Source organism: Ranitomeya variabilis, chromosome 1 (genome assembly GCF_051348905.1).
Source record: "Ranitomeya variabilis isolate aRanVar5 chromosome 1, aRanVar5.hap1, whole genome shotgun sequence".
Classification (NCBI taxonomy): domain Eukaryota; kingdom Metazoa; phylum Chordata; class Amphibia; order Anura; family Dendrobatidae; genus Ranitomeya; species Ranitomeya variabilis.
Genome location: NC_135232.1, coordinates 716,476,783 through 716,548,871, shown reverse-complemented (window position 1 = coordinate 716,548,871; position 72,089 = coordinate 716,476,783). Strand labels below are relative to the sequence as shown.

Sequence of the window (72,089 nt, the reverse complement as noted above, 5' to 3'; positions counted from 1 at the left end):
ATGGGGACGTACCTTTGGTTTCTATTTCGTCGTCCATTCCCTCTGAAGTCCCTGAGTTCCTCTCTGATTATCAAGACGTCTTTGACGAACCCAAGCTTGGGTCGTTACCTCCGCACCGTGAGTGCGATTGTGCCATAGATTTGATACCGGGTTGTAAATATCCAAAGGGTCGTTTGTTTAATTTGTCTGTGCCGGAACATGCTGCTATGCGGGAATATATAAAGGAGTCTTTGGAAAAGGGACATATTCGTCCATCTTCTTCTCCCTTGGGAGCTGGGTTTTTCTTTGTCTCAAAAAAAGACGGCTCTTTGAGACCATGTATTGATTATCGGCTTCTGAATAAGATCACTGTTAAGTATCAATACCCATTGCCATTGCTTACTGATTTGTTTGCTCGTATAGAGGGTGCTAAGTGGTTCTCTAAAATTGATCTTCGTGGGGCGTATAATTTGGTGCGGATCAGGCAGGGGGATGAGTGGAAGACCGCATTTAATACGCCCGAGGGCCACTTTGAGTATTTGGTTATGCCTTTTGGTCTTTCTAATGCCCCTTCAGTTTTCCAGTCTTTTATGCATGATATTTTCCGCGATTTTCTGGATAGATTTATGATAATATATCTGGATGATATTCTGATTTTTTCTGATGACTGGGACTCTCATGTCCAGCAGGTCAGGAGAGTTTTTCAGGTTCTGCGGTCTAATTCTTTATGTGTGAAGGGGTCTAAGTGCGTTTTTGGGGTCCAGAAAATTTCCTTTTTGGGGTATATTTTTTCTCCCTCTTCCATTGAGATGGATCCCGTCAAGGTGCAAGCTATTTGTGACTGGACTCAGCCCTCCTCTCTTAAGGGTCTTCAGAGATTTTTGGGCTTTGCCAACTTTTACCGCCGATTTATTGCTGGTTTTTCGGATGTCGTTAAACCACTGACTGATTTGACCAGACAAGGCGCTGATGTTGCTAATTGGTCCCCTCATGCTGTAGAGGCCTTTCAGGAGCTTAAGCGCCGTTTTGCCTCTGCCCCTGTGTTGCGTCAGCCTGATGTGAATCTGCCTTTTCAGGTTGAGGTTGACGCTTCGGAGATCGGAGCTGGGGCAGTGTTGTCGCAGAAAGGTTCCGACTGCTCCGTCATTAGGCCTTGTGCCTTCTTTTCTCGCAAATTTTCGCCCGCAGAGCGGAATTATGATGTTGGGAATCGGGAGCTTTTGGCCATGAAGTGGGCGTTTGAGGAGTGGCGCCATTGGCTCGAGGGGGCTAGGCATCAGGTGGTGGTATTGACTGACCACAAAAATTTGATTTATCTTGAGACTGCCAGACGCCTGAATCCTAGACAGGCGCGCTGGTCTTTATTTTTTTCTCGCTTTAATTTTGTGGTGTCATACCTACCGGGTTCTAAGAATGTTAAGGCAGATGCCCTTTCTAGGAGTTTTGACCCGGACTCTCCTGGTAATTCTGAACCCACAGGTATCCTTAGGGAGGGAGTAATTTTGTCGGCCGTTTCTCCTGATCTGCGGCGGTCCTTGCAAGAGTTTCAGGCGGATAGACCGGATCGTTGTCCGCCTGATAGACTGTTTGTTCCGGATGATTGGACCAGCAGAGTCATCTCTGAGGTACATTCTTCTGCATTGGCAGGTCATCCCGGAATTTTTGGTACCAGGGATTTGGTGGCAAGATCCTTCTGGTGGCCTTCTCTGTCACGAGATGTGCGAGTCTTTGTGCAGTCATGTGACGTTTGTGCTCGGGCCAAGTCTTGTAGTTCTCGGGCTAGCGGACTGCTGTTGCCCTTGCCTATTCCTAAGAGGCCTTGGACACACATCTCGATGGATTTTATTTCAGATCTGCCTGTTTCCCAGAAGATGTCTGTCATCTGGGTGGTCTGTGACCGTTTCTCTAAAATGGTCCATTTGGTTCCTCTGCCCAAGTTGCCTTCTTCTTCTGAGTTGGTTCCTCTGTTTTTTCAGAATGTTGTCCGATTGCACGGTATTCCTGAGAATATTGTTTCTGACAGAGGTACCCAATTTGTGTCTAGATTTTGGCGGGCATTCTGTGCTAGGATGGGCATAGATTTGTCTTTTTCATCTGCTTTTCACCCTCAGACTAATGGCCAGACCGAGCGGACTAATCAGACCCTTGAGACATATCTGAGGTGTTTTGTCTCTGCTGACCAGGATGATTGGGTTGCTTTTTTGCCATTGGCGGAGTTCGCCCTCAATAATCGGGCCAGTTCTTCCACCTTGGTGTCCCCGTTTTTCTGTAATTCGGGGTTTCACCCTCGATTTTCCTCCGGTCAGGTGGAATCCTCGGATTGTCCTGGAGTGGATGCGGTGGTGGAGAGATTGCATCACATCTGGGGGCAGGTTATGGACAATTTGAAGTTGTCACAGGAGAAGACTCAGCGTTTTGCCAACCGTCATCGTCGTGTTGGTTCTCGGCTTTGTGTTGGAGATTTAGTGTGGCTGTCTTCTCGTTTTGTCCCTATGAGGGTCTCTTCTCCTAAGTTTAAACCTCGGTTCATCGGCCCTTATAGAATATTGGAGATTCTTAATCCTGTTTCTTTCCGTTTGGACCTCCCTGCGTCCTTTTCCATTCATAACGTTTTTCATCGGTCGTTATTGCGCAGGTATGAGGTACCTGTTGTACCTTCTGTTGAGCCTCCTGCTCCGGTGTTGGTTGAGGGTGAGTTGGAGTACGTTGTGGAGAAAATTTTGGACTCTCGTGTTTCCAGACGGAAACTCCAGTATCTGGTCAACTGGAAGGGTTACGGCCAGGAGGATAATTCTTGGGTCAATGCATCTGATGTTCATGCTTCTGATCTTGTTCGTGCCTTCCATAGGGCTCATCCTGGTCGCCCTGGTGGATCTGGTGAGGGTTCGGTGCCCCCTCCTTGAGGGGGGGGTACTGTTGTGAATTTGGATTCTGGGCTCCCCCGGTGGCCGCTTGTGGAATTGGACTTGTCATCCTCTTTCCTGTTTCACCTGATTCCATCAGTAGTGGGTGTCGCTATTTAAGCTCATTTCTCTGGTGGTTTCTTGCCGGTCAACAATGTTATCTGATGCCTCTCAGTGCTTGTTCCTGCTTCTAGACAACTACTGATAAGTTGGACTTTTGTCCATGTTTTGTTTTGCCTATTTGTTCCAGTTCGCAGCTGAAGTTTTGTTACTGTGTCTGGAAAGCTCTCGTCGATCAGGGATTGCTACTCTGGCGTTATGAGTTAATGCCAGAGTTTAAGGTAATCTCTGGATGGTGTTTTGTTAGTATTTTTCTGCTGACCATGAAAGTATACTATCTGTCTTCTGCTATCTAGTAAGCTGACCTCAAATTTGCTAAGACTATTTTCCTGCTGCGTTTGTTGTTTCATCTGAACTCACCGTCATTATATGTGGGGGGCTACTGTCTTCTTTGGAATATTTCTCTAGAGGTGAGCCAGGTCTTATATTTCCCTCTGCTAGCTATTTAGGTCTTAGGCCAGAGCTGGGCATCTAGCGATTAATAGGAAATGCTACCTGGCTATTTCTAGTTGCGCGGCAGGCTTAGTTCATGGTCAGTATAGTTCCATCTTCCGAGAGCTTGTCCCTCTATAGGCTTGCTATGATCTCTGCCTGCAGAGATCATGACAGCTAGCCCCATTGTGCTAATCCCAAAGCCGGATGGTTCATTACAGTTTGACCTTTGTCCGATGCCCTGCTTGGACAAGCTGATTGATCGCCTGGGTAAGGCCCAGGAGAAAACCACCTTCGTAACACCGGAGGGGTCTTTACCACTATGTAGTCTTGCCCTATGGTCTACATGGGGTACCAGCCACATTCCAGAGGCTGATGGATATAGTGCTAGAACCACATTGGACATATGCGTCAGCGTACTTAGATAATATCTTCATCTTTAGTACTGATCGCACATCAGAGGACAGAGAAATAGGGGGATTCGGGGACCCTGTTATACTTACCGGTGTCCCTGGGTCCTCCTGCTTCTTCTGCTGGCCGCTGGCTTCTTGCTCCGGTAAGAAAATGGCGGGCGCATGCGCAGTGCGCCCGCCATGATCTGCCGGCCGGCAAAAGAAAATTCTTCCTCTTTTTTTATTTTGGTCACTGTGAGATCCTATCACAGTGATCAAAATAAAAAAAAAATAGTAAATAACCCCCCCCTTTATCACCCCCTTAGTAAGAAAAAAATAATAAAATAAAAAAAATGTATGAATTTCTATTTTCCAAATAGGGTTAGGGGTAGGGTTAGGGTTAGGGGTAGGGCTAGGGTTAGGGTTAGGGGTAGGGTTAGGGGTAGGGTTAGGATATGTGCACACATAGAATGGTTCTCTGCGGATTTTTCCGCAGCGGATTTGATAAATCCGCAGGACCAAAACGCTGCGTTTTTCCGCGGATTTATCGCGGATGTACCGCGGTTTTCCACTGCGGTTTTACACCTGCGGTTTTCTATTATGGAGCAGGTGTAAAACCGCTGCGGAATCAGCAGAAAGAATTGACATGCTGCGGAATGTAAACCGCTGCGTTTCCGTGTGTTTTTTTCCGCAGCATGGGCACAGCGTTTTATGTTTCCCATAGGTTTACATTGTACTGTAAACTCATGGGAAACTGCTGCGGACCCACAGCTGCGGAAACGCTGCCGATTCGCAGCAAAATCCGCAACATGTGCACATAGCCTTAGGGTTAGGGTTAGGGCTTGGGTTAGGGTTAGAGCTAGGATTAGGGTTAGAGCTAGGGTTAGGGCTAGGGTTGGGGCTAAAGTTAGGGTTAGGGTTGGGGCTAGGTTTAGGGCTAAAGTTAGGGTTTGGGCTAAAGTTAGGGTTAGGGCTAGGGTTGGGGCTAAAGTTAGGGTTAGAGTTGGGATTAGGATTTGGATTAGGGTTGGCATTAGGGTTACATTTGGGATTAGGGTTAGGTTTGGGATTAGGGTTAAGGCTAGGGTTGGGATTAAGGATAGGGGTGTATTGGGATTAGGGTTAGGTTTTGAGGTTAGGGTTGAGATTAGGATTAGGGGGGTGTTGGGTTTAGGGTTTTGATTAGGGTTATGGTTAGCTTTGGGATTAGGATTAGGGGTGTTTTGGGGATTAGGGTTGTGATTAGGATTATGGATCGGGTTGGGATTAGGGTTAGGGGTGTGTTGGGGTTAGGGTTGGAGTTAGAATTGGGGGGTTTCCACTGTTTAGGTACATCAGGGGGTCTCTAAACGCCACAGCCAATTTTGTGCTCAAAAAGTAAAATGGTGCTCCCTACCTTCTGAGCTCTGCCGTGCGCCCAAACAGTGGTTTACCCCCACATATGGGGCATCAGCGTACTCGGGATAAATTGGACAACAACTCTTGGGGTCCAATTTCTCCTGATACCCTTGTGAAAATAAAAACTTGGGGGCTAAAAAATTTTTTTTTGTGGAAAAAACATTTTTTTTATTTTCACGACTCTGCATTATAAACTTCTGTGAAGCAATTGGGCATTCAAAGTTCTCACCACACATCTAGATAAGTTCCTTGGGGGGTCTAGTTTCCAAAATGGGGTCACTTCTGGGGGGTCTCTACTGTTTAGGTATATCTGGGGCTCTGCAAATGCAACATAACGCCCGCAGACCATTCTATCAAAGTCTGCATTCCAAAATGGCACTCCTTCCCCTCCGAGCTCAGCCATGCGCCCAAACAGTGGTCCCCCCCACACATGGGGTATCAGTGTACTCAGGACAAATTGGACAACAACTTTTGGGGTCCAATTTCTCTTGTTACCCTTGTGAAAATAAAAATTGGGGGGCTAAAATAATATTTTTTGTGAAAAAAATATTTTTTTTTGTTTTCACGACTCTGCATTATAAACTTCTGTGAAGCACTTGGGCATTCAAAGTTCTCACAATACATCTAGATAAGTTCCTTGGGGGTCTAGTTTCCAAAATGAGGTCACTTGTGGGGGGTTTCTACTGTTTAGGTACATCGGGGGCTCTGCAAACACAACATAATGCCTGCAGACCATTCTATCAAAGTCTGCATTCCAAAACGGCGCTCCTTCCCTTCCAAGCTCTGCCATGTGCCCAAACAGTGGTTTATCCCCCACATATGGGGTATCAGCCTACTCAGCATAAATTGCACAATAAATTTTGGGGTCCAATTTCTCCTGTTACCCTTGTGAAAGTAAAAATTTGGGGGTGAAAAGATAATTTTTGTGGAAAAAATATGATTTTTTTTATTTTCATGGCTCTACATTATAAACTGCTGTGAAGCAGTTGAGGGTTCCTAGTGCTCACCACACATCTAGATAAGCTCTTTGGGGGGTCTAGTTTCCAAAATGGAGTCACTTGTGGTTGGTTTCTACTGTTTAGGTACATTAGGATCTCTGCAAATGCAACATGACACCTGCAGACCATCCCATCAATGTCTGCATTCCAAGCGGCGCTCCTTCCCTTCCGAGCCCTGATGGGTGCCCAAACAGTGCCCTCCCCCCACATATGGGGTATCAGCGTACTCAGGACAAACTGGTCAACAGATTTTGTGGTCCAATGTCTCCTGTTACCCTTGATAAAATAAAAAATTGCAGGCTAAAAAATAATTTTTGAGTGAAAAAAAGGATTTTTTATTTTCACGGCTCTACGTTATAAACTTCCGTGAAGCACCTGGGGGTTTAAAGTGCTCACCACACATCTAGATAAGTTCCTTAAGGGGTCTAGTTTCCAAAATGGTGTCATTTGTGGGGGTTTCCACTGTTTAGGCACATCAGGGGCTCTCCAAACGCGACATGGCATCCGATCTCAATTCCAGCCAATTCTACATTGAAAAAGTAAAACGGCACTCCTTCTCTTCCAAGCTCTGCAGTGCGCCCAAACAGTGGTTTACCCCCATATATGGGGTATCGACGTACTCAGGAGAGGTTGCACAACAACATTTGTTGTCTAATTTCTCCTGTTACCCTTGTGAAAATAAAAATTTGGGGGCAAAAAGATCATTTTTGTAGAAAAAATTCGACTTTTTTATTTTCACGGCTCTACGTTATAAACTTCCGGGAAGCACCTGGGGGTTTAAAGTGCTCACCACACATCTAGATAAGTTCCTTAAGGGGTCTAGTTTCCAAAATGGTGTCATTTGTGGGGGGTTTAAACTGTTTAGGCACATCAGTGGCTCTCCAAACGCGACATGGCATCCGATCTCAATTCCAGCTAATTCTACATTGAAAAAGTAAAACGGCGCTCCTTCTCTTCCAAGCTCTGCAGTGAGCCCAAACAGTGGTTTACCCCCACATATGGGGTATCAACGTACTCAGGAGAAATTGCACAACAACTTTTGTTGTCTAATTTCTCCTGTTACCCTTGGGAAAATAAAAATTTTGGGGCAAAAAGATAATTTTTGTAGAAAAAATGTGATTTTTTATTTTCACGGCTCTACGTTATAAACTTCCGTGAAGCACCTGGGGGATCAAAGTGCTCACCACACATCTAGTTAAGTTCCTTATGGGGTCTAGTTTCCAAAATGGTGTCACTTGTGGAGGGTTTCCACTGTTTAGGCACATCAGGGGCTCTCCAAACGCGACATGGCGTCCGATCTCAATTCCAGCCAATTCTACATTGAAAAAGTAAAACGGCACTCCTTCTCTTCCAAGCTCTGCGGTGCGCCCAAACAGTGGTTTACCCCCACATATGGGGTATCGACGTACTCAGGAGAAATTGCACAACAACTTTTGTGGTCTAATTTCTCCTGTTACCCTTGTGAAAATAAGAATTTGTGGGCGAAAATATCATTTTTGTGTAAACAAATGCGATTTTTTATTTTCTCGGCTCTACGTTATAAACTTCTGTGAAGCACTTGGGGGCTCAAAGTGCTCACCACACATCTAGTTAAGTTCCTTAAGGGGTCTAGTTTCCAAAATGGTGTCACTTGTGGAGCGTTTCCACTGTTTAGGCACATCAGGGGCTCTCCAAACGTGACATGGCATCCGATCTCAATTCCAGCCAATTCTGCATTGAAAAAGTCAAACGGCGCTCCTTCTCTTCCAAGCTCTACGGTGCGCCCAAACAGTGGTTTACCCCCACATATGGGGTATCAGCGTATTCAGGAGAAATTGCACAACAAAATGTATGGTTACATTTCTGTTTTTACACTTGTGAAAATAAAAAAATATGGTTCTGAATTAAAGTGTTTGCAAAAAAAGTTAAATGTCACATAAAATAGTTAATAAATAATATTTCACACATACTTTACATCAGCACAATTTTGGAAACAAATTTTTTTTTGTTAGGAAGTTATAAGGGTTAAAAGTTGACCAGCGATTTCTCATTTTTACAACAAAATTTACAAAACCATTTTTTTACAGACCGTCTCACATTTAAAGTCACTTTGAGGGGCCTACATGACAGAAAACACCCAAAAGTAACACCATTATAAAAACTACACCCCTCAAGGTGCTCAAAACCACATTTAAGAAGTTTATTAACCCTTTACATGCTTCACAAGAACTGAAACAATGTGGAAGGAAAAAATTAACCTTTAACTTTTTTTTTTTACAAACATTTTAATTTAGAACCAATTTTTTTTATTTTCACAAGTGTAAAAAGAGAAAATTAACCACAAAATTTGTTGTGCAATTTCTCCTGACAACGCTGATACCCCATATATGGGAGTAAACCACTGTTTGGGCGCACAGCAGAGCTAGGAAGAGAAGGAGTTCCGTTTGACTTTTTCAATGCAGAAGTGGCTGGAATTGAGATCGTACGCCATGTCATGTTTGGAGAGCCCCTGATGTGCCTAAACAGTAGAAACCCCCCACAAGTGACACCATTTTGGAAACTAGGCTCGTTAAGGAACTTATCTAGATGTGTGGTGAGCACTTTGAACCCCCAAGTGCTTCACAGAAATGTATAACGTAGAGCTGTTAAAATAAAAAAAAAATTTTTTTTCCTCAAAAATGATTTTTCAGCCCGCAATTTTTTATTTTCACAAGGGTAACAGGAGACATTGGACCACAAAATTTGTTGTCCAGTTTGTCCTGAGTACGCGGATACCCCACATGTGGGGGACCACTGTTTTGGCACACATCGGGGCTCGGAACGGAAGTAGTGATGTTTTAAAATGCAGACTTTGATGGAATGATCTGCGGGCGTCATGTTGCATTTGCAGAGCTCCTGATGTACCTAAACAGTAGAAACCCCCACAAGTGATCCCATTTTGGAAACTAGACCCCCCAAGGAGCTTATCTAGATGTGTGGTGAGCAGTATGAACCCCCAAGTGCTTCACAGAAGTTTATAACGTAGAGCCATGAAAATAAAAAATCATATTTTTTTCCACAAAAATGATATTTTCACCCCCACATTTTTACTTTCACAAGGGTAACAGGAGAAATAGGACCCCAAAATGTATTGTGCAATTTATCCTGAGTACACTGATACCCCATATGTTGGGGGGGACCACTGTTTGGGCGCATGGGAGAGCTTGGAAGGGAAGGAGCGCCGTTTTGGAATGCAGACTTTGATAGAATGGTCTGCGGGCGTCATGTTGTGTTTGCAGAGCCCCTGATGTGCCTAAACAGTAGAAACCCCCCACAAGTGACAAGAGTCGAGAAAATAAAAAATATTTTCCTTTCCACAAAAATGATTTTTTAGCTTGCAATTTTTTATTTTCACAAGAGTAACAGGAGAAATTGGACCCCAAAAGTTGTTGTCGAATTTGTCCTGAGTAGGCTGATGCCCCATATGTGGGAGAAAACTACTGTTTGGGCACACGTCGGGGCTCGGAAGTGAAGTGATGTTTTGGAATGCAGACTATGATGGAATGGTCTGTGGACATCATGTTGCATTTGCAGAGCCCCTGATGAGCCTAAACAGTAGAAACCCCCCACAAGTGACCCCATTTTGGAAACTAAATCCCCCCAAGGAGCTTATCTAGATGTGTGGTGAGCATTTTGAACACCCAAGTGCTTCACAGAAGTTTGAAGCAGAGCCGTGAAAATAAAAAATCATATTTTTTCCACAAAAATGATTTTTTAGCCCCCAATTTTTTATTTTGCCAAGGGTAACAGGAGAAACTGAACCCCAAAAGTTGTTGTCCAATTTGTCCTGAGTAAGCTGATGCCCCATGGGGGTAAACCACTGTTTGGGCGCACGGCAGAGCTCAGAAGGGAGGGAGCACCATTTGACTTTTTGAACTCAAAATTGGTTGGAATCAATGGTGGAGCCATGTCGCGTTTGGAGACCCCCTGATGTACCTAAACAGTGGAAACCCCACAATTTTAACTCCAACCCTAACCCCAACACACCCCTAACCCTAATCCCTACCCGATCCATAATCCCAATCACAACCCTAACCCCAACACACCCCTAATCCCAACCCTAACCATAACCCTAATCACAACCCTAACCCCAACACACCCCTAATTCCAACCCTAACCATAACCCTAATCACAACCCTATCCCCAACACACCCTTAACCCTAATCCCAACCCTAACCATAACCCTAATCTCAACCCTAAACCCAATCCCAATACACCCCTAACCCTAATCCCAACCCTAACCATAACCTTAATCCCAACTCTAACCCTAATCCTGTAAAGATTATAAGGGATAACTCAGGAGACTCTTTGCATGGAACAAGACAACTACAGGACACAGTTTTATAATTGGTAAAGTCTATATTATCACACGGTGATTCAAACAGGTGCAGAGAGAAACTCAAGTCCACAACACTTGGTGTAAATGGAGCGCCCCCAGACGCAGGGCCGCGGGGTACTCGGTACCGGGCCTCTCTGTCTCAGTTCTGGGGTTGTCACGGTGGCTAGACCCGGTCCGTGACCCTGCTAAGGGGCGTCCAATGAAAGGTGTAGGTGATGGTGCGTAGTGCAGTTCGCGGTGAATAACGAGGACACAGGGTTGCAGTCTCTTTACCTCTTTACTGAAGGCTTCAAGGTCCTCAATCCAGAGTACGGTTAACAGGGCTGTAAGAGACCGGCCGGTCCGATGGCACCTCCAGAGTTCCCTTTGCAGGTGGAAATCTGTGCCTACCTTCTAGCGCCTGTGTGTTGTAGTACTTCCCTGCTGAGCACCACGGGATAGTCCTCACAACCGTTGTTTCTGATGTTATTTCCCACAACTTATGTCTGTTCTGATGTTCTTCTCCGTCCCCCAGATGATATGGATAGGACGCACCCGTATGACGGGAAGGCCTGGAGTTCTTCCGGCACCCTAGCGTCGCCCCTCTCCCACAGTTGCCCTCTATGTCTTCTTAGGTGATTTTGGTAAGACAGCCAACCTAAAATCAACTGTCCTGCCTCTGTTTGAAGTATTGCTTGGAGCCTAATACTTCCTCGGCGTTCTGGCCACCGGCTACGCGCCTCAATAGGATGTTGCCTCGATCTTACAGCACGACTCCTATTGGTGTTATCTCCTTTTTGCTTTGATCTCGTTTCTCACTCTCCACAATAAACTTCGCTTCTTGTCCTTTCTTGAGATACCGCCGCGATGTAGTGCAGGCGCGGTTCCTTAACGTTCTTTTCTGTTCGCTAGGCCTCTGTCAGGATCCCACCCCTGACAGGGACCCTCCTGAATCTTCCCCTGCAACACCCTCTGCCACAGGATGTTGCCTGGTTCCAACCCAGTCAGCTTTCTCTCTAAGGCTATGTGCACACTTTGCGGTGTGCTCTGCGGGTTCTCCCGCAGCGGAATTGATAAATCTGCAGGGCAAACCCGCTGCGGTTATCCCTGCAGATTTATCGCGGCTTGTTCCGCGGTTTCCGCTGTGGGTTTCCGCCTATACTATTGATGCTGCATATGCAGCAATATGCAGCATCAATAGTATAATGTTAAAATAATAAAAATTGGTTATACTCACCCTCTCTGACGTCCCGATCTCCTCGGCGCTGCACTCGGCGGTCCGCTTCCAAAGATGATGTGCGAGAAGGACCCTTCGTGACGTCACGGTCATGTGACCGCGGCGTCATCACGGTCATGTGACCGCGACGTCACCGCAGGTCCTGTTCGCACATCAACCCAGACCGGACGCCGCGGGCAGCGCTGAGAGGTGAGTATAACATGATTTTTTATTTTAATTATTTTTTTTTACACACAAATATGGTTCCCAGGGCCTGGAGGAGAGTCTCCTCTCCTCCACCCCAGGTACCACCCGCACATTAACCCCTTCACCCCCAAGGGTGGTTTGCACGTTAATGACCGGGCCAATTTTTACAATTCTGACCACTGTCCCTTTAGGAGGTTATAACTCTGGAACGCTTCAACGGATCTTGGCGATTCTGACATTGTTTTCTTGTGACATATTGTACTTCATGATAGTGGTAAAATTTCTTCGATATAACTTGCGTTTATTTGTGAAAAAAACGGAAATTTGGCGAAAATTTTGAAAATTTTGCAATTTTCCAACTTTGAATTTTTATGCCCTTAAATCACAGACATATGTCACGCAAAATACTTAATAAGTAACATTTCCCACATGTCTACTTTACATCAGCACAATTTTGGAACCAAAATTTTTTTTTGTTAGGGAGTTATAAGGGTTAAAAGTTGACCAGAAATTTCTCATTTTTACAACACCATTTTTTTTTAGGGACCACATCTCATTTGAAGTCATTTTGAGGGGTCTGTATGATAGAAAATACCCAAGTGTGACACCATTCTAAAAACTGCACCCCTCAAGGTGCTCAAAACCACACTCAAGAAGTTTATTAACCCTTCAGGTGTTTCACAGGAATTTTTGGAATGTTTAAATAAAAATGAACATTTAATTTTTTTTCACACAAAATTTATTTCAGCTCCAATTTGTTTTATTTTACCAAGGGTAACAGGAGAAAATAGACTGCAAAAGTTGTTGTACAATTTGTCCTGAGTACGCTGATACCCCATATGTGGGTGTAAACCATTGTTTGGGCGCATGGCAGAGCTTGGAAGGGAAGGAGCGCCATTTGACTTTTCAATGCAAAATTGACTGGAATTGAGATGGGACGCCATGTTGCGTTTGGAGAGCCCCTGATGTGCCTAAACATTGAAACCCCCTACAAGTGACACCATTTTGGAAAGTAGACCCCCTAAGGAACTTATCTAGATGTGTGGTGAGCACTTTGACCCACCAAGTGCTTCACAGAAGTTTATAATGCAGAGCCGTAAAAATAAAAAATCATATTTTTTCACAAAAATGATCTTTTCGCCCCCAATTTTTTATTTTCCCAATGGTAAGAGAAGAAATTGGTCCCCAAAAAATGTTGTGCAATTTGTCCTGAGTACGCAGATACCCCATATGTTGGGGTAAACCACTGTTTGGGCGCATGGCAGAGCTTGGAAGGGAAGGAGCGCCATTTGACTTTTCAATGCAAAATTGACTGGAATTGAGATGGGACGCCATGTTGCGTTTGGAGAGCCCCTGATGTGCCTAAACATTGAAACCCCCTACAAGTGACACCATTTTGGAAAGTAGACCCCCTAAGGAACTTATCTAGATGTGTGGTGAGCACTTTGACCCACCAAGTGCTTCACAGAAGTTTATAATGCAGAGCCGTAAAAATAAAAAATCATATTTTTTCACAAAAATGATCTTTTCGCCCCCAATTTTTTATTTTCCCAAGGGTAAGAGAAGAAATTGGTCCCCAAAAAATGTTGTGCAATTTGTCCTGAGTACGCAGATACCCCATATGTTGGGGTAAACCACTGTTTGGGCGCATGGCAGAGCTCGGAAGTGAAGGAGCGCCATTTGACTTTTCAATGCAAAATTGACTGGAATTGAGATGGGACGCCATGTTGCGTTTGGAGAGCCCCTGATGTGCCTAAACATTGAAACCTCCTACAAGTGACACCATTTTGGAAAGTAGACCCCCTAAGGAACTTATCTAGATGTGTGGTGAGCACTTTGACCCACCAAGTGCTTCACAGAAGTTTATAATGCAGAGCCGTAAAAATAAAAAATCATATTTTTTCACAAAAATGATCTTTTCGCCCCCAATTTTTTATTTTCCCAAGGGTAAGAGAAGAAATTGGTCCCCAAAAAACGTTGTGCAATTTGTCCTGAGTACGCAGATACCCCATATGTTGGGGTAAACCACTGTTTGGGCGCATGGCAGAGCTTGGAAGGGAAGGAGCGCCATTTGACTTTTCAATGCAAAATTGACTGGAATTGAGATGGGACGCCATGTTGCGTTTGGAGAGCCCCTGATGTGCCTAAACATTGAAACCCCCCACAAATGACACCATTTTGGAAATTAGACCCCCTAAGGAACTTATCTAGATGTGTTTTGAGAGCTTTGCACCCCCAAGTGTTTCACTACAGATTATAACGCAGAGCCGTGAAAATAAAAATTCTTTTTTTTTTTTCACAAAAATGATTTTTTAGCCCCCAGCTTTTGTATTTTTACAAGAGTAACAGAATAAACTGGACCCCAAAAGTTGTTGTCCAATTTGTCCTGAGTACGCTGATACCCCATATATGGAGGGTAACCACTGTTTGGGCGCATGACAGAGCTCGGAAGGGAAGGAGCGCCATTTGGAATGCAGACTTAAATGGATTGGTCTGCAGGCGTCACGTTGCATTTGCAGAGCCCCTGATGTACCCAAACAGTACAAACCCCCCACAAGTGACCCCATATTGGAAACTAGACCTCCCAAGGAACTTATCTAGATGTGTTGTGAGAACTTTGAACCCCCAAGTGTTTCACTACAGTTTGTAACGCAAAGCCGTGAAAATAAAAATTCTTTTTTTTTTCACAAAAATGATTTTTTAGCCCCCAGCTTTGTATTTTTACAAGGGTAACAGAATAAATTGGACCCTAAAAGTTGTTTTCCAATTTGTCCTGAGTACGCTGATACCCCCTATGTGGGGGGTAACCACTGTTTGGGCACATGACAGAGCTCGGAAGGGAAGGAGCGCCATTTGGAATGCAGACTTAAATGGATTGGTCTGCAGGCGTCACGTTGCATTTGCAGAGCCCCTGATGTACCCAAACAGTACAAACCCCCCACAAGTGACCCCATATTGGAAACTAGACCTCCCAAGGAACTTATCTAGATGTGTTGTGAGAACTTTGAACCCCCAAGTGTTTCACTACAGTTTGTAACGCAAAGCCGTGAAAATAAAAATTCTTTTTTTTTTCACAAAAATGATTTTTTAGCCCCCAGCTTTGTATTTTTACAAGGGTAACAGAATAAATTGGACCCTAAAAGTTGTTTTCCAATTTGTCCTGAGTACGCTGATACCCCCTATGTGGGGGGTAACCACTGTTTGGGCACATGACAGAGCTCGGAAGGGAAGGAGCGCCATTTGGAATGCAGACTTAAATGGATTGGTCTGCAGGCGTCACGTTGCATTTGCAGAGCCCCTGATGTACCCAAACAGTACAAACCCCCCACAAGTGACCCCATATTGGAAACTAGACCTCCCAAGGAACTTATCTAGATGTGTTGTGAGAACTTTGAACCCCCAAGTGTTTCACTACAGTTTACAACGCAGAGCCGTGAAAATAAAACATATTTTTTTCCCACAAAAATGATTTTTAGCCCCCCAAATTTTTATTTTCCCAAGGATAACAAGAGAACTTGGACCCCAGAAGTTGTTGTTCAATTTGTCCCGAGTACGCTGATAACCCATATGTTGGGATAAACCCCTTTTTGGACGCACGGGAGAGCTCGGAAGGGAAGGAGCACTGTTTTACTTTTTCAACGCAGAATTGGCTGGAATTGAGATCGGACGCCATGTCGCGTTTGGAGAGCCCCTGATGTGCCTGAACAGTGGAAACTCCCCAATTCTACCTGAAACCCTAACCCAAACACACCCCTAACCCTAATCCCAAAGGTAACCCTAACCCTACCCCTAACCTCACCTCTAACCGTTTAATGAACATTTTCTGACAGTCATAAGTGCCACGTATTTAAGTGCCACGTATTTAAGTGCCACATATTTAAGTGCCACATATTTAAGTGCCACGTGTTTCAGTGCCACGTGTTTCAGTGCCACGTGTTTCAGTGCCACGATATTTCAGTGCCACGTATTTCAGTGCCACGTACTATAAATACTATAACTATGTGGTTATACGTGGCACTGAAATATCGTGGCACGTAAATACGTGGCACTTAAGTACGTGGCACTTAAGTACGTGGCACTTAAATACGTGGCACGTAAATACGTGGCACGTAAATACGTGGCACGTAAATACGTGGCACTTAAGTACGTGGCACTTAAGTACGTGGCACTTATATACGTGGCACTTATATACGTGGCACTTATATACGTGGCCACTGAAATATCGTGGCACTTATATACGTATATAAACGTATATTTTAGTGCCACGTATTTCAGGTTAGGGGTAGGGTTAGGGGTAGGGTTTTTTTTTTTTTGTTTGTTTTCTTGTGTTTTTCTATAAAAACGCATGCGTCTAAAAACGCATGCGTTTTACCACGTTTACATGCGTTTTTTCACACATGCGTTTTTTTAAAAAACGCATGCAGATAAAAACGCAAGTGTGAAACCAGCCTAAAAGACGCTTTTTATAGCAAAAAAGTTTTTGCGTCTCCACATTTTGAGACCTATAATTTTTCCACATTTTGGTCCACAGAGTCATGTGAGGTCTTGTTTTTTGTGGGACGAGTTGACGTTTTTATTGGTAACATTTTCGGACACGTGACCATTTTTGATCACTTTTTATTCCGATTTTTGTGAGGCAGAAGGACCAAAAACCAGCTATTCATGAATTTCTTTTGGGAGAGGCGTTTATACCGTTCCGCGTTTGGTAAAATTGATAAAGCAGTTTTATTCGTCGGGTCAGTACGATTACAGCGATATCTCATTTATATAATTTTTTTATGTTTTGGCGCTTTTATACGATAAAAACTATTTTATAGAAAAAATAATTATTTTGGTATCGCTTTATTCTCAGGACTATAACTTTTTTATTTTTTTGCTGATGATGCTGTATGGCGGCTCGTTTTTTGCGGGACAAGATGACGTTTTCAGCGGTACCATGGTTATTTATATCCGTCTTTTTGATCGCGTGTTATTCCACTTTTTGTTCGGCGGTATGGTAATAAAGCGTTGTTTTTTGCCTCGTTTTTTTTTTTTTTTTCTTACGGTGTTTACTGAAGGGGTTAACTAGTGGGGCAGTTTTATAGGTTGGGTCGTTACGGACGCGGCGATACTAAATATGTGTACTTTTATTGTTTTTTTTATTTTATTTAGATAAAGAAATGTATTTATGGGAATAATATTTTTTTTTTTTTTTCATTATTTTGGAATATTTTTTTTTTTTTTTTTTACACATTTGGAAAATTTTTTTTTTAACTTTTTTACTTTGCCCCAGGGGGGGACAATACAGATCGGTGATCTGCCAGTTTGCATAGCACTCTGACAGATCACCGATCTGAGGAAAGTGCAGGCTGCTTCACAGTGCCTGCTCTGAGCAGGCTTCTGTGAAGCCACCTCCCTCCCTGCAGGACCCGGATCCGCGGCCATCTTGGATCCGGGTCTGGGAGCTGCAGGGAGGGAGGTAAGACCCTCGCAGCAACGCGATCACATCGCGTTGCTGCGGGGGGCTCAGGGAAGCCCGCAGGGAGCCCCCTCCCTGCGCGATGCTTCCCTGCACCGCCGGCACATCGCGATCATGTTTGATCGCGGTGTGCCGGGGGTTAATGTGTCGGGGGCGGTCCGTGACCGCTCCTGGCACATAGTGCCGGATGTCAGCTGTGATAATCAGCTGACACCCGGCCGCGATCGGCGGCGCTCCCCCCGTGAGCGCCGCTGATCGCGTATGACGTACTATCCCGTCGGCGGTCATACGGGCCCACCCCACCTCGACGGGATAGTACGTCAGATGTCAGGAAGGGGTTAACTGCTTACTTCCCGCAACGTGGGCACAGCCCCATGCGGGAAGTAAGCGGTTCAATGCATTCCTATGGGTGCAGAATCGCAGCGATTCTGCACAAAGAAGTGACATGCTGCGGGTTGTAAACCGCTGCGTTTCTGCGCGGTTTTTCCCGCAGCATGTGCACTGCGGTTTGCGGTTTCCATAGGGTTTACATGTTAATGTAAACGCTATGGAAACTGCTGCGGACCCGCAGCATCAAAATCGCGGCGGTTCCGCGGTAAAAACCGCAAAGTGTGAACATGGCCTAAGGCTATGTGCACACTTTGCAGATTTCCCTGCGGATTTTTCTGCACTAAATCAGCAGCTCTTGGCAGAAAACGCAGGTGCGTTTTTGGTGCGTTTTTGGTGCGTTTTTAGTGCGGTTTTCAGTGCGTTTTTTTAAGCAGATTGTCTGCGTTTTTTACATAAATGAAGCTTTTGAAACTTGACAAACTTCAGTAACAAAAAAAAAAAAGAAATGTCATTTCCTTGTCCAACCCCTTCTTCTTTCATCCTCCATGTTGTGAAAACATCATAATGAGTGGAAGCAACCACAGCATGCCGCAGATACAGCTCCGCAGGCCACACCGTATACTTATGCTGGGGTTGCTGCTGCAAATATCGAATAATCATAGACAGCAGGTAAGCTATAACGGTTTCTTGGTTTTTTTTCACAGTGTTTTGTTCTAAAAAATATATATATTTGTTTTTATTTTAGAGGCAGCAGCAGCAGGAGAGAAGACGTCAACGGAAAAGACTCTGGGTGCACCCGCTTGTCGCCGAACGTCCACAACAGGGCCACTTTTATGTCCTTTACAATGATTTGAGGAAGTAAGTTGAAATACACGAAAACACAAATATTTTTTGTCCACAAATGTTATGATATTTTATTTAAGCATTTGTTTTCTTTTTTCATTTTCAGATACCTTGAAAAGTTCATATCATTCTGCCGTCTACCCATCCTGGCGTTTGATCGACTTCTGGCAATAGTTTCGCCCCATCTCACGCTGCATGACACTTTTATGAGGAAGGCCATCTCTGCTGAGGAAAGGCTGCTCATCACCTTGCGGTAAGTAACTAATTTTTGGGTTGAATGTCAGTAGGGCTTTTCACATGTCAGTGTGTCCGGTATGTGTGATGAAAGTTTTCACATGTCCCGGAGACACTGTCAAACTTAGACACAGTCATCTATGCACATGTCTGCGTGTTTTCGTCTGCCGTATGACTGCGGGCAAAACACGCGGACATGCCCTTTTTTTCCATTTGCATGTTCAACAAAGTGTCCCGCACACGTGCACACGGAGAACACACATAAAAATGTCCTCTGTGTGACACGCATTGCACTGGTGAAGAAGTGCTACAGGAAGCGCTGTTCCCTGGCGGTAGGTGATGAAGATGCTGTCAGCATTCTTCCCTGCTCTGCATGATTTCAGCGCCATCCGGGAAGAATGGGATTTGTCTTCATCACCTGCCGCCGCTAACTGCGCTTACTGTATTGCATTGATCCCTGCTAGCCATCCGTGTGGGAAGGATTCAGCACATGGGACGCACACACACATGGACATGGACATGGATATCTCTGGTACTGTGTTTTACGGTACCGTATATATAATGTTTAAAACACACCAGGAAACTGTAAGCATTTTTGCTTGCTAGCAGATGTGCCCACTGTATTTTATGCCTGATCTACAGCATTCTATAATTAAGGCCCTGGGTCAGTGGAGAGAGATCATACCCGTGTGTGGGGTGCTATCGTGTAATGTTATCCCATCTTGCTGTGTCCAGGTTGTGCGCCTCCCTTCTTGCGATACCACTCTTCTGCGCAGACGTACTTTATTGTCCTGATGAGGATAGAGCTAAGTGCGCAGATGAGCATGCGCTGGGCCTCTTTCCTTTCCCTGTCTTCGCTCACTGCAGGACTTACTTCTGCCCTCCACAGGCCGGATTAGTGCGTTGAAGCAAGCAGGAGGGCGGCGTCGTTGGCTAAACATTGGAGTGGCTGGACACGGACCTGCAAGTCCCATCTGATGTGACTGGTGGTTTATTTATTGATACCCTTTGTGTAGTGCCGGGTTGCTATGGGCAGCATTATAGAATGCTTTAGATAAAACATGAAAGGTGCTGGATGCATATTATAGCGCCCATAACTGCTGACATGTTTCATTGTATTTTTGTGTGACATTTCTAATATTCATTTTTGTTGCTTTGCAGATTTTTGGCCACAGAAGAGAGCTATACATCCCTGCACCTCCAATTTAGGGTTGGTAAAGCCACCATCTGTAAAATTGTGAGGTGCACATGTACCGTCATCTGGCAGAAGTTGCAGCCCATGGTGATGCCTTCCCCAACCGAGGAGACTTGGCTGCAGGTCGCAGCAGGCTTTCAGTCTGTGGCCAATTTCCCAAACTGCATAGGTGCAGTCGATGGTAAACATGTGAGAGTGCTGAAGCCACCACGATCAGGATCACGCTTCTTTAATTATAAGGCTGGGGTCACACATGGCGTAAGACAATACGCCACGTATTATACGTCCGTACTACGGCCGTAATATGGAGAAATGTTCCCAAAATATTGATCCGTAGTCAGGGTGTGTCAGCGTATTTTGCGCATGGCATCCTCCGTATGTAATCCGTATGGCATCCGTACTGCGAGATTTTCGCGCAGGCTTGCAAAACCGACATCTAATGGATTTATGTGCTCAAATGTTCATTAAAACATATATACAGTATGTCATTGAGACACATATATATATATTCTGTATTTATATTTCATTCAGCGCGATATCTGTGAACAGCCGCTAATTCAATTGCCGGCTTCACATTTCTCCTGCCTAAACCCGACAGGATATGAGACATGGTTTTCATACAGTAAACCATCTCATATCCCCTTTTTTTTGGCATATTCCACACTACTAATGTTAGTAGTGTGTATGTGCAAAATTTCAGCGCTGTAGCTGCTGAAATAAAGGGTTAAATGGCGGAAAAAATTGGCGTGGGCTCCCGCGCAATTTTCTCCGCCAGAGTGGTAAAGCCAGTGACTGAGGGCAGATATTAATAGCCAGGAGAGGGTCCATGGTTATTGGCCCCCCCGTGGCTACAAACATCTGCCCCCAGCCACCCCAGAAAAGGCACATCTGGAAGATGCGCCTATTCTGGCACTTGGCCACTCTCTTCCCACTCCCTGTAGCGGTGGGATATGGGGTAATGAAGGGTTAATGCCACCTTGCTATTGTAAGGTGACATTAAGCCAGATTAATAATGGAGAGGCGTCAATTATGACACCTATCCATTATTAATCCAATTGTAGGAAAGGGTTAAAAAACACACACACACACATGATTAAAAAGTATTTTAATGAAATAAACACAGCGGTTGTTGTAATAATTTATTGTTCTCGCAATCCATTTGCAAACCCTCGCTTGGCAAAATAATAAACGCACAATATACATACCTTCTGATGTCAGATCATGTCCCACGAAGTAATCCATATGAAGGGGTTAACTAATATTACAGGCAGAGCTGCGATAATCCACTCGCTCGTGCCTGTAATCCCCGGGTGCTGAAAGGAAAGCAGTGATCTATACTTACATTCAGTCGCGGTGAGGCGCCCTCTGGTGGATGTTCTCATGAACTGCAGCCTGGGAACTTTTTCCCACGCTCCAGGTCATATGAGGACATCCACCAGGGGGCGCATCACCGCGACTGAAGGAAATGTAGGTCAATGACCTACATTTCATTCATTCGCCGGGGGATTACAGGCACGGAGCACAGCTGCATTTAGCAGGGCTCCTGCCTGTAATATTAGTTAACCCCTTCAGATGGATTACATCGTTGGACGTGATCTGACATCAGAAGGTATGTATTTTGTGCGTTTATTATTTTGCCAAGCGAGGGTTTGCAAATGGATTGCGAGAACAATAAATTATTACAACAACCGCTGTGTTTATTTCATTAAAATCCTTTTTAATCATGTGTGTGTGTGTTTTTTAACCCTTTCCTACAATTGGATTAATAATGGATAGGTGTCATAATTGACGCCTCTCCATTATTAATCTGGCTTAATGTCACCTTACAATAGCAAGGTGGCATTAACCCTTCATTACCCCATATCCCACCGCTACAGGGAGTGGGAAGAGAGTGGCCAAGTGCCAGAATAGGCGCATCTTCCAGATGTGCCTTTTCTGGGGTGGCTGGGGGCAGATGTTTTTAGCCACGGGGGGGCCAATAACCATGGACCCTCTCCTGGCTATTAATATCTGCCCTCAGTCACTGGCTTTACCATTCTGGCGGAGAAAATTGCGCGGGAGCCCACGCCAATTTTTTCCGCCATTTAACCCTTTATTTTAGCAGCTACAGCGCTGAAATTTTGCACATACACACTACTAACATTAGTAGTGTGGAATATGCAAAAAAAAGGGGGATATGAGATGGTTTACTGTATGTAAACCATGTCTCATATCCTGTCGGGTTTGTGCAGGAGAAGGAAAAAGCCGGCAATTGAATTTCCGACTTTTCACTAACAGCGCTGCGTATTTCTCGCAAGTCACACTGCAGGTCCGTGTGGAATCCGTATTTTTCTCGCCCCCATAGACTTTCATTGGCGTATTATTTGCGCAGTACGCTGACAAACGCAGCATGCTGCGATTTTGTACGGCCGTAGAACGCCGTATAATACTGAACCGTAATATACGGCTGATAGGAGCAGCCCCATTGAGAAGCATTGTGCCGTATGTAATGCGAGTTTTACGGACGTAGTTTATGCGCTCTTACGTACGTAAAACACGCATGTGTGACCCCAGCCTTAGAAGTATTTTTCAGTGGTCCTGATGGCGGTGGCTGATGCCCATTACAAATTTGTTGCCATTGACGTTGGTGCCTATGGTAGTACTGGGGATTCTCGGGTGTTGCGAACGTAACAGATTGGGATGCAAATTCTTCAAGATGGCGGAACGCTCCCAGCCCCAGACCTTTGCCGGGTTCCACACATCCAGTGCCCTTTGTGATGGTATCGGATGAGGCATTTCCCTTAACGACAACCCTGCTGCGCCCATACCCACGAAGGGGACTGAATGCCTGGCGAAGGATTTTTAATTATCGGCTGAGTCGTGCACGCAGATATGTGGAATGCACCTTTGGGATCATGACTAGTCAGTGGAGGATCTTTCACACACCCATCCAGCTGGATACTGACACCGTTGACACTGTGATTAAGGCTTGCTGTGTACTCCACAACTATGCTCGTGAGTACAACACTGACGTAGATGTGGAGTACCAGCAGCCAGTATTTAATCCAGTGGTCAACGTGGGTCTGGGCAGGCCGTCCAACTCTGGTGTGCGTGTGAGAGAATCCTTCACTGACTACTTCATGAGTCCAGAGGGTGCCGTGCACTGGCAATACTCCTGTGCTGGTGTTGGGCAGCCTGAGCAGCAGAGAAGGATGGAAGAACAAACCGACCAATAAAAGGTTGCAAGATCTATACCAAAAGCTAGAAGAAGTCAAGATCCCTATTTATCTAATTCAAGATCGATATTCAATTTTTATTGTTATGTTTTTGGGGAACCAAAAAATTATTAATTATTATTTCTGGTTAATAAAAAAAATTGTTACTTTAATGTGGTTATTTTTCAATCAAATAAGTATTGTTTTTAGGAAATTTTAAATGATTGATTCTTCTCCATCCCATTGTCCAGTGCCCATACACCCATCACACTATGTCGATGCCATAGTCCAGCGCCCATATACCCATGACACTACCTCCATCCCATAGTCCAGCGCCCATATAGCCATGACACCGTACAACATAGAGGCCTTGTCCGCTAAGTACGTTAAGTATATAAAAATCAGAGATGACATTTGATCAACATTAATTTATTTAACAAGCAACTAAATTTTGACAAACAGTTGTAAAGATTTTTTCAATATGAAAAACTGAATTTGGCGGCAACGTGCCCAGTTAAACTATAAATTTTTTGACAAACAATTGCATCTTAATGCAAGTAGGTGTATTCCTGCGAATAACCATAGGAGCTTGTTGGGTCTGTGATGAAATTTTGACTTGCAGATGGTCCCAGGCTTGTGTTTCCTCCTCCTGAAAAATGTAGTGCCGGTTGGGTGTAGGAAGACGCTATAGATTGAGGTTCTCTGGATTTCAGTGGTGGGCGAAAGAGTCCAAAAACCCCCGTCAATACATCCTGATATGACTGAATTGGAGCAGGGTCCTCCAGAGCGGTTAGGGACGTTTGGCACAGAGACATAAAGAGAGACTGCCTATCCGGTGGCAGAGAGTGTGCCTTTCGGGCAATGGTCAAGGCAAAAAAATCACATTGATCCTCAGTTGAGGATTGTTTGAGTAAATTGAGTGTGTCACTTGCGATCTTCTCAGTTTTATCCTCATTCTTTTTTTTTTTTTTTACTGGACTCTCCTGCCACCGGATAGGCAGCTCTCTTCTCCGTTACCACAGCTTCAGCCGTACCAGATGATCCAACAGCTGCTGCAGTTGATGTGCCTGCAGCAGCTGCTGGACATGTGGCACCAGCAGAAGCTGTGGTAATAAATGGAGAAATTGTCCCTCCCGCTCCCGAGGAAGTGCCTGCTCCCGAGGAATTGCCTGCTCCATCAGTGCCTGCTCCATCTTCAGAGCTGTCATCCACAAGAGGCGGGCTTGAAAGGTTTCCCTCAGTCCTGTGTGAGAAAAGGAAAAAAATAATTAATTATGACTGCTGCGGAGGAGCAACATTTTTGTAACAGCATAAAGGCTACTTAGTCCAAAACGCTGTTCACAAAAAAGTGAACAGCGTTTTGGACTAAGCAGCCTTTATGCTGTTACAAAAATGTTGCTCCTCCGCAGCAGTCATAATTAATTATTTTTTTCCTTTTCTCACAACATGCATTATCAGCACACATGCAAAAAAGCATGTGTACTGATAATGCATGTTTTCATTTAACACATGCGTTATCACCACATGCTATCCACACAATGTGATAGTTATCTTGCACAGTCAAAGTGACAACACAAGAAAAATAGACACGGTGTGGTGCCATAGCTCTCTCAACTCCATCTTTGGAATCATAGTGCAGACAGGATTTCTGAAAATCCTCTCTTCACTATGGTATAACATCTGGATGCTGTGTATTGAACGCTGCGGCAGGAGACAGCGTTCAATACGCAGCCAACTGTGCTACACCACATGACAACATTGATGAGGCTACATATATATTAGTGGTTTATAACCTACCTCCGCAAAGTCCGGCTTGTGACCAGGAATTGCAGCTCATCATAAAATGGAAAGGTTTTGCGGCTGGGGGAGGATCCACTCCGGTCACATGAATTGATAAATTTGTTGAACCGGTCCCGAACTGTCCTCCATCTTTGCCTGACATGTTTTTCTAAGAAAAAAAAAAATTATATATATATATATATATATATATATATATATATATATATATTGTCAAATTAAATTTATGATAAACTCTGATAATAATCGGTAACATTATAATTACCAATTTCCAATTGGTTGGCAATGGACAGGGAATCCCACCCCGGATAAAGGTCCCTGCAAATCTTGGTCCAGCAATGGTCACGGAAATATTTGTCCTTGTAGGCCACATCAGCGGCATCCCATATAGCAGGTATATCGCGAACCTACAATGAATAGAATAGTGTCATTACATACTATATCCAACTGCTAAGTAATCTTAAAGGGAACCTGTCACCCACAAAATCGAAGATGACCGAAGCCCACCAGCATCAGGGGCTTATCTACAGCATTCTGGAATGCATTCTGTAATGCTGTAGATAAGCCCCGATGTATCCTCAAAGATGATCAAAAGAGGTTAGATTATACTCACACAGGGGCGGTACCGTTCCGATGGGTGTCGCGGTCCGGTCCAGCGTCTCCCATCTTGTTGTGATGACGTCCTCTTGTCTTCACGCTGCGGCTCCGGCGCAGGCGTTCTTTATCTCCCTGTTGAGGGCACAGCAAAGTACTGCAGTGCGCATGCGCCGGGAAAGGTCAGAGAGGCCCGGCACTTCCGCACTGCAGTACGTTGCTCTGCCCTCAACAGGGAGATAAAGTACGTCTGCGCCAGAGCCGCAGCGTGAATACAGGAGGACGTCATCATAACAAGATGGGAGGCGCTGGACCGGACCGCGACGCCCATCGGACCGGTAACGCCCCTGGGTGTGTATAATCTAACCTCTTTTAATCATCTTTGAGGATACATCGGGGGCTTAGCTACAGTACCAGAATGGGTAGATAAGCACATGATGCCAGTGGGCTTTGCTCTACTTCCATGTTGGAGGTTTGAGGTTACCTTTTACAGCCAAAATGTACAGAAATTTGGATCTATATTAACATCACCCCTACCCTAACCCAAAGTCAAACAAGCAAGGCAAACACGAAATTATGCCAGTTTGACACGTCAGTGGCTCGGGTACGTGTGGTGACAGTTTCCTCACGTACAGACAATGAAACACGTAGACACATAAAAATAAATGTGTCTCTGCAGATGTCAGTGTGATATCACGCACCGTGTGTCCGATTGCAAAACACGGAGACATGTCTGTGTTTGTGGGAGCGCATGGATCACACGGACCCATAAAGTCAATGGATCCGTGTGAACACGTACCGCACACAGATGCTGTCTGTGTGCCATCCGTGTGCTGTCCTTGTGCATTTTACTTGGCATAGTGTTAACATTTTAAAAATTGTTGCTGGATACGAACACGGAAACACACACAGCACACAGACACAGAAGCAGACACACGGACATACGGATCCCACACACGGGCCCCGAAAAAAAAAGACGTAGGATCCCCCTGTATTTTAAGGCAAGGCAGACAGCTGTGAGCCAATCTTTGTGGCATGGGAAGGGGTTAAAATACCCCTGGCTGTTCCCAGGCCATGAATATTAAGCCCACAGTTGTCTGCGTAGCCTTTCTGGCTCTCAAATATAAGCAGAGCCCCCCCAAAAAAGTGTTGGGGTCCCCCTATAATTTGAGGCCTGAAAGGCTACGCAGACAGCCGTGGGCTTATATTCATAGCCTAGGAAAGGGGCCATGGATATTTGCCCCCCCCCTGGCTACAAATAGAAGCCCGCAGCCGCCCCAGAAAAGGCGCATCAAAAAGATGCGCCAATTCCGGCACTTAGCCCCTCTCTTCCCACTCCCGTGTAGCGGTGGGATATGGGGTAATGAGGGGTTAATGCCACCTTGCTATTGTAAGGTGGCATTAAGCCCGGTTAATAATGGAGAGGCGTCAATAAGACGCCTATCCATTATTAATGCTATTAAAAGGATAAAAAAAATATATAGGGGGACCCCAAAAAAAAGATTACATAGGGTCACCCTTTATTTTTAGGCTAGAAAGGCTAGGCAGACAGCCGTGGGCCAATATTTGTGGCCCGGGAAGGGGTTAAAATACCCATGGCTGTTCCCAGGCTAGGAATATTAACCCACAGCTGTCTGCATAGCCTTTCTGTCTCACAAATATAGGGGGACCCCCCAAAAAAAAAGACGTAGGGTCCCCCTATATTTTTAGGCCAGAAAGGCTAGGCAGACTGCTGTGGGCCAATATTTGTAGCCTGGGAAGGGGTTAAAATACCCATGGCTGTTCCCAGGCCATGAATATTAACACACAGCTGTCTGCATAGCCTTTCTGGCTCTCAAATATAGGGGGACCCAAAAAAAAAAAGACATAGGGTCCCCCTATATTTTTAGGCCAGAAAGGCTAGGCAGACAGCTGTGGGCCAATATTTGTGGCCTGGGAAGGGGTTAAAATACCCCTGGCTGTTCCCAGGCCATGAATATTAAGCCCACAGTTGTCTGCGTAGCCTTTCTGGCTCTCAAATATAGGGAGAGCCCCCCCCAAAAAAAGTGTTGGGGTCCCCCTATAATTTGAGGCCAGAAAGGCTACGCAGACAGCCGTGGGCTTATATTCATAGCCTAGGAAAGGGGCCATGGATATTTGCCCCCCCCCCTGGCTACAAATAGAAGCCCGCAGCCGCCCCAGAAAAGGCGCATCAAAAAGATGCGCCAATTCCGGCACTTAGCCCCTCTCTTCCCACTCCCATGTAGCGGTGGGATATGGGGTAATGAGGGGTTAATGCCACCTTGCTATTGTAAGGTGGCATTAAGCCCGGTTAATAATGGAGAGGCGTCAATAAGACGCCTATCCATTATTAATGCTATTGAAGAGTTAAAAAAAACACAGAGACTAGGAAAAAATATTTTAATGAAATAAAGACACACACTTTTTGACAATTCCTTTATTGTACGCTCAATCCATCTGAAGACCCTCGACCTGCAACAGAAATAAAAAAAACAAACCAAATTCATACTACCTGGCCCTGTCCGCAGAAATCCCATAACGAGTGTCCCACGACGATCTGCCATGGAGAACAGACACATCCGGAGATGTGTCTGCTCTCCACGGCTGCAGCAACACACTGACAGGAGCTCCGGCTCCTGTCAGTGTGTTACTGCGCATGCGCGAGAGTTTGCCGACGGTCATTGACCCCGGTACTCTGGCTTTACTGCACTACTGCGTGGGAAAGTTCACACGCAGCTGTAGTGCTGTAAATAGAGAAGCCGGCGCCATTGAACTCCGGAACAGTACGCGATACACTGCTAGGAGCTTCGCTCCTGGCAGTGTATCGCCGGAGAACAAGCGATCGGCGTGGGACACTCGGTTTTGGATTCTGCGGACAGGGAGTATGGATTTGTTTTATTTTTGGGGGATTTTTTTCCCTAGGGGACCGAGGGCTTCGCGTACCAGTGTGCTGTATGGTGAGTATATACTCTATGTTATATGTTGTATGTACTGTGTGTCATGTATGTTACGTTTATTATATGTGTATTGTATGTGTTTGTGTTTTGTGTGTTACTTACAATTGTGCTAAGTCGCCGGACACAGGGACAACTCTCCCATCCTAATACCGGATGGGAGTAGTAATCCCATACGGCGGCTTAGCACAATGGTGGCACTATCGTCGCATGGGGACACACACACACACACACACACACACACACACACACACACACACACACACACACACACACACACACACACACACACACACAGCTTCACACACGTACACAGACACACACACATAGACAGATACACACACATACATACCAGATCGATCAAACGACCGACATCGATCCCCATGCGACGATATGCCTCCATGATGACAGCCACAACACTCCGCCCACGCACTTCCGCCCACGCACTTCCTCCCGCTTCCCCTCACTTCCTGCTGCAGCGGTTTCTACACCCCAAACCGCAGAAAACCCGCAGATATTTTTTCTTCTGCTGATTTTACTGCGGGTTTGACCCTCACAATGGAGGTCTATGGGTGCAGAACCGCTGCAGTTCCGCACAAAGAAGTGACATGCTGTGGAATGTAAACCGCTGCGTTTCTGCGCGTTTTTTTCTGCAGCATGTGCACAGCGGTTTGCGGTTTCCATAGGTTTACATGTTAATGCAAACGCAATGGAAACTGCAGCGGACACGCAGCGGCAAAATCGCGGCGGTTCTGCGGTAAAAACCGCAAAGTGTGAACATGGCCTAACTTTCTATCTAACCCCCAGTTTTACCAGATTGTGAGGAGTGGCCTAATACATAGCGCCCTTACCTCCCCCTGGAGGCCAGACTATGAAGTGTATTGGTGTCTGTGATACCTGGTCAGGTGAACTCCTTCAGTGCCATCAGACGTACCATCACCCCCCTTAGCGGCAGAGCGATGTTACTGCAACGACCAGGTCTCTGGGGCGCTGCATAAATATTAAACGCAGCTTAACAGTCTATAGGAAACTTCAGAGGAAAATGCAATCACGCAGAAAGTCTATGAGGCACAATTATTCTTGGGATACTTGACACGAATAAGTCCTTGGTAGTCCAAACACAGATAGATCTGCTTATAAGGCAGTTCAAATAATATCTTAGCACAACCAGGGAGGCCTGGGTAAAAGTCTCAGGTTTAAGCAGAGCAGCAACAGCTTGTGCAGCGCCCCAGAGTTCTGGTCGTTGCAGTGCTGTGGCTTCGCCGCTAGGGGGAGCCATGGTACGTTCGATGGCACCGAAGGAGTTCCTCCAATCAGGTATCACAGACACCAATATGTTTCACAGCTGGGCCTCCGGGGGGAGCTAAGGGTGCTATTCATTAGGCCACTCCCCACCATAGTGGGTAAAAACTGGGGGTCAGGCAGGAAGTTAGAGAGAACGCTGACGGGATTGAACGGAGCAACACCCCGTGGCAGGGGGTGTTGTGAAGGGAGAGACTGTAGGGTCTCTGCCAGGGGTGGGATCCTGGCAGAGGCTTGGCATTGAGAGAACGTAACGGGACCGTGCCTGCTCAGTATAGCGGCGGTGCCCAAGAAAGGACTAGAAGCGAGACAGATTGTGCTGAGTGAGAAACGAGATCAAGCAGAAGGAGAATACCAGCAGGGGTTGTGCTGAAAGAGGCAGCACCTTGCTGAGGCGCAATACCGGTGGCCGGAACGCCGAGGGAGTGGATTAGAATACAGCTTCAAGCCATACTCCAAACAGCGGCAGGACAGTCGGTCTCAGGCGGGCTGTCTACCACATATCGCCTATGAAGTCTTGGGGGGCAATTGCGGGAGAGGGGCGTCTCTAGGGTCCCGGAAGAACTCCAGGCCTACCTGACAAACGGGTGCCATTCCAACCTGAATACAGGGAAGGGGTGGATTACAGAGGAACATCAAATCGAGTTGTGAGGGAACTTAAGAAACAGACACAACCGTTGTGGGGTCACTTTCCGTGAGCACAGCAGGGAAGGACTACAACACATAGCGCTAAGAAGGAAGGCACAGATTTCCACCTGAGAGGAGAACTCTGGAGGTGCCATTGGACCGGCCGGACTTGCGCAGCCTGGTGAACCGTGTTCTGGACTGAGGACTCAGAGATCTCCAGTAAAGAGGTAAAGAGACTGCAACCTGGTGTCCTCGTTATTTACCGCGACCTGCACCTCACAACTGCACCGCTACATCGCTACCATTACTACCACCTATTACACCGGACGTCCCCCACTGACGGACAGGGCCACGGACCGGGTCTAGCCACCGTGACAACCCCGAGACTGAGAACTAGAGGCCCGGCTCCGGGTACCCCTCGGCCCTGCGGCGGTGCGGGGGCGCCGCACTTACATGTCCAGCAAATGCAGATGGAAACAAACACAAGCAGCCAGATGGAGGATTACTGGAAACCGATGTATACAGCAGAAACTCAGAGCTGAGTAGCAGGATCTCCACAGAGGTTCACAGGAGCAGGTGCAGTTGCAAAGCCAGGGAGTTGTCAGGAGCTGGATGCAAGGCAGAAATACTCTAGCACAGAATAAAGGCTTGGGTGGAGTTATATAGCAGGAAGACACAGTGCACATGAGACCAAAGACGCCATCTTGGAAAAGGGCAGTAATGCACAAAAGGTAATCAAAATGTTCAGAGTCCTGACAAATCCCAAACCTAACCCTAATCCCAAACTTAACCCTAATCTCAACCCTAATCCTAATCCAAACCTTAACCCAACTCTAACTTTAGCCCCAGCCCTAACCCTAACTTTAGCCCCAATCCTAACCCTTACTTTAGCCCCAACCCTAACCCTAACTTTAGTCCAACTCACTTTAGCCCAACTGTAACCCTAATTGGAAAATGGAAATAAATACATTTTTTTTATTTTATTATTTTTTCCTAACTAAGGGGGTGATAAAGGGGGTTTTATTTACTATTTTTTTTTCTTTTGATCACTATGATAGGATCTATCACAGTGACCAAAATAAAAAGAGAGGAAAAATCTTCCTCTTGTTGCCGGCTGCCGGCCAGCAGATCTCGGCAGGCGCACTATGCATGCGTTTGCCATTTTCTTACCGGAGGAAGACGAGAGTGGCCGTAAGGGGAAGCAGGAGGAACCAGGGACATCAGGAGACACTGGTAAGTATCTGGGGGGGATCGGGGACCCCATTTCTCTGTCCTCTGATGTGCGATCACATGAGAGGACAGAGACATTGAATGACACATCAGACTTTTTTTTTGTGGTCGCCGGTAAACGGTTAATACCGGCGATGGAAAAACAGGGGTCGGTAGCCGAGACTCCAAGATCTGCCGGGTGCTGACGGGCAGGCGGGCGCAATGCGCATACGCCCACCATTTTCTTACCGGAAGAAAATGGCGACGCCATGGGGGGAATCATGAGGGCTGAGGAGCAGCGGGAGGTACCGGGGGGATCAGGTGTACCCTATTTCTCCGTCCTCTGATGTGCGATCACATCGGAGGACAGAGAAATTAAGTGGCAAATCGTGCTTTTTTTTGCGGTCACCGGTAAATGGTTAATATCGGCGATTGCAACCTGGGATCAGTAAAAACCGACTCGAATCATGTTCTCCATCTCTGGGGGGCGCTATACACTTTCTCCACAGCGCCGTTAATTCACGGCGCTGTGGTTTAAATACCCTTAACTACCGCTGTTAAAAAGGCGTATCGGCGGTCGTTAAGGGGTTAAGTTAATATTTGCTCAGTCGACCTTGGTAACAGATCATTAACCCTTGGTCTGGATGAGGGATGCCAAGGAGAGAAATGCGGGGGTCACCCACTGGTACCTGTCTTTGCAAAATTTTAATTTTACCATGGAACATCTGGCGTTGAAGTAACAGGGAAATGCTGTACGGTGACAAACTAGTTTGAAGGGGGGGGGGGAGTATGTAAGGCTGTGACTGGTGTTATTTGCGAGGGTCGCTATGTGTCCCCCAGGATGTGCTCAGAAGCATATTAGATCCGCTGGAGTGCCTTGTGGTCACAGCAGGATGTCTGTGGGTCACGGGGCAAAATAAAAGTAAGCACGAACTTGGTCAGATTATGTTGCCAAGGAATTGTTCAGAAAAATCCAGTATGGGCTTTTATTTTTTAAACGGACTGCAGGAAGGTAGTGGGGCCGGTCCGTTTCCTCCACGCCAGATCTCGCAAGTGGCCCATGGCCACAGATTCCAGTTGATAGGAAAAAAAAAACCTGCAAGAAGGGTTTGGGCACAGTGTGGACACCGCTACGCTACACCTCTCATACTTGTCCGTCTGGGTCTCTCCAACCATTGGCAACTCCCCATTGACTTTGGACTCATTTATCAGTCAATTTTATCACTGATCCATGTGTGTCATCAGATAATACTGTAATCTTGGTGGTGGTGGACCGATTCAGTAAAATGTCACATTTTATTGTGCTACCTGTTTTACATAACACCAAGATCTTGGTGCGAAGTTTCATCAGAAAGATTGTAATGTTACATGGGATCCCTACAAATATTGTTTCTTACCGGGGGGGGGGAATGTCCGTTTACTTCCAAATTTTGGAGGACGTTTTGCAGTCGTTTGGGGATCCATCTGTCATTCTCTTCAGCATTTCACCCGCAGTCTAATGGGCAAACTGAAAAGATTAACCAGAATCTTGAGACGTATCTTAGGAGTTTTGTGTCTGAGAATCAGGAGAATTTGGTTACCCACTTACCTCTAGCTGAATTTGCGGTAAATAATCGTTGTCATGAGTCTACAGGTAAGTCTCTTTCTTCGGTGCATACAGGTTTCATTATCAGTTCAGCTCATTTAATAGGAATCATTCTTTTGGAATACCTAAAGAACAATTTTCATCATCAATTACGTCTGTGTGGCAAGGGATTCTTGATCATTTGAGGAAGTTGGGATCCAAATATAAAAGTGTGGCTGATCTGAGATATTTGCTGGGTCCAGACATGTGTGTTGGTGACTTGGTGTGGTTGTCCGCAAGGAACATTAAGTTGAAGGTTCCCAGGGGCGCTGCTATCATGAAGCAAGTTGAGGACTTTGCTTCAGGCGGCAGCTCATCGCTCAAGCCAGGGGGCGGCAGAGCGGCGGTCAGAACATGTGGTGCTGTTGCCGACTCTCCCTGTAATCCCTGCAGACCAGTAGCGTAGCTACTGGGGAGGCAGAGGGGGCCATTGCCCCGGGCCCAGTCACCTGAAGGGGCCCTCAGGGAGATCCACTGCCGAGTCTGAGGTGTCAGGGAGAGAGCAGCACAATGCCGGCTGCAGAGCCTCCCTCCATGCAGAGTGCAATGTGGTCTCACCCGAGGAATCTCTTCCTGGCTGTCAGCAGCAGCTGCAGTTCCTTTCTGGCTGTGCAGTGTGTGCACGCTTGGTTTGGCTGAGGCACGCTGGGTCCTAGTGCCCTCCCTGCATCTATCTGCACACTTCCTGGTTCTCCTCACTGTCTGAAAACTTCATCAGTAAGTGGGGATGGAATTTATTAGAGTAATTCGATTTAGGCATATCATGGTCACTGTGGGGGTGAATGTGAGAGGATTGTGGTATTGTGGGGGCTGAAGTGGGAGAGGAGGACAGGGCACTGTGGGGTAAATGTGAAACGATGGGGGTTATTGTGGGTGTGCAGGGGGACAGGGCACTGTGGGGGTGAATGAGAGGATGGTGGTATTGTGGGAGGGGGACAGGGCACTGAGGGGGTGAATGAGAGGATGGTGGTATTGTGGGAGGGGGACGGCACTGTGGGGTAAATGTGAAACGATGGGGGTTATTGTGGGTGTGCAGGGGGACAGGGCACTGTGGGGGTGAATGAGAGGATGGTGGTATTGTGGGAGGGGGACAGGGTACTGGGGGTGAATGGGAGAGTTTGAGGGTATTGTGAGGGCTGACGTGGGTGAGGGGGCACTGGGGGGCTGATTATTATACTGTTTAATGTTATGAGATATTCACTCCATCATATGTGAGGGTATGTGTCCTCGAGGTGTATTGGCAGCGCTTTGGATGCAGCAGATACCCCGCTCCACCCAAAGCGCTGCCCCCTGTTGTACGCGCGGTGATTCCGCATATATTCATTGACCACAGGTGGAATCACCGCATCCTATTCATAGACTGTTTTATTTATCTTGTGGAGACGGAGCATCTCCACAAGATAAATAGACACGCTGCTGTCTAGAAAGACGCGCCACATGTCCGGTTACGCAGGTCTGCCACCTGCGTCTATGCACGCATAGTGGAGATGGGATTTCATAAAATCCCCTCCACTATGCTGTAACATCTGGAAGCTGCGGTTTCGACGCTGCGGATGTACACAGCGTCCAATCCCCAGCAAAAACCCAAGCAATACGCCCCTTGGAAACCTACCCTAATAGTTGCTGTCTTGGGGGCTGGAGATGGGGAGGTAGGAGGCTTTTTATTATTGCAAGCTGGGTCTTTTATAAGTATTAGTTAAACAAGCATAGCAAAGAAGGTTAATATTACTATAACAAGGATAAGTATTAGCATAAGGGCGCAGACAGACACTGTATAACTCATGCGACGATTGCATTGCAATCCTCGGACTGGCCCTGACACCTTTTGAAAAAACTGACCGTCACATCCAAACATAGATCAAGTGTGAACAGGTGCTGAACCTTAGAGTCACCAACTCCTATACAGTCAAGCAAAAAAGGCAGCACACTGCAGCGCTAACACATGAAAAAATGAAACAGAAATTGAACTGCATTACTGCACTAAAAATATGAAAAATGAGAGCGTTTAGCGCATAAAAAAGGCCAATTTTATGTGTACCTGGTAGCCACTTTACGGCATCTCTCTTATACCAGGTCCTACGCTATCCTTCCTCGCTGAGAATAAACGTCTCCATGTGAATGGGCACCTATGAAAACCTCTCATGAGACTAACATTCTCCTTCTCTGTGGAGGGGTACTGGACCTGCTGCAATTAAGACACTTGTGACTAGGAGGCGGAGTGCTCAGATTCTGTAACTGGAATTGGACCTAATTATAAAAATTATAAAATCTTAGTTGCTAGAAGCAAAAGATTAGGTGTCCCAAAAAAAGGACATTGGTAGATAATGGGTTAAATAGTATAACTTTCTTTTAGCAGTGCATGGGTTAATCTGCTCAGTTGAGAGCTCCTGGAAGCTTTCCTTCATTAAGGCTCTCAGCTTTTCACTGTTATCCACTCCCATCTCCTATATAATAATAAGAAGATGCAGGAATTCCTGGCCAGTCCTTGTATCCAGCATGTAAACACAATTTCCCGTATTCATCATATCTCTAGCCTGTGGGGACGGGAGGCAACATGGAAGCCTTTCTTTGCAAAAGAAAAAAAACCCAGCCAAGCCTAGCTCTGTGGTACCAATACCTCCATCATGTCTGGTAAAAGTAGTAATGTGTTAAGTAGCGACTAGAGACAGTGGGCGCTTACCTGATCCTTCGGAGTGGAAGGTGCCATAGTCTATCCCTGTCCCCCGGATTACTCCACAAGGTGAAGATGCTGGGGTCACATACCTAGCTATGCTCTTATCTTATACTTTATCTGTTCTCTCCCTCACCCAGGGAGGTGTGAGGCTGAAGTGTATAGGATTACACTAACCAGACACACAAGGGAAGACAAACAGGTATGAAAGAAAACTACAATCATACAAATACACTCACCAAACAACAGAGTGGAACACATGGGAGGAGAAATCAAATATTTATGTACTCAAATATGAGAGGAGGATAAGCATGAAAACCAACTACAAGCAGAAATCTCCTTAACAACTCTCCAACCGCCTCACCATCAGAAGTAATCCATGGAACAGTGCGAGCTAGGTCACCCCTAGCGGTAGGGACAGGGAAGGAGCTCCTAGTCCTGGGATATCCGACCACAGAATCGTGACAGAACATGTCTCTCTGTTTCCTGGGTCGTCTGACTCTGTACACGTCTCTGAGTTTTCTGGTTGCACGTCTCTGTGGATGGAAAGTGTTGGTTGCCGCGGGGTGGATGCATCACTTGCTTCCTGTCACTTCCTGCCCACGGCCCTCACTCGGTCGGGGTTTTCCTGGGTGATTTTTGCCCTGGTCCCTTTGGGTTTTCTGCTGATTGACCTTTCAGATGTTTCCTTCATGTCATTTGAAACTCAGGTCCCCAGATACCAAAACCACAGGAAGAAGGAGACGGCAGAGCAACAGAGACGGCAGCGAGACAGAGAAAGCAGAGCTGACACTGCCTCACAAGAGACAGGAGGCCAGTGCAGCGGGACATGCAACCTGACTCTGACAGCAATGAGCTCGGATACGTCAGCTCCCCTTGCAGCAGCAAACAGGTACCCAACTCCGAATCAGTGATGTTAGCTCTTTCATGGTGTGATATCACTCTGCTCTGTATGATGTCATGTTCTTATCAGTTGATGCTGTGCTTTTGTTGGTTGATGTCATGCTGCTCTGTATGATGTCATACTCTCGTAGGGTGATTCCACGTTATTGCTGGATGATGTCACGCTTTCATCGGGGGATGTGACACTCTCTCCAGTTTAGAACAACACAAGAACAACAGCCATAAAGATCCTAAATGAATAATTTTATTGAAACATCATTACAAAAATAACAATGAACAGGTATAAAAGCATGGGGAAATGACACTCAGGCCACGGCCGGGCCAAAAAACATGACCAGGTGTCCACGCACAGACCAGGTCAGCAGCAAAGGTGCAGCATTGTAACAGATTAAATATTGCACAAGCCCATAAAAATTACAAGACCATGCTTGTCAGTGAATATTAGTATCCTGGGCAGTGCACTATTGCAAACAATAGACATATTAAGGATGTATATATTTTAGCTGCACGCTTCCACTTGCCGTCCGACGCTTGGTCACGTGGGGCCCCGCGTGTTCCTTGTTGCCGGCGGCCATGATGGGGGCGGTCTGTGCCGCTGATGTTCAGGTGCGGCTAGTTCACCTGCACATACTATTATATAAGACACATTTCGTCATGATTTTTCTCACCCCCTGAGGAAGGAGCGTTGCGGCAGCTCCGAAACGCGCGTTGGGGTTCGGCCAGGTGGTCCAGTGTGTGTACCGGTCGTGCAGCTTAGGTATGTATGTTTGGATATGGCAATTGATTTGAGCATTGCACTACCCATAATATAAATATACATATTTACGTGTAGGCATAGTTTGGTACGCTTGATAGGCAAGTACCTTGCACAATTTGTTCTGTGCGTGCACCGGGTGTGCAGCTAAAATATATACATCCTTAATATGTCTATTGTTTGCAATAGTGCACTGCCCAGGATACTAATATTCACTGACAAGCATGGTCTTGTAATTTTTATGGGCTTGTGCAATATTTAATCTGTTACAATGCTGCACCTTTGCTGCTGACCTGGTCTGTGCGTGGACACCTGGTCATGTTTTTTGGCCCGGCCGTGGCCTGAGTGTCATTTCCCCATGCTTTTATACCTGTTCATTGTTATTTTTGTAATGATGTTTCAATAAAATTATTCATTTAGGATCTTTATGGCTGTTGTTCTTGTGTTGTTCTATGTTGCATTTTTTGCAGCTGATCCTTATTAGTCCATTTTTGCATATTAGATTCTATTTCATATAGGAGATACGTCATCTTAAAATATATTTATAATATGCTTGCCTCAATACTTCTATGTTACTCTCTCCAGTTTGTACCATATTCTTGTGTGATACCATGCTCTCGTCGGGTGATGCCACACTCTCGTTATGTGATATCACTCTGCTCTGGTCTGGTGATGTCACGTTGCTATGTGTGATGACAAGCTCAGTTGAGTGATGTTACGATCTTATCAGGTGATGTCATGTTCCCATTGGGTGATGCCACACTCTTGTCAGGTGATGTCACGCTCTTTTCAGGTGATGCCACACTCTTGTTGGGTTAAGCCACACTCTCGTCGGATTATGTCACGCTGCTCTATGTGATGACACACTCTCGTCTTATGATGCTATGCTTTCATTAGGTGATGTCACGTTCTCATTGTGTCATGTTCTTGTTGTGTGATGCCACACTTTTCTCGGATAATGCCATGCTCTCATCAGGTGTACCACGCTCTAGGCGGGTGATGTCACGTTCTCATTGTTTGATATCAAGTTCCTGTTGTATGATTCACACTTTCATCGGGTCATGTCAAGCTCTCGTTGGGTGGTGCCACGCTCTCATCAGGTAATGCTACACACTCGCTGGGTGATGCCATGCTCTTGTTGGGTGGTGCCACACTCTCTTCGGGTGATGCCATAATATCATGCTCTCCTCGATTGATGCCACGCTCTCCTCCGGTGATGTCATGCTGCCCTGTGTGATGCCTTGCTCCAGTTGGGTGATGCCACTTTTTCGTCGGTTGATGCCACGCTGTTTTAAATTATGCCATACTCTCTTTCAGTGATGTCACAATTTTCTAAATTATTCCATGCTCTCGTTGGGTGATGCAACATTCTCATCAAGTGATGCCACGCTCTCGTCGGGTGATGTCACGTTCTCATAGGGTGATGTCATGTTTTCGTTGGGTGATGCCACGCTCTTTTGTGATGTTTTCTTTGATTTTTCAGGATTCTTCTGACGATATGAAAAAAGTTCAAAGACGAGAAAAGAATCGCGTTGCTGCCCAAAAGAGTCGCCAGCGTCAGACCCAGAAGGCGGACACATTACATGTGGTGAGGGGCCTGTACACCCGGGGCAGCAGTGTCGTGGGTGTGGCTGCTGTATGGATGAGGGGGTTAGTAGTTGGCCAATGGACTACCCCTACTGTAATGGTAGTTGTGGTCTAAGCTCATCCTCTTGTGTCCCCCCAGGAAAGTGAGAACCTGGAGCGGCTGAATGCGGCACTGCGCAGGGAAATCCTCTGCCTGCGCGACGAACTGAAGTATCTGACGTGTGTCCTGGGCAGTCACCAGTCCATGTGCTCCCTGCCTGCCTAGTCCCCCCACTGCATCCCACCACCTCCCCTGCTACCAGCTCTGACAAGCGAGCGCCATGCGAATAAAGGGCTGGTTTGTGATCCGTCTCCACCTATTCTGCCACACAGAATGTTAGCTCTTGTGTCACAGTGACTTCTGGCGTTATACAGGCAGAGGTTCTTGTTGCTCTCTTCACAGATGGAGCAGGTTTAGTTGTAGCAATTGTTGCCATGTTTTAGCTTTCTTCTGCTGCTCATTTCCAAATAACGCGATACCGAGCTGGGATATAAAATGGCATAAACTCTGACATTGTGTGCACTAACGTCTACTCCACCAGACTTGTAAACACAGGTGTAAGAGGTGGACACAAAATCCAAATCACCTTTAAATATGCAACATCCGCCCCATATGAGATGTTTACATCTCCCCCTGCTGGGTGCACACTGCACTTCATGAGGTGACAACAGCCGTTAAAATCTCATCAGATGCCCCTATAAGTGATACTGCTGATTAACGTCTCTCACTATTCTGCTAGTGCAGTCACAATTTACATTACATTAATGATCCTTTACTGATCCTGATTTACATCCTGTATCATACCCTAGAGCTGCACTCACTATTCTGCTGGTGGAGTCACTGTGTACGTACATTACTGATACTGTACTGATCCTGAGTTACATCCTGTAGGCTGTATTATACTCCAGAGCTACACTCACTATTCTGCTACTGCAGTCACTGTGTACATGCATTACATTACTGATCCTGAGTTACATCCTGTATTATACCCCAGAGCTGCACTCACTATTCTGCTGGTGGAGTCACTGTGTACATACATAACAGATCCTGTACTGATCCTGAGTTACATCCTATATTATACTCCAGAGCTGCACTCACTATTCTGCTAGTGCAGTCACAGTGTACATATTTTACATTACTGATCATGAGCTACATCCTGTATTATACCCTAGAGCTGCACTCACTATTCTGCTGGTGCAGTCACTGTGTTCATACATTACTGATCCTGAGTTACTGTACATCCTGTATTATACTCCAGAGCTGCACTCACTATTCTCAGTGGAGTATCCAGGGGGGAACAGCCGGGGCGCAGCCGACAGGGGGGCGCCAGTGGGCCGCCTGATGATGCGGCGGTCCAAGGAGGGGGTTGGCAGGGCCAGGGAGCGGGGGCTGTCTAATTATACTCACCTACTCCTGGCGCGGTCCCTGCAGGTCCCTGGCTGCCCGGCGCCCCGGCTTCTTCCTGTACTGAGGGGTCACATGGTACTGCTCATTACAGTAATGAATATGCGGCTCCACCTCCCATAGGGGTGGAGCCGCATATTCATTACTGTAATGAGTGGTAACGGTGACCGTTCAGTACAGGAAGAAGCAGGGACTGCACCGTGCCAGGAGCAGGTGAGTATATGGGGAGGGGAGCGCTGCGCGATATTCACCTGCTCCTCGTTCCAGTCGCCGGTCCGTCTTCTGCAGTGACGCTGAGGTCAGAGGGCGCCATGACGTAGCTAGTGCGCGCCCTCTGCCTAAACGTCAGTGCAGAGGAGGCGGAAGAAGGAGCGGCGGCTGGAACGAAGTCAGGTGAATATTGAAAGTGTCGGGGGCCTGAGCGACGGAGAGGTGAGTATGTGATTTTTTTTTTTTTTTATCGCAGTAACAGCAAATAGGGCAAATATCTGTATGGGGCATCTTATAACAGATGCATAACATTTGTGCAGCACTATATGGGGCCATAATGTTTGTGCAGCACTATATGGGGGCCATAATGTTTGTGCAGCACTATATGGGGGCCATAATGTTTGTGCAGCACTATATGGGGGTCATAATGTTTGTGCAGCAAAATATGGGGCCATAATGTTTGTGCAGCACTATATGGGGGTCATAATGTTTGTGCAGCAATATATGGGGCCATAATGTTTGTGCAGCACTATATGGGGGCCATAATGTTTGTGCAGTACTATATGGGAGCCATAATGTTTGTGCAGCACTATATGGGGCCATAACGTTACCTCCTGTATTATACTCCAGAGCTGCACTCACTATTCTGCTAGTGCAGTCACAGTGTACATATTTTACATTACTGATCATGAGCTACATCCTGTATTATACCCTAGAGCTGCACTCATTATTCTGCTGGTGCAGTCACTGTGTTCATACATTACTGATCCTGAGTTACTGTACATCCTGTATTATACTCCAGAGCTGCACTCACTATTCTGCTGGTGCAGTCACTGTGTTCATACATTACGGATCCTGAGTTACATCCTGTATTATACTCCAGAGCTGCACTCGCTATTCTGCTGGTGCAGTCACTGTGTTCATACATTACTGATCCTGAGTTACAACCTGTATGATACTCCAGAGCTGCTCTCACTATTCTGCTGGTGCAGTCACTGTGTACAGTACAGACCAAAAGTTTGGACACAGCTTCTCATTTAAAGATTTTTCCGTATTTTCATGACAATGAAAATTGTAAATTCACACTGAAGGCATCAAAACTATGAATTAACACATGTGGAATTATATACTAAACAAAAAAGTGTGAAATAACTGAAAATATGTCTTATTTTCTAGGTTCTTCAAAGTAGCCACCTTTTGCTTTGACGACTGCTTTGCACACTCTTGGCATTTTCTTGATGAGCTTCAAGAGGTAGTCACCGGAAATTGTTTTCACTTCACAGGTGTGCCCTGTCAGGTTTCATAAGTGGGATTTCTTGCCTTATAAATGGGGTTAGGACCATCAGTTGTGTTGAGCAGAAGTCTGGTGGATACACAGCTGATAGTCCTTCTGAATAGACTGTTAGAATTTGTATTATGGCAAGAAAAAAGCAGCTAAGTAAAGAAAAACGAGTGGCCATCATTACTTTAAGAAATGAACGTCAGTCAGTCCAAAAAATTGGGAAAACTTTGAAAGTGTCCCCAAGTGCAGTTGAAAAAACCATCAAGCGCTACAAAGAACCTAGCTCACATGAGGACCGCCCCAGGAAAGGAAGACCAAGAGTCACCTCTGCTTCTGAGGATAAGTTTATCCGAGTCACCAGCCTCAGAAATAGCAGGTTAACAGCAGCTCAGATTATAGACCAGGTCAATGCCACACAGAGTTCTAGCAGCAGACACATCTCTACAACAACTGTTAAGAGAAGACTTTGTGCAGCAAGCCTTCATGGTAAAATAGCTGCTGGGAAACCACTGCTAAGGACAGGCAACAAGCAGAAGAGAGTTGTTTGGGCTAAAGAACACAATGAATGGACAATAGACCAGTGGAAATCTGTGCTTTGGTCTGATGAGTCCAAATTTGAGATCTTTGGTTCCAACCACCGTGTCTTTGTGTGACGCAGAAAAGGTGAACAGATGGACTCTACATGCCTAGTTCCCACCGTGAAACATGGAGGAGAAGGTTTGATGGTGTGGGGGTGCTTTGCTGGTGACACTGTTGGGGATTTATTCAAAATTGAAGGCATACTGAACCAGCATGGCTACCACAGCATCTTGCAGCGGCATGCTATTCCATCCGGTTTGAGTTTAGTTGGACCATCATTTATTTTTCAACAGGACAATGACCCCAAACACACCTCCAGGCTGTGTAAAGGCTATTTGACCAAGAAGGAGAGTGATGGGGTGCTACGCCAGGTGACCTGATGGTTTGGGGTGAGCTGGACCGCAGAGTGAAGGCAAAAGGGCCAACAAGTGCTAAGCATCTCTGGGAACTCCTTCAAGATTGTTGGAAGACCATTTCCGGTGACTACCTGTTGAAGCTCATCAAGAGAATGCAAAGAGTGTGCAAAGCAGTCATCAAAGCAAAAGGTGGCTACTTTGAAGAACCTAGAATATAAGACATATTTTCAGCTGTTTCACACTTTTTTGTTAAGTATATAATTCCACATGTGTTAATTCATAGTTTTGATGCCTTCAGTGTGAATTTACAATTTTCATAGTCATGAAAATACAGAAAAATCTTTAAATGAGAAGGTGTGTCCAAACTTTTGGTCTGTACAGTATATACATTACAATACTGGTCCTGTACTAATCCTGAGTTACATCATGTATTATACCCAGAGCTGCACTCACTATTCTGCTAGTGCAGTCACTGTCAATCAACAAGTGGAACATAATTGTGAAGTTGAACGAAATTTATTGGTTATTTTTAATTTTTGTGAAAATTCAAAAACTGAAAAGTGGGACGTGCAATATTATTTGGCCCCTTTAACTTAATACTTTGTTGCGCCACCTTTTGCTGCGATTACAGCTGCAAGTTGCTTGGGGTATGTCTCTATCAGTTTTGTACATCGAGAGACTGAAATTCTTGCCCATTCTTCCTTGGCAAACAGCTCGAGCTCAGTGAGGTTTGATGAAGATCGTTTGTGAACAGCAGTTTTCAGCTCTTTCCACAGATTCTCGATTGGATTGAGGTCTGGACTTTGACTTGGCCATTCTAACACCTGGATACGTTTATTTGTGAACCATTCCATTGAAGATTTTGCTTTATGTTTGGGATAATTGTCTTGTTGGAAGACAATTCTCCGTCCCAGTCTCAGGTCTTTTGCAGACTCCAACAGGTTTTCTTCAAGAATGATCCTGTATTTGGCTCCATCCATCTTCCCATCAATTTTAACCATCTTCCCTGTCCCTGCTGAAGAAAAGCAGGCCCAATCCATGATGCTTCCACCACGTTTGACAGTGGGGGATGGTGTGTTCAGGGTGATGAGCTGTGTTGCCTTTACGCGAAACATATCATTTGGCATTGTTGCCAAAAAGTTCGATTATGGTTTTGTCTGACCAAAGCACCTTCTTCCACATGTTTGGTGTGTCTCCCAGGTGGCTTGTTGCAAATTTTAAACAACACTTTTTATGGATATCTTTGAGAAATAGCTTTCTTCTTGCCACTCTTCCATAAAGGCCAGATTTGTGCAGTGTACGACTGATTGTTGTCCTATGGACAGACTGTCCCACCTCAGCTGTAGATCTCTGCAGTTCATCCAGAGTGATCATGGGCCTCTTGGCTGCATCTCGGATCAGTCTTCTCCTTGTTTGAGATGAAAGTTTAGATGGACGGCCAGGTCTTTGTAGATTTGCAGTGGTATGATACTCCTTCCATTTCAATATGATCACTTGCACAGTGCTCCTTGGGATGTTTAAAGTTTTGGAAATCACTTTGTATCCAAATTCGGCTTTAAACTTATCCACAACAGTATCATGGACCTGCCTGTTGTGTTCCTCGGTCTTCATGATGCTTTCTGTGCTTCAAACAGAACCCTGAGGCTATCACAGAGCAGGTGCATTTATACGGAGACTTGATTACACATAGGTAGATTATATTTATCATCATTAGGCATTTAGGACAACATTGGATCTTTCAGAGATCCACAATGAACTTATAGAGTGAGTTTGCTGCACTGAAAGTAAAGGAACCGAATAATATTGCACGCCCCACTTCTCAGTTTTTGAATTTCCACAAAAATTTTAAAAAAGCAATCAATTTCGTTAAACTTCACAATTGTGTTCCATTTGTTGTTGATTCTTCACCAAAAATTTACATTTGGTATCTTTATGTTTGAAGCATGATATGTGGGAAAAGGTTAAAAAGTTCCAGGGAGCCGAATACTTTTGCAAGACACTGTATGTTACATTACTGATCCTGAGTTACATCCTGTATTATGCTCCAGAGCTGTACTCACTATTCTGCAGGTGCAGTCACTGTGTTCATACAGTGGGTACTGAAAGTACTCCGACCCTTTTACATTTTTCACTATTTCATTGAAGCCATTTGGTGAATTCAAAACAGTTCATTTTTTCCTCATTAATGCACACTCTGCTCCCCATCTTGACTGAAAAAAAACAGAAATGTAGAAATTTTTACAAATTTATTAAAAAAGAAAAACTGAAATATCACATGGTCATAAGTAGTCAGATTCTTTGCTCAGTATTGAGTAGAAGCACCATTTTGAGCTAGTATAGCCATGAGTCTTCTTGGGAATGATTCAACAAATTTTTCACACCTGGATTTGGGGATCCTCTGCCATTCTTCCTTGCAGATCCTCTCCAGTTCAGGTTGGACGGTGAACGTTGGTGGACAGCCATTTTCAGGTCTCTCCAGAGATGCTCAATTGGGTTTAGGTCAGGGCTCTGGTTGGACCAGTCAAGAATGGTCACAGAGTTGTTCTGAAGCCACAGATTTGCAATTTAAGCTGCATGCTTAGGGTCATTGTCTAGTTGGAAGGTGAACCTTCAGCCAAGTCTCAGGTTCAGAGCACTCTGGAAGAGGTTTTCATCCAGGATATCTCTGTACTTGGAGGCATTCATGTTTTCTTCAATGACAACCAGTCGTCCTGTCCCTGCAGCTGAAAAACACCCCCATAGCAGGATGCTGCCACCACCATGTTTCACTGTTGGGATTGTATTGGGCAGGTGATGAGCAGTGCCTGGTTTTCTCCACACATACCGCTTAGAATTATCACCAAAAAGGTCTATCTTTGTCTCATCAGACCAGAGAATCTTATTTCTCATAGTCTGGGAGTCCTTCATGTGGTGTTTAGCAAACTCTATGCAGGATTTCATATGTTTTAGGCCGGCGTCACACTTGGCGTAAGACAATACGCCACGTATTATACGTCCGTACTACGGCTGTAATACGGAGAAATGTTCCCAAAATATTGATCCGTAGTCAGGGTGTGTCAGCGTATTTTGCGCATGGCATCCTCCGTATGTAATCCGTATGGCATCCGTACTGCGATATTTTCTCGCAGGCTTGCAAAACCGACATCTAATGGATTTATGTGCTCAAATGTTCGGGAAAACATATATACAGTATATATATATATATATATATATATATATATATATATATATATCATTGAGACACATACATATATATTCTGTATTTATATTTACTTCAGCGCGATATCTGTGAAAAGCCGGTAATTCAATTGCCGGCTTTTAAATTCTCCTTCCCAAACCCGACAGGATATGAGACATGGTTTACATATAGTAAACCATCTCATATCCCCTTTTTTTTTGCATATTCCACACTACTAATGTTAGTAGTGTGTATGTGCAAAATTTGGGCGCTGTAGCTGCTAAAATAAAGGGTTAAATGGCGGAAAAAATTGGCGTGGGCTCCCGCGCAATTTTCTCCGCCAGAATGGTAAAGCCAGTGACTGAGGGCAGATATTAATAGCCAGGAGAGGGTCCATGGTTATTGGCCCCCCCTGGCTACAACAATCTGCCCCCAGCCACCCCAGAAAAGGCACATCTGGAAGATGCGCCTATTCTGGCACTTGGCCACTCTCTTCCCACTCCCGTGTAGCGGTGGGATATGGGGTAATGAAGGGTTAATGCCACCTTGCTATTGTAAGGTGACATTAAGCCAGATTAATAATGGAGAGGCATCAATTATGACACCTATCCATTATTAATCCAATTGTTTGAAAGGGTTAAAACACACACACACACACACACACACACACACACACATGATTTAAAAGTATTTTAATGAAATAAACACAGCGGTTGTTTTAATATTTTATTGCTCTCTCAATCCATTTGCAGACCCTCGCTTGGCAAAACAATAAATGCACAAGATACATACCTTCTGCTGACCCGTCACGTCCCACGAGGTAATCCATCTGAAGGGGTTAAAATAATTTACAAGCAGGAGCCCTGCAAATGCAGCTGTGCTCGTGCTTGTAATTCCCCGGCGAATGAAAAAAATGTAGGTCATTGACCTACATTTCCTTCAGTCGCGGTGATGCGCCCCCTGGTGGATGTCCTCATATGACCTGGAGCGTGGGAAAAAGTTCCCAGGCTGCAGTTCATGAGAACATCCAGCAGGGGCGCATCACCGCGACTAAATGTAAGTATAGATCACTCTGCTTTCCTTTCAGCACCTGGGGATTACAGGCACGAGCGAGTGGTTTAGCGCAGCTCATGCCTGTAATATTAGTTAACCCCTTCAGATGGATTACCTCGTGGGACGTGATAGGACATCAGAAGGTATGTATCTTGTGCGTTTATTATTTTGCCCAGCGAGGGTGTTCCTGATGGATTGAGAGAACAATAAAATACTAAAACAACCTGTTTGTTTCTTACATTAAAATACTTTTAAATCATGTGTGTGTGTGTTTTTTAACCCTTTCAGACAAATGGATTAATAATGGATAGGTGTCATAATTGACGCCTCTCCATTATTAATCTGGCTTAATGTCACCTTACAATAGCAAGGTGGCATTAACCCTTCATTACCCCATATCCCACCGCTACACGGGAATGGGAAGAGAGTGGCCAGGTGCCAGAAAAGGCGCATCTTCCAGATGTGCCTTTTCTGGGGTGGCTGGGGGCAGATGTTTCTAGCCACGGGGGGGGCCAATAACCATGGACCCTCTCCTGGCTATTAATATCTGCCCTCAGTCACTGGCTTTACCACTCTGGCGGAGAAAATTGCACGGGAGCCCACGCCATTTTTTTCCGCCATTTAACCCTTTATTTTAGCAGCTACAGCGCTGCAATTTTGCACATACACACTACTAACATTAGTAGTGTGGAATATGCAAAAAAAAAAGGGATATGAGATGGTTTACTGTATGTAAACCATCAATTAATCAAAAGTCCCAACTGTGTGCTAAGCACACCTCCAATTCATAACATCAAAGCAAACCATGTAATGTAAACCATGTCTCATATCCTGTCGGGTTTAGGCAGGAGAAATGAAAAGCCGGCAATTGAATTACCGACTTTTCACTAACACCGCTGCGTATTTCTCGCAAGTCACACTGCAGGTCCGTGTGGAATCCGTATTTTTCTCGCCCCCATAGACTTTCATTAGCGATTTTTTTGCGCAATACGCTGACAAACGCAGCATGCTGCGATTTTGTACGGCCGTAGAACGCCGTATATTACGGATCCGTAATATACGGCTGATAGGACTAGACCCATTGAGAATCATTGTGCCGTATGTAATGCGAGTTTTACGGACGTAGTTTTTGCGCTCTTACGTCCGTAAAACATGCATGTGTGACGCCGGCCTTACACTGAGGAGAGGCTTCCGTCGGGCCACTCTGCCATAAAGGCCTGACTGGTGGAGGGCTGCAGTGATAGTTGACTTTGTGGAACTTTCTCCCATCTCCCTACTGCATCTCTTGAGCACAGCCACAATGATCTTGGGGTTCTTCTTTACCTCTCTCACCAAGCTCTTCTCTCACGATTGCTCAGTTTCGCTGGACGGCCAGGTCTAGGAAGACTTCTGGTGGTCCCAATCTTCTTCCATTTAAGGATTATGCAGGCCACTGTGCTCTTAGGAACCTTTAGTACTGCAGAAATTCTTTTGTAACCTTGGCCAGATCTGTCCCTTGCCACAATTGGCAATACATTACTGATCCTGAGTTACATCCTGTATTATACTCCAGAGCTCCACTCACTAATCTGCTGGTACAATCACTGTGTACATACATTACTGATCCTGTACTGATCTTGAGTTAACTCCTGTATTATGCTCCAGAGGTGCACTCACTATTCTGCTGGTGGAGTGACTGTGTACATACATTACATTACTGATCCTGAGTTACATCCTGTATTATACCCCAGAGCTGCACTCACTATTCTGCTGGTGCAATCACTGTGTACATACATTACTGATCCTGTACTGATCCTGATTTACCTCCTGTATTATGCTCCAGAGCTGCCCCCACTATTCTGCTGGTGCAGTCACTGTGTACATACATTACATTACTTATCCTGAGTTACATCCTGTATTATATTCCAGAGCTGCACTCACTATTCTGCTGGTGGAGTCACTGTGTACATACATTACATTACTGATCCTTTACTGATCCTGAGTTACATCCTGTATTATACCCCAGAGCTGCACTCACTATTCTGCTGGTGGAGTCACTGTGTACATACATTACATTACTGATCCTGTACTGATCCTGAGTTACATCCTGTATTATACTCCAGAGCTGCACTCACTATTGTGCTGGTACAATCACTGTGTACATACATTACTGATCCTGTACTGATCTTGAGTTAACTCCTGTATTATGCTCCAGAGCTGCACTCACTATTCTGCTGGTGCAGTCACTGTGTACATACATTACTGATCCTGAGTTACATCCTGTATTATACCCCAGAGCTGCACTCACTATTCTGCTGGTGAAATCACTGTGTACATACATTACTGATCCTGTACTGATCCTGAGTTACCTCCTGTATTATTCTCCAGAGCTGCCCTCACTATTCTGCTGGTGCAGTCACTGTGGACATACATTACATTACTAATCCTGTACTGATTCTGAGTTACATCCTGTATTATACTCCAGAGCTGTACTCACTTTTCTGCTGGTGCACTCACTGTTTACATACATTACTGATCCTGAGTGACATCCTGTATTGTACTCCAGAGCTGCACTCACTATTCTGCAGGTGCAGTCACTGTGTACATACATTACATTACTGATCCTGTACTGTTCCTGAGTTACATCCTTTATTATAATCCAGAGCTGCACTCACTATTCTGCTGGTTCAGTAACTGTGAACATACATACAATACATTACTAATCCTGAGTTACATCCTGTATTATACCCCAGAGCTGCACTCACTATTCTGCTGGTGCAATCACTGTGTACATACATTACTGATCCTGTACTTATCCTGAGTTACCTCCTATATTATGCTCCAGAGCTGCACTCACTATTCTGCTGATGCAGTCACTGTGTACATACATTACATTACTTATCCTGAGTTACATCCTGTATTACACCCTAGAGCTGCACTCACTATTCTGCTGGTGGAGTCACTGTGTACATACATTACATTACTGATCCTGTACTGATCCTGAGTTACATCCTGTGTTATACTCCAGAGCTGTACTCACTATTCTGCTGGTGCAGTCACTGTGAACATACATTACATTACTGATCCTGAGTGACATCCTGTATTGTACTCCAGAGCTGCACTCACTATTCTGCAGGTGCAATCACTGTGTACATACATTACATTACTGATCCTGTACTCAGGGCTGCCACTAGAAATTTCGGGGCCCCATACTGGCAAAATTTTCGGGGCCCCCTTAAGACTCCGCCCAGGTTCCACCCCAGCCCCGCCTCCCACCCTCGAACTGTCCACAGCACCACCGCTGTCTCTTGGAAAAACTCCACTTCTCAACAATCACACATTAACAGTTCCCATCACCAGATCACACACATAGCCAGCAGATTTTGTTTTGGCCAAAAGGTTTTTGTAATCTGCCACGATGACAAGGTAGACTCTTTTGGCCGGGCCCTACTCTACTCTAACTTATTAAACATTTGTTAAAATATGCAATACAATTTAGGTATATTTTTATTTATTTTTCAATTTTTCAAATGACCAATAATACCACATACAAAGGACAAATACCACAACACCATGACCAGACACCACATTATCACCACATAGTGACCTATAATACTATCTACAAGGAATAAATACTGCCACACCATGTGCAGACCACATATTAGCACCACAGTGACTGAACAATATCGCATACAAGGGACAAATACCACCGCAGCATGTACACACCACATATTACCACCACATGGTGACCAACTACATACAAGGAACAAATACCAACACAACATGACCAGACCACATATTACCACCACACGGTGAACGAATAATAGCACATACAAGGAACAAATACCACCACACCATGACAAGACCACATATTACCACCACATAGTGACCATATAATAGCACATACAAGGAACAAATACCGCCACGCCACGGCCGGACAACATATAACCACCACATTGTGACTGAATAGTACAATACTGATCATTAATAAAAAAAAAAATACTATCACCATAAGTGCCATTATACATAGGAGATCTGTACTTAGTATGCAGTGTCAGTGTACAGGTAATAAAGGGATCACCGGTGACATACACAGGAGCTCTGTGTATAGTGTCAGTTTACAGGTAATACAGTGATCACCGGTGACATTATACACAGGAGCTCTGTGTATAGTGTCAGTTTACAGGTAATACAGTGATCACCAGTGACATTATACACAGGAACTCTGTATATAGTGTCAGTTTACAGGTAATACAGTGATCACCAGTGACATTATACACAGGAGCTCTGTGTATAGTGTACAGATAATATAGTGATCACTAGTGACTAGCTGAAGTCCTTCATCTTTGCGTCTCTTTTTAATCCAGCGCAGACCGCCATCACTTCTTTCAGCCAGGACTCGTCTCTGCATAAAATAACACAGTTATCTAGAGCACCGCTTCCAGAGCACATTTCCTACACTACACATCTGAATACAGACATTCACCCACCTTTAATATATACTGTAATTGGTTATAATGCAACCCACCATTCCAAATATAAATTATAATACGCCACTGTGCCCCCACTATCTTTACATAGCCACTTTCCCCATTTAATATATAAATTAGCACCTGTACTCTTTCCCCCAATTTATTTCCTGTCACTTTATCCTCAACGATCCCACTATGTACCTCCCGCTCTAACCCTAACTCCGATTCATTATAGTTACATGCCCCTTCTGCCTCAATTCATTGTCATGTCTTCTCTCTCTCCCACCCTCTAATCATTATCAACTGCTCTTCCCCACCCTCAAAATTCATTATTTGCTCTCCCTACCTTCAATACACCATTTGCACTCCCCACCTTCAATTCAATTGCTGTCCACCTTCACTCACACTCACTTGATGTGCAGTCCCCATCACCCCCACTTCATCATTTGCAGTCCACCTTACTTCATCATTTAGTCCCCTATCCCCCCTTCACTTCATCTGCAGTCCCCCTTACTTTATCATTTGCAGCCCCCTATCATTTCATCATGTGCAGTACCCCCTCAAACACAATTCATCATCTGCAGTCTCCATCACTCCCACATCATCATTTGCAGTCCACATCACCCCCACATCATCATTTGCAGTCCCCATCACTTGCAATCCCCATCACCATCACCTCATCATTTCCAGTCCCCATCACCCCTGCTTCATTTTCAGTCCACATCACCCCCACATCATCATTTGCAGTCCCCATCATCATTTGCAGTCCCCATCACCCCCATCATCATTTGCAGTCCACATCACCCCCACATCATCATTTGCAGTCCCCATCACCCCCGCATAATCATTTGTGGTCCCCATCACCCCCGCATCATCATTTGCAGTCCACATCACCCCCACATCATCATTTGCAGTCCCCATCACCCCCTCATCATCATTTGCAGTCCCCATCACCCCCGCATCATTTGCAGTCCACATCACCCCCACTTCATCATTTGCAGTCCCCATCACCCCCGCATCATCATTTGCAGTCCACATCACCCCCACATCATCATTTGCAGTCCCCATCACCCCCACTTCATCATTTGCAGTCCCCATCACCCCCACTTCATCATTTGCAGCCCCCTATCATTTCATCATGCGCAGTGCCCCCTCAAACACACTTCATCATCTGCAGCCCCCTATCATTTCATCATGTGCAGTGCCCCCTCAAACACACTTCATCATCTGCAGCCCCCTATCATTTCATCATGCGCAGTGCCCCCTCAAGCACACATCATCATCTGCAGCCCCCTATCATTTCATCATGCGCAGTGCTCCGCCAAACACATTTCATCATCTGCAGCCCCCTATCATTTCGTCATGCGCAGTGCCCCCTCAAACACTTCATCATCTGCAGCCCCCTATCATTTCATCATGCGCAGTGCCCCCTCAAGCACACTTCATCATCTGCAGCCCCCTATCATTTCATCATCTGCAGCCGCCTATCATTTCATCATGCGCAGTACCCCCTCAAACACAATTCATCATCTGCAGTCTCCATCACTCCCACATCATCATTTGCAGTCCACATCACCCCCACATCATCATTTGCAGTCCCCATCACTTGCAATCACCATCACCTCATCATTTCCAGTCCCCATCACCCCTGCATCATTTTCAGTCCACATCACCCCCACATCATCATTTGCAGTCCCCATCATCATTTGCAGTCCCCATCACCCCCATCATCATTTGCAGTCCACATCACCCCCACATCATCATTTGCAGTCCCCATCACCCCCGCATAATCATTTGCAGTCCCCATCACCCCCGCATCATCATTTGCAGTCCCCATCACCCCCACATCATCATTTGCAGTCCCCATCACCCCCTCATCATCATTTGCAGTCCCCATCACCCCCGCATCATCATTTGCAGTCCCCATCACCCCTGCATCATCATTTGCAGTCCACATCACCCCCACATCATCATTTGCAGTCCCCATCACCCCCTCATCATCATTTGCAGTCCCCATCACCCCCTCATCATCATTTGCAGTCCCCATCACCCCCGCATCATCATTTGCAGTCCCCATCACCCCCACTTCATCATTTGCAGTCCCCTATCATTTCATCATGTGCAGTACCCCCTCAAACACACTTAATCATTTGCAGCCCCCTATCATTTCATCACGCGCAGTGCCCCCTCAAACACACTTCATCTGCAGCCCCCTATCATTTCATCATGCGCAGTGCCCCCTCAAGCACACATCATCATCTGCAGCCCCCTATCATTTCATCATGCGCAGTGCCCCACCAAACACAATTCATCATCTGCAGTCTCCATCACTCCCACATCATCATTTGCAGTCCACATCACCCCCACATCATCATTTGCAGTCCCCATCACTTGCGATCCCCATCACCATCACCTCATCATTTCCAGTCCCCATCACCCCTGCTTCATTTTCAGTCCACATCACCCCCACATCATCATTTGCAGTCCCCATCATCATTTGCAGTCCCCATCACCCCCATCATCATTTGCAGTCCACATCACCCCCACATCATCATTTGCAGTCCCCACCACCCCCGCATCATCATTTGCAGTCCACATCACCCCCACATCATCATTTGCAGTCCCCATCACCCCCTCATCATTTGCAGTCCCCATAACCCCCTCATCATCATTTGCAGTCCCCATCACCCCCGCATCATCATTTGCAGTCCACATCACCCCGACATCATCATTTGCAGTCCCCATCACCCCCACTTCATCATTTGCAGTCCCCATCACCCCCACTTCATCATTTGCAGCCCCCTATCATTTCATCACGCGCAGTGCCCCCTCAAACACACTTCATTTGCAGCCCCCTATCATTTCATCATGTGCAGTGCCCCCTCAAACACACTTCATCATCTGCAGCCCCCTATCATTTCATCATGTGAAGTACCCACTCAAACATAATTCATCATCTGCAGTCTCCATCACTCCCACATCATCATTTGCAGTCCACATCACCCCCACATCATCATTTGCAGTCCCCATCACTTGCAATCCCCATCACCATCACCTCATCATTTCCAGTCCCCATCACCCCTGCATCATTTTCAGTCCACATCACCCCCACATCATCATTTGCAGTCCCCATCATCATTTGCAGTCCCCATCACCCCCATCATCATTTGCAGTCCACATCACCCCCACATCATCATTTGCAGTCCCCATCACCCCCACATAATCATTTGCAGTCCCCATCACCCCCGCATCATCATTTGCAGTCCCCATCACCCCCACATCATCATTTGCAGTCCCCATCACCCCCTCATCATCATTTGCAGTCCCCATCACCCCTGCATCATCATTTGCAGTCCACATCACCCCCACATCATCATTTGCAGTCCCCATCACCCCCACTTCATCATTTGCAGTCCCCATCACCCCCGCATCATCATTTGCAGTCCACATCACCCCCACATCATCATTTGCAGTCCCCATCACCCCCCTCATCAACATTTGCAGTCCCCATCACCCCCGCATCATCATTTGCAGTCCCCATCACCCCCACTCCATCATTTGCAGTCCCCATCACCCCCACTTCATCATTTGCAGTCCCCTATCATTTCATCATGTGCAGTACCCCCTCAAACACACTTAATCATTTGCAGCCCCCTATCATTTCATCACGCGCAGTGCCCCCTCAAACACACTTCATCATCTGCAGCCCCCATCACCCCCACTTCATCATCTGCAGCCCCCTATCATTTCATCATGCGCAGTGCCCCCTCAAGCACACATCATCATCTGCAGCCCCCTATCATTTCATCATGCGCAGTGCCCCCTCAAACACACTTCATCATCTGCAGCCCTCTATCATTTCATCATGCGCAGTGCCCCCTCAAGCACACTAAATCATCTGCAGCCCCCTATCATTTCATCATCTGCAGCCCCCTATCACATACCTCCCAGCTTTTGAAGATGGGAAAGAGGGACAAAGTGTGCGGCACGCGACGCGCGTCGCGGCAAATTTTAGGCCACGCCTCTGACCACACCCATTAATAATTAGTCACACCCATATCCACGTCCCAAACACACCCATTTAGCACTGCTGATCACACTGTTTCATATACAATAATTCTAAACAAAAAAATATGGCCACACAGTGCTCCATACTGTATAATGGCCACACATGATGCTCCATACTGTATAATGACTGCACATGATGCTCCATACTGTATATTGGCTGCACATGATGCTTCAAACTGTATAATGGCCACACATGATACTCCATACTGTATAATGACCGCACATGATCCATACTGTATAATGACCGCACATGATGCTCCATACTGTATAATAACCGCACATGATGCTCCATACTGTATAATGACCGCACATGATGCTCCATACTGTATATTGGCTGCACATGATGCTCCATACTATATAATGGCCACACAGTGCTCCATACTGTATAATGACCACACATGATGCTCCATACTGTATGATGACCACACATGATGCTCCATACTGTATATTGGCTGCACATGATGCTCCATACTGTATAATGACCGCACATGATGCTCCATACTGTATAATGACAGCACATGATGCTCCATACTGTATAATGACCGCACATGAATGCTCCATACTGTATATTGGCCGCACATGATGCTCCATACTGTATAATAGCCACACAGTGCTCCATACTGTATAATGACCACACATGATGCTCCATACTGTATGATGACCACACATGATGCTCCATACTGTATAATGACCGCACATGATGCTCCATACTGTATAATGACCGCACATGATACTTCGTACCATATAATGGCCACACATAGCTACTCCTACACATGCGGCTGCGCTCCGTACACACGCGCTCCGCTCCATACACCTCACACATTCAGCTCCGCTCCATACACCTCGTACACATTCAGCTCCGCTCCATACACCTCGCACGCACACGGCTCCGCTCCATACACCTCGCACGCACACGGCTCCGCTCCATACACCTCGCACGCACACGGCTCCGCTCCATACACCTCGCACACACACGGCTCCGCTCCATACACCTCGCACACACACGGCTCCGCTCCATACACCTCGCACACACGGCTCCGCTCCATACACCTCGTACACACACGGCTCTGCTACATCCACCTCGTACACACATTGCTCCGCACCATACACCTCGAACACACACGGCTCCGCTCCATACACCTCGTACACACACGACTCCGCTCCATACACTTCGCACACACACACGGCTCTGCTGCATCCACACTGTACACCTCCTGACCCCACACAAGGCATTACTTACTTACCTCACCATCGTGCAGCACCATGTGGCAACCAGCACAGCCGAGTCCTGCAATCCATGGACGGAGGTCCCGATCATGTGACCCCTGACTCCTCCCCTCCTGTGACCTCATCACAGGTCCTGTGCGCAGAAAGCAGGCAGCCATATGGAAGGGTAAGGGCCCGGGGCATGGCTGAACACAAGGGGGCGTGTCAGCTTGCTTCTCACTCCTGCTGTCTGCGGGATCAGAGTGTCCCATGCGGGAGTGCGGGGCAAAGGCTGAAAACCGGGACAGTCCCGCACGCCTATCATTTCATCATCTGCAGCCCCCTATCATTTCATCATGTGCAGTACCCCCTAAAACACACTCCATCATCTGCAGTCTCACTCCCTCCCACCTCACCCATTTAAAAAAAAAACAAAAATAAAAATGTTTTTTATACTTACCTCAGTCGTTCCGGGGCGTCTAGTGTTTCCAGCAGTGAAGCAGCAGCTAGAATGTATGGGCTGCTGAGAGGACCTGACAGGAGCCAATACATTCTAGCACATTCACTATTGAGATTGCTAGAATGTATGGGCTGTAGTCAGGACCTGCAGGGAGCCCATACATTCTAGCTACAGCCGAGCAGGAGCTGCGCAGCCGACTAGGAGACGGCCGTGCACAGCTCCAAAACGGCTCCCGGGCCCCAGCGCCGACATGTGCGCCGCAGTGCACAGTATTTTAGTGCATGATGGGGCACGATCAGTAGAAGCACAACAGTGGGGCCCCGGATCTGCGGGCCCCTCTGTGTACTGCTGCTGACCGGGCCCCATACAGCAGTAATGGCTGTAATGCCCTGATGGCGGCCCTGCCTGTACTGTTCCTGAGTTACATCCTTTATTATAATCCAGAGCTGCACTCACTATTCTGCTGGTTCAGTAACTGTGTACATACATACATTACATTACTGATCCCGTACTGATCCTGAGTTACATCCTGCATTATACTCCAGAGCTGCTCTCACTATTCTGCTGGTGCAGTCACTGTGTACATACATTAAATTACTGATCCCGTACTGATCTTGAGATACATCCTGTATTATACTCCAGAGCTTCACTCCCTCTTCTGCTGGTGCAATAACTGTGTACATACATTACATTACTGATCCTGTACTGATTCTGAGTTACATCCTTCATTATACTCCTGAGCTGCAATCACTATTCTGCTGGTGCAGTCACTGTGTGCATACATTACGTTATTTATCCTGTACTTATTCTGAGTTACATCCTGTATTGTACTCCAGAGCTGAACTCACTATTCTGCTGGTTCAGTCACTGTGTACATACATACATTACATTACTGATCCTGAGTTACATCTTGTATTATACCCAGAGCTGCACTCACTATTCTGCTGGTACAATCACTGTGTACATATATTAGTGATCCTGTACTGATTCTGAGTTACATAATCTATTATACTCCAGAGCTGCACTTACTATTCTGCTGGTTCAGTCACTGTGTACATACATACATTACATTACTGATCCTGAGTTACATCTTGCATTAAATCCAGAGCTGCACTCACTATTCTGCTGGTTCAGTCACTGTGTGCATACATTACATTACTGATCCTGAGTTACATCCTGTATTATACTCCAGAGCTGCACTCTCTATTCTGCTGGTGGAGTCACTTTGTACATATATTACATTACTTATCATGTACTGATACTGAGATACATCCTGTATTATACTCCAGAGCTGTACTCACTTTTCTGCTGGTGCAGTCACTGTTTACATACATTACTGATCCTGAGTGACATCCTGTATTGTACTCCAGAGCTGCACTCAATATTCTGCAGGTGCAGTCACTGTGTACATACATTACATTACTGATCCTGTACCGTTCCTGAGTTACATCCTTTATTATACTCCAGAGCTGCACTCACTATTCTGCTAGTGCAATCACTGTGTACATACATTACATTACTGATCCTGTACTGATACTGAGTTACATCCTGTATTATGCTCCAGAGCTGCACTCACTATTCTGCTGATGCAGTCACTGTGTACATACAGGATGTAACTCAGGATCAGTAATGTATTATACTCCAGAGCTGCACTCATTTTTCTGCTGGTGTAGTCACTGTGTACATACATTACATTACTGAGCCTGTACTGTTCCTGAGTTACATCCTGTATTATACTCCAGAGCTGCACTCACTATTCTGCTGGTGCAGTCACTGTGTACATACATTACATTACTGATCCTGTTCTGATCCTGAGTTACATCCTGTATTATACTCCAGAGCTGCACTCACTATTCTTCTGATGCAGTCACTGTGTACATACATTACATTACTGATCCTGAGTTACATCCTGTATTATACTCCAGAGCTGCACTCACTATTCTTCTGATGCAGTCACTGTGTACATACATTACATTCCTCATCCTGAGTCACATCCTGTATTATACTCCAGAGCTGCACTCACTATTCTGCTGGTGCAGTCACTGTGTACATACATTGTATTACAGATCCCCAGTTACCTTCTGTATTATACTCCAGAGCTGCACTCACTATTCTGCTGGTGCAGTCACTGTGTACATACATTACTGATCCTGTACTGATCCTGAGTTACATCCTGTATTATACTCCAGAGCTGCACTTTCTATACTGCTGCTGGAGTTACTGTGTACATATATTACATTACTTATCATGTACTGATTCTGAGTTCCATCCTGTATTATGCTCCAGAGCTGCACTCACTTTTCTGCTGGTGCTGTCACTGTTTACAAACATTACATTACTGATCCTGAGTGACATCCTGTATTATACCCCAGATCTGCACTCACTATTCTGCTGGTACAATCGCTGTGTACAACTGTGGCACCCCAGGAGTTCAGGTACCACAGTGGTATTGTCTTCCTCGAGGGGAGGGTGATGCCACGCCTGGAAACGAGGAGGATCAGGTAATCTGTGCATGCAACACTTTCTGACTCCAAGCCAGGAGGGGGAGCACTAAACCCGGTTTTAGGGGAGCTTCCCTATATAGATATACATTCTGGTCTGGAGGAGGAGTTAGTTAGTCTGGAGCAGACAAGGAACAGTGAAGGATCACAGAAGTCAGGAGCTAGAGGAGAGCTGTGAGTGAGCTCCCTCTAAGCTGAAGCGCAGAGCCTGAGGCTCTGTGGAACTACATGTAAACGGCAGAACCAGAGGGCAGGAAATTGAAAGTGACTTGCCCACATTACACCCTGAGGTACAGCAACATACAGATCCCGGAGTCACCGTGGATAGAGGCCCCAAGGAAACGGCTCGTGTTGCCTACCATGCAGGAACTCTCCCAGGACAGAGAGTAAGAGAGGACCTTGACAGAAGCCACCGGCAGCAAGGGACTATTATTTAGCGTATAGTGGAAGGCTCCCCATCTGACCTGGCAAAAGGATTCCCACTCGTTTTCAGGCTGCCTGGACTCCATTGACACCTGTTGCCGGTACCCTGGACTGAGGCTGTCTACCATCAGTAAACCAGGTAAAGAGACTGCAACCCTGTGTCCTCCGTTTATTTTCTGGCACCACAACATCCTTGCCAACCACACCAAGAGCCCTGGGGACCCAGCTTCACCTGTGGGAAGCCATACCATCCCTGCTTCCATAACATTACCCCAGAGGACCCCTTTAAGCAGCGTCAGACACCCCTGACCGAGTACCACAGGTGGCGTCACAAACTTTTATTACTTTACAAACCCCTTTAACCCCTCTCTGACCTTAGACGTACTATCCCGTCGAGGTGACCTGGGCCTATCTGACCCTCGACGGGTTGGAACGTCATAGCGATCGGCGGCGCTCACGGGGGGAGCGCGGCCGATCGCGGCCGGGTGTCAGCTGACTATCCCAGCTGACATCCGGCACTATGTGCCAGGAGCGGTCACGGACCGCCCCCGGCACATTAACCCCCAGCACACTGCGATCAAACATGATCGTAGTGTTCCGGCGGTACAGGGAAGCATCGCGCAGGGACGGGGCTCCCTGCGTGCTTCCCTGAGACCCTCGGAGCAACGCGATGTGATCGCGTTGCTCCGAGCATCTCTTAGCTCCTATCCCTGCAGGCCCCGGATCCAAAATGGCCCGCGGGGCTGCATCCGGGTCCTGCAGGGATTACTTCCGGGTCCAGAGCAGGCACTGGTAAGCCTGCAGCGATCTGTGATGTCCCCCCCCCCCCCGGGACAAAGTAAAAAAGTAAAAAAAAAAATTCTACATGTGTAAAAAAAAAAAAAAACCTAAATTAAAAAAAAAAAAAAAATATATATATATATATATATAATATATATATATATATATATATATATATATATATATACACTCACCGGCCACTTTATTAGGTACACCATGCTAGTAACGGGTTGGACCCCCTTTTGCCTTCAGAACTGCCTCAATTCTTCGTGGCATAGATTCAACAAGGTGCTGGAAGCATTCCTCAGAGATTTTGGTCCATATTGACATGATGGCATCACACAGTTGCCGCAGATTTGTCGGCTGCACATCCCAAAGATGCTCCATACAAGGCAGGATGGATCCATGCTTTCATGTTGTTTACGCCAAATTCTGACCCTACCATCCGAATGTCGCAGCAGAAATCGAGACTCATCAGACCAAGCAACGTTTTTCCAATCTTCTACTGTCCAATTTCGATGAGCTTGTACAAATTGTAGCCTCAGTTTCCTGTTCTTAGCTGAAAGGAGTGGTACCCGGTGTGGTCTTCTGCTGCTGTAGCCCATCTGCCTCAAAGTTCGACGCACTGTGCGTTCAGAGATGCTCTTAGGCCTACCTTGGTTGTAACGGGTGGCGATTTGAGTCACTGTTGCCTTTCTATCAGCTCGAACCAGTCTGCCCATTCTCCTCTGACCTCTGGCATCAACAAGGCATTTCCGCCCACAGAACTGCCGCTCACTGGATTTTTTTTCTTTTTCGGACCATTCTCTGTAAACCCTAGAGATGGTTGTGCGTGAAAATCCCAGTAGATCAGCAGTTTCTGAAATACTCAGACCAGCCCTTCTGGCACCAACAACCATGCCACGTTCAAAGGCACTCAAATCACCTTTCTTCCCCATACTGATGCTCGGTTTGAACTGCAGGAGATTGTCTTGACCATGTCTACATGCCTAAATGCACTGAGTTGCCGCCATGTGATTGGCTGATTAGAAATTAAGTGTTAACAAGAAGTTGGACAGGTGTACCTAATAATGTGGCCGGTGAGTGTATATATATATATATATATATATATATATATATATATATATATATATATATATATATATATATATATATATATTATTCCCATAAAAACATTTCTTTATCTAAATAAAAAAAAATAAATAAAAGTACACATATTTAGTATCGCCACATCCGTAACGACCCAACCTATAAAACTGTCCCACTAGTTAACCTCTTCGGTGAACACCGTAAGAAAAAAAAATAAATGAGGCAAAAAACAATGCTTTATTATCATACCGCCGAACAAATAGTGGAATAACACGCGATCAAAAAGACGGATTTACATAACCATGGTACCGCTGAAAATGTCATCTTGTCCCGTAAAAAATGAGCTGCCAAACAGCATCATAAGCAAAAAAATAAAAAAGTTATAGTCCTCAGAATAAAGCGATGCCAAAAAAATTATTTTTTCTATAACATAGCTTTTATCGTATAAAAGCGCCAAAACATAAAAAAATGATATAAATGACATATCACTGTAATCGTACTGACCCGAAGAATAAAACTGCTTTATCAATTTTACCAAACGTGGAACGGTATAAACGCCTCCCCCAAATGAAATTCATGAATAGCTGGTATTTGGTCATTCTGCCTCACAAAAATCGGAATAAAAAGCGATGAAAAACTGTCACGTGTCCGAAAATGTTACCAATAAAAAAGTCAAATCGTCCTGCAAAAAACAAGACCTCACATGACTCTGTGGACCAAAATATGGAGACGCAAAAACTTTTTTGCTATAAAAAGCGTCTTTTAGTGTGTGACAGCTGCCAATCATAAAAATCCGCTATAAAAAACGCTATAAAAGTAAATCAACCCCCCCTTCATCACCCCCTTAGTTAGGGAAAAATAATAAAATTAAAAAAATGTATTTATTTCCATTTTCCCATAAGGGATAGGGTTAGGGCTTGGGTTAGGGTTAGGGCTAGGGTTAGGGTTGGGGCTAGGGTTGGAGCTAAAGTTAGGGTTAGGGCTAAAGTTAGGGTTAGGATTGGGGCTAAAGTTGGGGTTGGGGTTGGGGCTAAAGTTAGGGTTGGGGCTAAAGTTAGGGTTAGGGTTTGGATTACATTTACGGTTGGGATTAGGGTTGGGATTAGAGTTAGGGGTGTGTCAGGGTTAGGGGTGTGGTTAGGGTTACCGTTGGGATTAGGGTTAGGGGTGTGTTTGGATTAGGGTTTCAGGTAGAATTGGGGAGTTTCCACTGTTCAGGGACATCAGGGGCTCTCCAAACGCGACATGGCATCCGATCTCAATTCCAGCCAATTCTGCGTTGAAAAAGTTAAACAGTGCTCCTTCCCTTCCGAGCTCTCCCGTGAGCCCAAACGGGTTTACCCCAACATATGGGGTATCGGCGTACTCGGGACAAATTGGACAACTTTTGGGGTCCAAGTTCTCTTGTTGTCCTTGGGAAAATAAACATTTGGGGGGCTAAAAATCAATTTTGTGGTGAAAAAGAAAGATTTTTTATTTTCACGGCTCTGCGTTGTAAACTGTAGTGAAACACTTGGGGGTTCAAAGTTCTCACAACACATCTAGATAAGTTCCTTGGGAGGTCTAGTTTCCAATATGGGGTCACTTGTGGGGGGGTTTCTACTGTTTGGGTACATCAGGGGCTCTGCAAATGCAACGTGACGCCTGCAGACCAATCCATCTAAGTCTGCATTCCAAATGGTGCTCCTTCCCTTCCGAGCTCTGCCATCTGCCCAAACAGTGGTTCCCCCTCACATACCGGGTATCAGCGTACTCAGGACAAATTGGACAACAACTTTTGGCATCCAATTTATCCTGTTACCCTTGTGAAAATACAAAACTGGGGGCTAAAAAATCATTTTTGTGAAAAAAAAAAATAAAATTATTTTCACGGCTCTGCGTTATAAACTGTAGTGAAACACTTGGGGGTTTAAAGCTCTCAAAACACATCTAGATAAGTTCCTTAGGGGGTCTACTTTCCAAAATGGTGTCACTTGCAGGGGGTTTTAATGTTTAGGCACATCAGGGGCTCTCCAAACGCGACATGGTGTCCCATCTCAATTCCAGTCAATTTTGCATTGAAAAGTCAAACGGCGCTCCTTCCCTTCCGAGCTCTGCCATGCGCCCAAACAGTCGTTTACCCCCACATATGGGGTATCAGCGTACTCAGGACAAATTGCACAACAACTTTTGGGGTCCAATTTCTTCTCTTACCCTTGGGAAAATAAAAAACTGGAGGCGAAAAGATCATTTTTGTGAAAAAATATTATTTTTTATTTTTACGACTCTGCATTATAAACTTCTGTGAAGCACTTGTTGGGTCAAAGTGCTCACCACACATCTAGATAAGTTCCTTAAGGGGTCTACTTTCCAAAATTGTGTCACTTGTGGGGGGTTTCAATGTTTAGGCACATCAGGGGCTTTCCAAACGCAACATGGCGTCCCATCTCAATTCCAGTCAATTTTGCATTGAAAAGTCAAATGGTGCTCCTTCCCTTCCGAGCTCTGCCATGCGCCCAAACAGTGCTTTACACCCACATATGGGGTATCAGCGTACTCAGGACAAATTGCACAACAACTTTTGGGGTCCATTTTCTCCTGTTACCCTTGGTAAAATAACACAAATTGGAGCTGAAATAAATTTTGTGTGAAAAAAAGTTAAATGTTCATTTTTATTTAAACATTCCAAAAATTCCTGTGAAACACCTGAAGGGTTAATAAACTTCTTGAATGTGGTTTTGAGCACCTTTTAGAATGGTGTCACACTTGGGTATTTTCTATCATATAGACCCCTCAAAATTACTTCAAATGAGATGTGGTCCCTAAAAAAAAAAATGATGTTGTAAAAATGAGAAATTTCTGGTCAACTTTTAACCCTTATAACTCCCTAACAAAAAAAAATTTTGGTTCCAAAATTGTGCTGGTGTAAAGTAGACATGTGGGAAATGTTACTTATTAAGTATTTTGCGTGACATATCTCTGTGATTTTAGGGCATGTGAAATTTATGAAAAAACACATGAGATTTTTAGCACAAGACTTGGCCAAAAGTTTTATGAGCCCATTCACCAAACGTCAAGGTAATCTCAGATCGAATGGGTAACTAACCTGTCTGCCTAGTGTGAACACTTACCTATGGCTAATAAAATGGTAAAGCCTGCATTTATAGAGGAGGTTAGAACCAACTGTGTTTGGATGTAATTAAAAGCACAGCATGGTGAAGGGCGGGGCGTTCAAGTCAGAAAAAGCAATACATAGTAAATATAGAAAAACTGACTGAACAGCCATCTAGTCTGAACTGGTGCATAACCAAAAAGTCTTACATAGCAAATAGATAATGGCTGCACTCAAGTTTATTGTGCTAAAGCAAGGAAATGTGCAATACATGAAATGTGAACAGCATAATGGCTTGTGAAATTTATGAAAAAACACATGAGATTTTTAGCACAAGATTTGGCCAAAAGTTGTGAGCCCATTCACCAAACGTCAAGGTAATCTCAGATCGAATGGGTAACTAACCTGTCTGCCTAGTGTGAACACTTACCTATGGCTAATAAAATGGTAAAGCCTGCATTTATAGAGGAGGTTAGAACCAACTGTGTTTGGATGTAATTAAAATCACAGCATGGTGAAGGGCGGGGCGTTCAAGTCAGAAAAAGCAATACATAGTAAATATAGAAAAACTGACTGAACAGCCATCTAGTCTGAACTGGTGCATAACCAAAAAGTCTTACATAGCAAATAGATAATGGCTGCACTCAAGTTTATTGTGCTAAAGCAAGGAAATGTGCAATACATGAAATGTGAACAGCATAATGGCTTGTGAAATTTATGAAAAATCACATGAGATTTTTAGCACAAGATTTGGCCAAAAGTTGTGAGCCCATTCACCAAACGTCAAGGTAATCTCAGATCGAATGGGTAACTAACCTGTCTGCCTAGTATGAACACTTACCTATGGCTAATAAAATGGTAAAGCCTGCATTTATAGAGGAGGTTAGAACCAACTGTGTTTGGATGTAATTAAAATCACAGCATGGTGAACGCCCCGCCCTTCACCATGCTGTGATTTTAATTACATTTAATTAATTTAATTAGGTAAGTGTTCACACTAGGCAGACAGGTTAGTTACCCATTCGATCTGAGATTACCTTGACGTTTGGTGAATGGGCTCACAACTTTTGGCCAAATCTTGTGCTAAAAATCTCATGTGTTTTTTCATAAATTTCACAAGCCATTATGCTGTTCACATTTCATGTAGTGCACATTTCCTTGCTTTAGCACAATAAACTTGAGTGCAGCCATTATCTATTTGCTATGTAAGACTTTTTGGTTATGCACCAGTTCAGACTAGATGGCTGTTCAGTCAGTTTTTCTATATTTACTATGTATTGCTTTTTCTGACTTGAACGCCCCGCCCTTCACCATGCTGTGATTTTAATTACATCCAAACACAGTTGGTTCTAACCTCCTCTATAAATGCAGGCTTTACCATTTTATTAGCCATAGGTAAGTGTTCACACTAGGCAGACAGGTTAGTTACCCATTCGATCTGAGATTACCTTGACGTTTGGTGAATGAGCTCACAACTTTTGGCCAAATCTTGTGCTAAAAATCTCATGTGTTTTTTCATAAATTTCACAAGCCATTATGCTGTTCACATTTCATGTATTGCACATTTCCTTGCTTTAGCACAATAAACTTGAGTGCAGCCATTATCTATTTGCTATGTAAGACTTTTTGGTTATGCACCAGTTCAAACTAGATGGCTGTTCAGTCAGTTTTTCTATATTTACTATGAAGTACAATATGTCACGAGAAAACAAAGTCAGAATCGCTAAGATCTCTTGAAGCGTTCCAGAGTTATAACCTCATAAAGGGACAGTGGTCAGAATTGTAAAAATTGGCCCGGTCATTAACGTGCAAACCACCCTTGGGGGTAAAGGGGTTAAAGACCATTCCTTTTACTTAGGTGCCCAGGGCCACGGATCGGGTCACCGCCGCCATGACACATCTCTTTAAGTGCCAGACCCTGTACCGAGAACCCCACTCCCTGGCAGTTGTTCCATCTTGGCGTCAAGAGCAGGTTTCGTGCACCGGCATCGCCGGGTACTGTGTGCCATAGACTGCGTTCAATTTGTATGTGAACCGCCATTGCCATGCCACGTGGAGAGGGAGAAGGAGGAGTACCTTCTTGGCCAGAGCCTGAAAAAGAGCGCGAAGAGTAAGCTGGTGCCGTGCAGAGAGATCCACAAGTGAGGAAGCTGGAAGCCCTAGAAAAAGAATCGGGAAGAGCACTGTACCGAGCGGAGGAACTGCTGCAGACTCAGGTGATGGGACATCAGGCCTGCTTGAGGTTAGTGTTGTGAATTAGACTTTTTTGGCTCCCTCTAGTGGTTACTAGTGATATGACTCTGGGATTTCCTTCCCTCTGTTTGCACCCAGCTGGGTCGTTACTTCAGGGGTGTTGCTATATAAACCTCCTGGAACCTTAGTCCAGTGCCTGGCATCGGTGTTATCAGACACATTCTGTTTGCTCCTGTTTGCTGGTCCTGGTTCGTGCTAAATTAAGCTAAGTCTTGCTTCTTTGTTTTTTGGGTTATTTGTTTGCTATCATTTTTGTCCAGCTTGTACTAAATGTGATTCCTGACCTTGCTGGAAGCTCTAGGGGGCTGGTGTTCTCCCCCCGGGCCGTTAGACGGTTCAGGGGTTCTTGAATTTCCAGTGTGGATATTTTTGATAGGATTTTTTGCTGACCATATAAGTTATCTTTCTATATTCTGCTATTAGCTAGTGGGCCTCTCTTTGCTAAATTCCTAGCTCATTCTTATGTTTGTCTTTTCCTCTTACCTCACCGTTATTATTTGTGGGGGGCTTCTATCCAACTTTTTGGGGTATTTCCTCTGGAGGCAAGAAAGGTCTTTCTTTTCCCTTCTAGGGGTAGTTAGCTCTCCGGCTGGCGCGAGACGTCTAGGATCAACGTAGGAACGTTCCCCGGCTGCTGGTATTTGTGGTGCTAGGATTAGTTATATGGTCAGCCCAGTTACCACTGCCCTATGAGTTGGTTTTCTGTATTTACTGACTTAGCATTATTCCTGAGACCCTCTGCCATTGGGGTCATAACAGGTTAGCACAGGGGAAGGGATATGTCCAACCCGGGAGATCTAGCGGCGGTCGCAGTCGCAGGCCCCATGATGCCACCAGGCCCCGCGGTGGCAGCAGCTCCCATAAACCGGCCGGACCCTGCTGCAGCTACAGCTCCTATAATGCCGCTATCCATGCCCTTTATACTGGGAGCAGCCTGGCTGCCACAAAGACCTAGGTAATTCTCAACTCATGGAAGAAGAGTAAAATAGAATCCATACCGTTCTTGGAGACTTTCCCCAGTCATGGACTCGGGTAAATCAAGTGATAGTGGTGCCTGTTTTGACCCGTCCCCAGTTGGAAATACCAAAAAGCGAGGTGACTCAAAACCATCCTGAAAAAGAAGAGACTGTTGTGTTGAACAATTAATAAAATGTTCACTCTCTAGTTGCCTACTCCTGGCCTAATGGATATTGATCATGTGCGCACTAAAGAAATACACCAGACAGACACAGTCAGATGTACACTCTCCTTGATCAATCTGTGGCTCAGCTCCAAGAAGAAATTTTATTAGTCAGACACAAGTTTATATAGTTCCTGTAAGGGGGCTCGGTTAGCTCTAAAATGGGAGTGATCGGATGTATTCCATTGGTTAGTGGGTTGGGCAATGAACAAGTCCATGGGTGGATCCATGAGGTCATCAGGGTGGGTTGGTCCATGAGGTCATCAGGTGGGCGTCACTGTGGGTGGATCCATGAGGTCATCAGGGTGGGCGTCATCTTGGATACCAGCACATGGTGTGCTGATACAGGAAATGGCAGCCATCTTTAGTGTCTCACCTTGATCTGAGAAAACTTATGTAAGGTTAAACAATACACGTTATGGGTCACTTCTCTCAACCTCTTATGTCTTGAGGTTAATTAAGTATTTGATCTTATGGCTCTCCTCAACAACTCTACACCAGTGGGCTCAAGCAGCAGACGTCACACCATCAGTGGAGAAAGAGAATCCACCCCCTACTATCGGTGAATCTGTCATGCCCCAGTGAGCAGAAGTACTCGTAGAAAATCAGGTATACCTGTGCTACGAAGAGTCACCAGTAACGTAGCCATAAGAGAGTGCACTACACCAGTGGTAGCGAGAATAGTGAATCCCGTCAGGTCACTATGTATCCCTGTACTGCGTAGATCTACCCGTAGTAACAGAGAATTAATCCATGCACCAGACTGGTTAAAAGGTCAGAAATCACCAAGGCAGGAAATGTAAAAAAGTAATATCACTTTATTTATAATTAAATTGACAAAAACAACATATAATTGATGTGCATGTATCAAGGTAAAAATTGCAAAGGGTAAATAATAATAATATATAAAAAAAAAAATTATAATATATGAGAAACCAATTTGCAATTTGCGTATTTAAAAATTAAAAACTCACAAAATTTAATTAAAGAACTAATTTCTAACATGTTTTAGTAAAGCACCAACAATATGTGCCGAATGTGTAACAGATTAAAACTGCACTAGTGTAAATAGATTAATTTACATCTTGCTATATCATTAGATGTATATAAAGAAGGGGTAATAAATAAATCAATAAGGTGTAAGTGCAAACCAATTCATACATAAAAAAGTGACATGTGCTTGCGAATTCAATAGTACACAAAGTGCTGATGCTAAATGAATATATATAGATGCTCCCAAGAGTAAATTGGAAATGGTGACTATACCTTTAAGTGCCGCTGGCCTTGATAACATGCATCCCGACGCGTGTTTCGGAATGGAGATTCCTTCGTCAGGGGGTGTTATGTATGGCAAAAAAGTGGGTTTATATACACAAGTTTGTTCAAAAAAGGCGCCGATAGTACTGACCCGCGATGTAAGCGGCGCAGCCCCGCAACCCGGAAGCCAACCCCCCAGCGTCAGGTGACCGGAACCACGGGATGTGTCCCCGGCGTTACCAAGGCCACACAGACGCCGAAGCCCTGACCACCAAGGATCAGCTATGAGCAAGGATGAAGTCTATAGTAATGAGCAAATGAAAATTAAAAAATATATATTAACCCTAAAGTGATGGCAGGGAATATAAGTGTGTGTATGTGAAATGAAGGAATAAGGGAATTATGAGTGCAAGGGAATAGTGCAAAAAATATATATATATAAAATTAATACTACTATACGCAATAATTGCAAGCTATAAAGTGTAATGCAAATCATATATATATAATTATAAATAACCACTAACCATAAGTACTTGATTACATGTGCATATTATACATATACAATAGTATAAGGCTAAAATAGTGAAAAATAAATAAATAATACAATAAAATAATATTGAAAAAATTATATATATCGATCATAGCAATGTTACATTCATGTTTTTATAAAAAATTGCATTTCACTTCCTGTCTGTAGATGAGATGACCTCCGGAAATGCAGGATAAAGCGACTATTCACACACTGCAACAAAAGAACACGTACAAAAGAGCAATGCAAGGGATCACAGTAAGTCTACGTTCACATTTGCGGTGTGCGCCGCAGCGTCGTCGCCGCAACGCACAACGCAACAAAAACGCAATAGAAACGCATGGTTTTTCGACGCATGCGTTCAACGCATGCGTCGATAAACGCTGCGTTTTTTGGAAACGCAGTTGCGTTTTGACCAAAAAACGCTGCGTTTTTCGACGCATGCGTTTTCCTACAGTGAGTCATTCTTCATCACCCAAAAAAAAAAAAAAGTGTCTACACACTAGATAAGGACCACCAATGGCTAGAAGAGGGTTGGTGTAATGTAATTGTGTATATATACCCTGGCAGAGATGAATTCCTCCCATTTTGCTGGTATTCATGATGGAGCGTCCCATGGACAGTATCTACATGGATATGGAGATGGAATTTTCCTTGGCTAATGCCTATGCTGTCGCCTGTTTTCATCAAAGGGAAAGGGAAAAACGGAGATTGAGTCGTCGCCACTTTTGGATACACCCTATCGTGGAAGTCCGGGAGAGCCGTGGAGCATACCATTGCTTGTTTGGCGAACTGAATGACAACCTGGAGAAATATTTCGAATATACCAGGATGTCTCAGGACAGCTTCCGCTATCTTCTGCGTCGGGTAGAAGGAGCCATTAGCAGGCAGGACACGCAGCTCCGGAGAGCTATTTCCACAGAGGAACGGCTGCTGGTGACTCTACGGTACGTAGCTGTTTGAATGACTGTGATATGTTCTTCCCTTTTTTTTTTTTTAATTTTTTTTGGGTTTGGTATGGTCAATGTACTTTTATAAATTGCAATGTACTTTAATGTAATTTCTTTATCTTCTTGGCAGTTTCCTGGCTACCGGAGAGACCTTGAGATCACTTCATTTTCAATTCCGGATTGGAGTCTCCACTCTTTCCGGAATTATTGCTGAGACATGCCGCGCTTTGTGGGATAATCTCCGGGAGGAATTTTTACCCGTCCCTACAAGTGAAATCTGGGAGGCCAACGCACAGAAATTTGAGCAAGTGTGTTCTTTTCCAAACTGTATTGGCGCAGTGGATGGAAAGCACATTCGGATTACCAAGCCTGCGAAAAGTGGATCCCTTTTCTACAATTATAAAAAATACTTTTCAACTGTGCTCATGGCAATTGCCGGTGCGGACTGCCGTTTTCTCGCAGTGGACATTGGAGCGTTTGGCCGTGCAAATG

At 45.3% G+C, this 72,089-nt stretch overlaps 1 protein-coding gene and 1 long non-coding RNA gene across 4 annotated transcripts; one reads left to right on the top strand and one right to left on the bottom strand.

Annotated features, from left to right (window-relative positions):
• Positions 1-23,546: 23,546 nt before the first annotated feature.
• Positions 23,547-25,626, bottom strand: LOC143760956 (uncharacterized). Its single transcript, XR_013212261.1, has 3 exons — positions 25,298-25,626; positions 25,033-25,183; positions 23,547-24,478 (listed from the first exon to the last, which is right to left on the bottom strand). It is a non-coding gene; the product is annotated as an uncharacterized LOC143760956 (long non-coding RNA).
• A 5,546-nt stretch (positions 25,627-31,172) lies between these two features.
• BATF (basic leucine zipper ATF-like transcription factor) lies at positions 31,173-39,808 on the top strand. 3 transcript variants are annotated; one of them, XM_077249049.1, is made up of 4 exons: positions 31,176-31,742; positions 36,724-36,905; positions 39,154-39,258; positions 39,397-39,808. In XM_077249049.1, exons 2-4 carry the CDS (start codon positions 36,843-36,845, stop codon positions 39,520-39,522), a joined length of 294 nt encoding a protein of 97 aa, XP_077105164.1. In that variant the 5' UTR covers positions 31,176-31,742; positions 36,724-36,842; the 3' UTR covers positions 39,523-39,808. The 3 variants fall into 3 exon arrangements, with proteins under 3 accessions (XP_077105156.1, XP_077105164.1, XP_077105172.1); XM_077249057.1 differs by lacking the exon at positions 31,176-31,742 and adding an exon at positions 33,937-34,059; XM_077249041.1 differs by lacking the exon at positions 36,724-36,905 and having other exon boundaries at positions 31,173-31,742.
• The last annotated feature ends 32,281 nt before the right edge of the window (positions 39,809-72,089 follow it).

What these genes read in the sequence shown, in the direction of transcription:
- BATF (XM_077249041.1), top strand. Translation starts at nt 31,464, where the DNA reads ATGGAAATAAATACATTTTTTTTATTTTATTATTTTTTCCTAACTAAG. An exon ending in AGGGACATCAGGAGACACTG is followed by an intron (nt 31,743 to 39,153) that starts GTAAGTATCTGG and finishes TTGATTTTTCAG; the next exon opens with GATTCTTCTGACGATATGAA. An exon ending in AGGCGGACACATTACATGTG is followed by an intron (nt 39,259 to 39,396) that starts GTGAGGGGCCTG and finishes GTGTCCCCCCAG; the next exon opens with GAAAGTGAGAACCTGGAGCG.